Consider the following 72,089-nt stretch of genomic DNA (forward strand, 5'->3'; position numbering starts at 1 on the left):
CTCTGGGGACCCCAGTACAAGAAAGACATGGAGCTGTTGGAGCGAGTCCAGAGGAGGGCCACGAAGCTGATCAGAGGGCTGGAGCACCTCTCCTATGAGGACAGGCTGAGAGAGTTGGGGTTGTTCAGCCTGGAGAAGAGAAGGCTCCAGGGAGATCTAATTGTGGCTTACCAGTACCTGAAGGGGCCTACAGGAAAGCTGGAGAGGGACTGTTTACAAGGGCATGTATTGATAGGACAAGGGATAATGGTTTTAAGCTGAAGGTGGGTAAATTTAGGTTAGATATCAGGAAGAAATTCTTCACTATGAGGTTTGTGAGATACTGGAACAAGTTACCCAGAGAAGTTGTGGATGCCCCCTCCCTGGAACTGTTCAAGGCCAGGTTGGATGGGGCTTTGGGCAACATGGTCTAGTGGAGGGTGTCCCTGTCCCTGGCAGGGGGGTTGGAACTAGATGATCTTTAAGGTCCTTTCCAGTGCTAACCATTCTATGGTTCTATGATTCATCTTTGACATTACAACAAATTAGATTTCAATTTTAGTGAAAATAGATATACAATTTATTAATTTGTACCTAATCTGCATGATTCTAGATAGGTCCATCTAGAGTAGGGTTGTGTCATGGGTATCCCCATGATCCTATACCATGGGCTGGATGGCATAGAGCTTCAAATCTAGACACACAGCTTCTTTTTTAGTTTCATGCTTAAAGAAAAGGGGGAGGAGGGGGGGAAGATATTAATAAGACACATAATTGAATCTGTGTAATATCTCTTATGGCTTCTCTGTTAAAGGATATCTTTTTATTAATGTGTTATTTCCCATTCAGATCATGTTTCAGCTGCAGACCTCTTTGTATGTTTGCAAATAGAGAAAAGATTGGACAACATGCATTTGTGTCTTGATACTGATTCAAAATAGATCATAAATATTTTTGAGGAATTTTCTAACTGGGATGAATTGTATTTGGTTTTGTGCTGCATAAAATATTTATCATTCACGTCTCTCTTTTATCATGGGTTAGCCAATATTTAGTTAGTGCCTCATGAAATACTGAATTGGCATTGATCCTCTGGCTACAGGAACTCCATGCTTTAATCAAATATACACCTGCTTCTATAATTAGCTCTAATACTTACTATTCACTTAATTGCAGTAAATACCCTTCTGTAGCTCCAGAGATTTCTAGAAGTGTAAAGTGATTTTCTCTGTCTCATAATAAACCAAAGCTTTGCTATCCAGAAGACACAAAATGTTAGTGAAGTGCCCCCTACATAAAGAAATAAAAAATGACCATGCTGTAGTAGAAACAGGCAGAATAGCTATGTGTGAAGTCGTGTCAAGATGTCATCATTTTAGGAACTAGAAGTCTCATTCAGCTTAAATGATCTCAAGTTTTGTCACTCATTTTAATGAAACCAGGAATTAATCTTAGGATGCAGATTGAGAAACACTTCCAGAAGCTTTTTCAACTTCTGAGACTGCCTTTCGGGCATAAGCCCTGACTTCACTATGGTTGTGTGCCAAAGTAATTTGTGTGAGGAAAATCTGGACCTTCTAGGAAGCCTCTAGGAAAAAAAAGCTTTGGAAACCCAGGTTACACAAATCCTCCTCCAAATTGCAGTAGAGCAAAACAGACCTGTATGATGATGAAGTTGTGATGAAAAAAATAAATCACTGGGGAAGGTATCATCCAGTGCACATGCAGTGGGAAATACTGAGGGGACAAGACAAAGTAGTATGAACACATAAGCTTTTTATTGTCCTATACAGTCTGTAACGCTTATCAAAGTGTGTATGTGATAACACAAGTGGCATTCAAGAGAAGAGAATGCAAATGATAGAGTTGTACTTTAAAGAATTTGACCATATAAAACTGCTCTGGAAAGCTCTGATGGAGAAAAGTCTTATGAAAACAAGAAAAAAAAAAATGGGAGAGCAGGTGGCATGTCACAACTGATCCTAGGAGGAGTAGAACTGGGCGGCGCCTTCCAGTGAGACCAAGAAACAGAATGAGCAGTCCTCTGTATTTCAAAAGAGACTGAACCCTGCTGCAAAATTACATTGTTGTAACTTCAAAGAAATGAGACAACATTAACTAGTAATAAGTTAATGAGCAGATGAACCACTGTGGTGTTGCAATATGTAGGTTAAATTTAGCTATGTGAGATTTTAAAGCTTATTTGGCTTTCTGTTATTGATTTGACTCTTCAAAGTACCTTTACATCTACTGCTATTTCTGGGTTCTCTTTTTGCTTTAAAGAAAATTAATGTATTACACATTTTTAAATATCTCTGTAGCAAACTGTGCTGCTTTAGTTGTTTCTGTATGTTGAAATGAATACCAGTGAGTGGATCTATTGACAATAAACATCCAAGTTAAAACAATAAAGCATATCTTACTCCCTATCTACAAATACGAGCTACTATCATCTTCTGAAGCTTCAGAATCACTTCAGTCAAGCTGAAACCTGTTCACAGTGACATAGCCCTGGCTTGGCTTCCACTACCACACAGAAACAGGAATGGCATAATAAATGAATAATAATGAATTATGCTTTGCTCATTGTTTACATTCAGGGTGTGATAAGAACAGTCAGAAAAAACTGAGGAAACTAGACATTCCATTTCCTCTTGTAATACTCAACCTTAATTATTCCCATTATTAATGGGGGATTGTTGTGGTTAGGAAAAGTTGTCCAAGACAGCTTGGGTGTTACTATCTCACTGAGTAGCTTACCTGCCAAAATTAGGAGTGAAATTTCTGTGCAGAACAGAAAGAACTAATTGAGAATTAGTCAGTGGCTGCAAAATTGATTTGCTTCTATGGAACATTAGAATAGTTTCATCTCAGACAAAAGGAAAGTCTTCGTGTGCCGTTCCCTCAAACCTTCACAAAAACAAGGTACAGATAGGGAACAATCTATACTGCAGTATTTCATTTGAAGATGTATGTTTTCTGGCCTCCTTAATTTTATATGTTTTCTCTTCGTTGTTGACTTTCAGCAAAAGAATTTGCATCCGGGACATTGGTTACAGACTTCTGTATTCAGATGTTGAACAGCAATTGCTTGTTGTGTTTCCAGCTAAAAACCCAGAAAAGTGGTTTTGTGTTTCAGTTTTGCTTTAGACTGGGTTGCTTCAAGGTTGTTGCTACTTGGGAAGAAATACCACAGAGAGCACAATGGATGACATGGTGCAAGTCATAGTTATTCATAAGAAATTTTAAAGGATTTGGGCTTGTTTCTATTTCAAAGAGAAGAAACTTCAAGGCATGTTTGTATTTGTACTAATTTGTCCCATTATAGAACTGCCTAAAGGTACAAACTCAGATCTTGATTTGCATCTGAGTTTCCTCAAAGGGGAAAGGTGCAGATGTGACATTTCAAATGTGGCCCAATTCTATACTACAATAAAGTCTTTATCCCTGGAGTTGCTACAAGTTTTTCAAGAGAATCAAAATGATTGGGAATATGTAAAGAGGAACATGAGATTCCTAGACCTACAAGTTTACCTTCTCGTAATTATGCGTGAAATATTATTGATAACAAAATACCAGAGGCAAGAATGGAATAGTGAGTCTGAAGATGATGGTGATTTAAGAAAAAGACATATAGTGTAATTGATTACTAAAGGGATTTCTTGAAGGGTGTTTTAAGTAAAAATGTAAAGGTTTATCATGTAAAGATTCTTCCTAGCATAAGATTAGCAAGAACAAACATACTGAAAGGAGCGATCTTAAGATATATGTGGCACAGCCAATCTGTTTTATTGTGTTTGTTTAATAGGTAGCACAGTAGGTTCTAGTTCAGGACTAGGACTACTACACACACCTTAAAAGATTAAGTAAAGCAAGAAACATTACAGTGAATATTAAAAAATGGAAGTAGAGACCTAAAGTACCATAATTAAATACAACAAGACATCAAGTCTTTTTCTATTTTGCCACTTTCCTTTTTTTAGCAGTAGCTGTAGTGCTAATTCTATGTCATACCTAATTTTATTACTGTAAAAAAATTGAAAACATGATCTGTCATGTTTTTATTTTTATAAGACTGCATTTTTTTAAAAATCAAATGCTCTCAATTGTTCAGAACATTGATTTTCTCTTGTTTTTTCTCCTTTTCCATGCTTTCTTCTTTTTTTTCCCCTTATAGCAAGAGGCAAAAATGGAGAAAAAAAAAAAAGACAGAAGTGCACCTTTATTTTTTCCACAAAAAGAAAAACTAAAAAAAAAAATCCTTTTTTGTAAGGAAAGTACTTTTTCAGAGAAGCCTTATATATAGGTCCTGTATCATGCTATATTCTTCACATCCCAGTGAAGCTATAACATATTCAAAGTAGAATACTAGAGAAACTAGTCATACAAATTAATTAGTTGTGGATTATTTGGAAGAAGATTCCCATTGAAGCTGCCTCCCCTAAACCCACAGGGAGACTGCTTATTGAGTTAGTGATACCGAATGCCTTCCTTTTGGACTACAATCTAAAGGCAAGCTCCTGGTTTTAATCTTTTTTTGACATAAGGGTGGGGTATAGAACAATAGCAGTGAAGTAGAAATCCAGAGCCACTCGTCTCACCTGCCTAAGCTGGATCACACCAGCCTGCAAACAGTTTATTCTGTATTTGCTTTTTGCAACTGCTGAGTACTACTTGCTTCCCCCATTTCCTGCTGCTGTATTGTTCATATCAATATAGGAACATATCACAAGTTGTGTGCCTGGAGTTATTCCAAGAGAACAGCATATTTGACCCACAGTTCAAAACAACCTGCCTGTCTCGTTAGCTGAGACCAGTCTCAGCATAATGGTATTGGCAATGATAAATGCAGTTTTTTACCTTTAATTAGCAGAGAAGAGTGACTGCAATACACTTCCATTGAGCAATCCTCCAAAGCAGGGCAAACTTTCCTCTAATGTAATAACAGTTTCATCTGGGAGCACTTAATAACTCTCTTTATTTGAAATCAGGGCTGAAATTGCATAAAACACCCCTTATATCTTTACCAGTTTCACCACTACTGGAAATGTAGCAAGAGTATCATATTTCACATTCTTTCAGCTGAAACAAGGAACCGTGGACATTTGTAAAATATCGTATTGAAACCCTTCTAATCTTGTGAGTATTTGTGCTTTCCAGTATATAATATCTGCCTGTATTTTTTTCAGTTATAATTAAGTCTTCTACAGCTTTGAGTTTCATCCAGTAAGTTTTGGTCTCCTGGCAAAACAGACCTTGCTAGGCACAGGAAACAGTGAGGAGAAACCTGATTCGTATCTCCTGTTTTACTTTCTGCAGGTATCCTGTTGCCTCGTGAAGCTTTTGCATTTTTACAGATTAAATATTTATGTACAAAGTGTGGGAGGCTGTCAGAAAATACCAGAAGTTAACTCTCCCTTCTGTGGAAACACTGGTCCTGAGAAACAGACCGATTACAATGGATGAAGGTAATTTTTTTAGGACATAATGCTTATTTAGTAAAAAAAAAAAAATTGTTCGTGTATGTTCTATTGTGGCACACAGCTTTTGAGAGTGGAAGGGTGGAGACAGGCCACTATTATATTAAACAAGCTGAGTGAAAAGTGTGAAGAGGGTAACCATCTATTTTTAAGCCTCTCTGCTGTCAATGAAAGTCAAGGAAAAAAAGAACCCACTGATCTGAAAGACATATTAAAAGAGCTAAGTTGTTTACGTGGCAAAAAGATCCACAAGTGAATGAGGATGATTTTGAATACAGCTAATTATTTTTCAAAAGCTGTCTTACTAACCTAGGAAAACATATGTTCAAATCCCAGTGACTAGTTGGAAAGTTGTGTACGTGTGTTCATAAACATGTAGAAAAGTGTGATAAATGAAGGTCTTCTAAGTAAAGCCACTCCAGGATTTACAAATATGTTGCGGGTTTTTAGAAAGACAGGATTGAGTTTACACAGTTTAACAAGTCATTCAGTGTTATTTCAGCCATGGCAAGTTACCATGTGTGCTCGTGTTTATGTACTCTGTCTCCCTTTAGGCATGTCATTTCAAGAAATACAAAGTTAGAAAATGAACAAGAAGTATTGTACAAGGGAATGATCAAAGAGCTAATGAAAGTGGCTTCTGGTGAAAGACAAAAGTGGGTTTGATGGTCTAATAAAGTAAGAACCTTTAAGTTCTTCCTCAGAAGAACAAGTTCAGAAGGCTTCAAACATCTGCAGTTTGGTTGTAGGACAAGAAACAATGAACATAAATTTAAGGGGAAGGAGTTTTAGTTGGACTTTAAGCAAAAACATGCTAACTAAAAGGACATTTAACAAGATATTAGATAAGCAATAAAAAATGAATTAAGTAGTTAGTCCTACTTTCTTTTCTATGATGTATTTCGTTTAGGAATATTTTCTTGACAGCTTAGACCTTTGCTCAAATTCTTCTGTCCTTGCTGCTTATTCCTTCCCTGAAATCTTAACTCCTGTTTGCTGAAAAAAAGAATTTGCAAGGCAAATAATTTTACCAGAGGATTGTGCCTCAAAGAAGAGAACATAATGCCACAACAAAAGGATAAAAAGTATATATCGCCAAATTTTGTGGTTTACCTCCTAGATTTTCCACAGAGATAACAGGTATCCTAACAATGACATCTTAAAATTGTCACTAAATTGCAACTGTACTCTTAAAATTATTTTTGTTATATAGAATAACTCTTACAAGATATTATGGTGAGTGTTCAAACTTCATTTATTTTTTTTGATACACACCCTGAGGTGGCCATATTTAGGGGCTAGCAAGTAACCAAGGTTGGGCCTCAAAAATTAAAATATTCAGCATCTACAGTCATTTTTAGTTTGAGATATTTATCGCATATGCAGTGAGGGGTTCAGCTAAACAAAAGCAGATGGCCAGATTCTGTGAGTGCTTTTCAAGGGTGTGCAATTAAAAAATAAATGAACGGTTATGCAAAGCCCATAATAAAAGCAGGACGGTTTGCCTTGCCCCACCTTAGGGTGCAGGCTGCTGAAAAGCTGTGTAAGGGAAAGATGAGGAAGATTTGTGGCTTTTTCTATGCAACTTGCAGATCTTGTCCATAAATCATGAGGGAACAGTCTGCTCTTACAGAATATTAATGCACATATTTGAACCTTTCCCACACATATTAGTAAAAGTGGGGTTTTTTCTTCGATGTCAAATATACTTCTCAAGCATTATGACTGAAATGTAAATGTGTTACTAAAGATTAAAAAGAAAGGAAGATTGCCATGGCTGATTTAGATGTGAATAGCACATAGTGGGGCATAGTGATCTGTTTGTATTCTTAGGCAGCTGACTAATGAATGATCAAAGACTGGGAATAGCATGGAATATCAAGTCTAACCAATATGAATGGAATAGCTAAGTCTGTAAATAAACATACAAACTCACATCATTTTCCAAGGAAAGTTAAATCTAGATTCTTGTCTTCGCCCAGTATCTGTGGGGCTTATAGTATGAAATGTGTGCCTTCACTTTGATTTTCAAGAGAAAAATACTGATAACATCAACAAAATACAGCAAGAAAAAGCCTCACTGTCTGTGATAACAAGCTGTAATATTAAATGTTGACATCAAAGTTTTGTTCCAAATCGGCAACTTAATAGTTGAAAACTTCTGTATATGTTCTTCTTCAAGCCAATGCATTATATTAGGATAATTAAGGAGTTTTAATGTTGAAAGGAGAAGTCAACCAACTGACTGTGTAACCCTCTCTCACACCAGAAGTTAAGAATAACAAGTTAAATAACACCACTGATTGTCAGCTCTGTTAGGCAATGCCATTGGGCAAGGCTATTGCTTAAGGCAGTGTAACCTGAGAATGTTAGAGAAAAAAATGTGGTTTGACGAGAATGAATATGAAGAAAAAGTTTGCATAATGCATTTTCATCTCAAAAAAAATCTGAGTTGTAGCTTTTGAGAATGTAAACAAACCTCTACCTGTAAAATACTGTCAGAGTTCATTGTTAAATTTCTTTCAGGGGATGGGATGGAGTTGTAAAAGATATCCTTCTCAGAGGATAAATCTTCATATTAACAATACAAAAGCTGAATTCATGTAACAGCAATCATCGCTATATATGCAGGCTTAAATAAAAAAGAACAAGCTGATATCGATGTGATGCAGTGCTCAGTAAGAAGGACTAGACTAGTAAGACCATCTAGCCTATAGGTAAATAGGAGAGGCAGCTCCTATTCCATCTGCAAACAAGAGAAGAGGCCCCAAAAGGCCCATTTCCAACCACCCAGCTACACTGAATAGTGCAACTACATTCTGCTACTTGGCTGCTTCTATGAGTGATCATCAGCAGCAATAAACCCAACATTTTCCACTTTTCTGTAAGCAATAAAGAGAAACAATGTTTTGATTATCAGTGCTCATTTGTTCAGGGCATTCGGAGAACAGTTATTCTTTATCCACAACAAGTTTCATCCCTCATTTTCCATCATAATAAAAGGGGAAACTCTCTGTACATCTGCCCAACTCAAAGAAGCAGTCTTCTCTTTCACTATGGCTCTTCTATTGAATCATACTTTAAAGACACTTCCACCAACCCTGAAAGTCCTCTCTCACTGCCCTTCCTTGTCTTGCATCAGAGCACAGAGGGTAAGGAAGGATCCATTCAGCCTGTTGATGCTTTTATAAGAAAGCCTAGAATATGCACCGGCATTACTGGTAACATCGGATAGGAGAGAGTCTGTGCATTGGTAGAACAGTCCTGTAACAAGGAGCAATAAAGAAGCTTACTCTCAAAGTTATTAAAAGAACGTTTTTTTATATATATTATAAATATTCCTTTGTCATTGCAGACAACCTTTTTTTGTGAGATACTGCTACCTCCCTAAAAATGAGTGAGTAAATTCAGAGATATTACTCACAACACAGTGGTTGGGCCCAGACCTAGCACAAAGTTAATTTGCCTCAACTGCTCCTCACAAATCACAGATTTAAAAAAATTCCTGCCCTGGCAAGGTTTGAGAAATTGCTGTGAATGCTAAAAGTCACTCCATTATTTTGCCATTTTGATGAAAATTGCTGTGTTCTATGCCTTGACATGCAACAAGTCATACAGTAATACACACAATGACTGTTAAATACTACCAACAAGAAACAGACACAAAGATATTCTTGTTTTTACATCTTTTTCTGCCATGGCCTTGAAATGTCTGTTGAATGCACAGAGCAATTAATCTGTGTGGGGTTTATCATACTCATATAGTGAAGTGCATGAATATTTTAACTGTGTGCATGATTGCTTTAAACACTTCATTTGCAGAGTCAAGGAAAGATATCACACAAACCTAGCTGATTTCTCCACCCCTTTACGGCATCCTTTCTTTGATGTCTGGAGCACCCCTCAGTAGAATAAGCTGTGCTTTATGTCCCAGCAGTTCTTCCCAGCCATGTGACACACTTGCAAAAGTTGCAATTTGAATGAATTGCATATCTGATGATTTACAGAGACTCTCAGAGCCCCGTTATCAGAGCTGGTTCGGATTAGCTCTAAGAGTAACCAGAAGCCAAGGAAAGCTCACACTCATTTTGAGAGCAGAGGACTGTTTTAGCTGTTTACCTATATCTTATATGACACTTAGCATACAACATTGGTATTAGAATTTCCTGCACAAGGAATCCCCAGGGGATCAGCCCTATACATCTGTGAGATGACTCTTAATCCTTAATATCCTAAGAATTTCTATAGTGATTTTTTTTTAATCCAAAAGGCATTACATTAATTAATGCAGTAGCTGGCAATATTCCATGTAAAATACCCTACAATGTGGACTGAATACTCAGACATTATATTAAAACTGGTCCAAAGATATAAAAGCTCTATGTGAGGTTACACTATTTTTTTCTTGACCATGTACAGATCATGAACACACTCTATCAGAATAAAATGACTTTTCTTAATCTGTCTCTATGGAGATTTTCTTTAAATAATGTACTTTATATACTAGAGAGTGTGACTTTCTCCTTTTATTATAACATATGATAAATAGGAATTCCTAATGATCTTTCCTAAATTGTCTTAGATGCATTGCTATCTGTACTATGCATATTAACTAATTATTTTGTTTTGTTTGTTTTATTTTTTTAACAAAAAGCTCCATTAACCACTGGAATAAGAATTACTTTTTCAGAATATGTGATTTGGTGTGGTTTTTTCTGGTCTTGGGTTTTTTGTTTGGTTTTGGGTTTGGTTTTGGTTTCTCTTTTACTGAAACCAATATTCCTATTCTGAAGAAAGTATTCCCCTGTCATCACTATCCTGGTTCTGGAAAAAGAAGAATTCTGTTTCTCCTGCTGCTATAAGCCAAAGAAAAACAGGTAACATTAGCCTCTTTTATTTGCAAACATTTGCACACACCACATGGTTATAAAGCTATTAAAAGGCATATGGCGCCACTATAATGGAGGTGTGGGGTTTTATTAATTATCCACCAAACTTTTTAAGTGGTAGGATATAACCCATTGAAGTGCAGCCTGAGAAAAAGATGTCAAGCTGTTCCCCTTGGCTAATGGCCTGAATCACCCCTTTCAGCAGCTAAACTGTACTGCCTGTTTGCTGCAATTGCAGGTGTAACACCTGCGGAGCTGGGAGCACCATCTTAGACCAGATTGGAAACCTTCAATAGGCCACAAAAACGGGACTGTGTGTTTGAGGTCTCTTGTCCCTTAGGCTGGAGGCAGTGTGGCTGAGCCAAGAGCACATATCTGACTTCTGGAACATTGCTTATACCAGTCTAGCTCTTTTTATAAAGACAATCTGTTCTGTTCCAGTTTAAGATCAGGGGTGCAAGCAAATTTTCAACCATTTTCTTTTTATATTTCAATGTGTGGGTGAGAGGGAAAGAAAAGAGTATTTGGAAAAGTAGACTCTCACTGTGTCATACCTATAGCTGATTTCAGACATGACCTTAGAATGACACTGACTGGCACATTAGCATTGTGACAGCCCAAGTATCTTTGAGATTGGAAGACGAATGGGGTAACTCCTCTTTCCATCCAGGGCTTTAGCATGTATTACAGTAGCCCCTGGCCCAATTGTTTCAATATGCCAGCTAAACTTTTGTGTATTATCGTCAGACAGTTGTGTGTTAGCAGTCACTGTGCTGCTTGAGTGGAAAATTATGACACTGTGTGAAATAGTATCTGTTTCAGTGACTAAATACTCGACTTGCCACAACTAGCCAGCCTAGGTGGGTCCCTAGGTAGTTTTGGGACAGAACGTGAATATACCTGCCACCTATGGGAACATCAGTAATAAGATTGCAGTAGTCTTAAAACCATAAATAACACACCTGTTAAACACATGACTCCACCTTCCCCCAAGGTTAGTTTGAGACCTAATAATTCAGTGACTCCAGCTGTAGAAAAGTGACTGATCTATAAGGTTCATAATAGTTTAAAAGGAAGATATCATACCTCTGTTAACAAGCCATACGACTGTTTCGACAACTAGAACAGAGAAATTTTCATGGGGTTTTGCCATTTTCTAACTCTATGAAAATAAACTTAATCATGTGGTAGTAAAAAACCAATCCTTGCGCCACTTTTCTTTGTCTCTTCCAAAGATGAGAAGAGGGAGACATGAGGTTTTTTAAGTCTTGACCTGATACTGCATTCAGTAGAAGTAACCAATTCAAAATACAATCCTCTTTGCTTTGTGGTTAGCAAATTTCAGAACTCAGGAAATTATTGCCCTTAAACTTTGAAGGATTCAGCAATGTCAGCTGCATAAGTTCTCATTCCACTGGAGATTAGGAAGTTGAATATCAGGTTATGCTTCAGTGAATTAGCACACAGGCAGGAAAGCTCAGCCCCATGGCACCCCTTTCTGCATTGTTTCTTGTGCTAAAATTTTCCATGCTGCACTGCTCACCCATGAGCCAGTTTCCTTACTATGATGCAGCATAGGTCTGTCTACAAAATTTTCTGAAGCTAGTTTCAATAATGTGAGACTTGCGTAGGCCTGAGGCAGGTTCTCATGACAGCTGCTCAGATGTTTGTATATGGGACAACCACACCACATGATGTTTGATTTGCCGGTGCTTTTTGTGTACTGCTCGTGATCACTAAAAGTACAAAAATTGTACCTACATGAGGACTACCTGTGTGCATGTTGCCTCAAATTACAGCTACTCTTACCTCAAGGAAACTGCAGACTTCCCTAGCTTTATATGCACTATCTAATTCCAAAGCCCCTATGGTTTTAAATCAAAGCTTGTTTCAGTGATAAAGTTGGCATGCAGCATTTTGGGGCATGAAGCTCCCATTTCACAAGGTCTGATCCCATGAAATGTCCTTTGCTATTGAGATCCTGAGCACAGCAGCATTTTGAGGGGATTGCTCTATGTGACAGTAATTGTAAATGACCTGTCAGAACTGGTCAATGTCGTCCTGCCCCTTTTCCATTCAGCAAACTCACAGATAAATCTGGAGTTAAATGTAGAGACTGGATTACCATCAGAATCTGGTTTTCTTGAACTCTATCAATATATTGCACAATTCAATGGGCAATGGAAATATCTTGCCTAGAGAGAATGAGAATTTTTGTCATAGGTGAATTTTTCCTCACTAGAAAGGGAAGAAGAATTTCCTGAAAGTAAAACAGATGATATAAAGATGCTCTCATAAATATTTAAGTTGATGGTGAATGGTGATTTTCTCAAATGATAACAGTATATCTTGAGATGATGCTAATGTGGACAAATAAAATCATATTAATTATTGTATCTGGTCTTTGTGACTAACTTATACTAAATTCTTATTTCTGATATTTATTGTACAGAGAAAAAAAATACTATTAAATAACAGATATCAGTCTTTTCTGGACAGAAGTTATGACCTTCACATAGCTCCTTCTGTTTTCCCTCAGACCCTGGCTGCAAGCAATTAGATACAGTCAGAGCAAATAACTCTAAATTCATGTTATACTGCCTTAGGACAGCAATTGGATTTAAAACATTCCAAATACAGTCAAAAAAGGTTTCTGTTTTCCATCTTTTTTCCATCTTGTTCCCTTCTTCTGTTGCACAAAATGAAGTGGTTGCTGCAAGAGACACAACACAGGAAGGTCTCCTCTTCAGAATATTAGTCAAAGTTATCTTGATGATTTTGATCTTACAATAAAAAAAAAAAATAGATTTTAAATACAGGATTCATGTGCATGTATGCATTATCCAGGTTATACTTTTTGGCACAATGAAAGGATTACAATTTTTCTTTAGTGTTTCATTTGGACTGATTGCTATTATCTTAGAAGTTCTGCGGGACACACAGCTTTGAGGTTTAAATCTGTATATTTTCTCCAGTAGCTGAGTACTGCTGGATGGTTGCTCCTAGGAAAGAAACCTGATTATTAGTCAATATGAAATTAAAATTCTGTAGCAAAACCGTACTGTTGCCTGTAATTCTCATTAAAAATACCATTCCTTTACTCTAAAAGAGCAATCAGGCACTACTTGCTTGTCATATATATTTTCTTTTCCTTTTCACAGAATTTTCCTGTAACTACAATAACAACATTTATACCTTTCAACTAAGTTACTACTAAAGATGCAAAACATAAGGAATATTTCATGACTGTAAAGAAAACAAGTGCCAGACCCATTGCCTTTGTGCTGAGATCCTCTGAAAGATTCTTTTTATGTAATGACACAAAACATGGCACATCTGCTTTGTCTTTTCAGGAGGGATTTGTTATGAGAAAAGAGGAAATTGAGAGTGCAGTGCAATGACATTTTTTATGTTTTATTTTGTTTTGATCACTTAAAAATGCAAATTCTAATATGCAAATACTTTTACAGTGTGAGTAAAATGGTCCTTAGAAGACAATATAATAATATTTTAATAATGATATAATAGAATTATGTTTTTCCATCCTGGCATGCTTTAATATCTTTAAATTTTTAGGGAAAAAAATTCTCTAGCACTGGGAAAACGAAAGATAGAGTCTACGAGACCTTGGAGTTACATCCCCCCAAAAAAGTGGTCATCTTCCATCTTGTTTGCCTGTTTTAAGTAGTATTATGAAGATACTTCTCTTTCTGTCCATCTTTCAGAATTGTTACTGGCTACTTCTGTAGAAAGAAAATAATCCCTTGTCACAAAGCAGTATATGCTGGTACAAGGCATAAAATAGAAGTCTTTATAGAAAAAAAAGTGGCTAAATGGGGAAACATGTGGGATGTGATAAAGCTATAAGACAGGCCTCAGAATTTATGCTGGATACCTCTAGAAGTTAGAGCAGTAAATTTCGTTGGAGTTGGCATGAAACAGCTCAGAAGCAACATGATAGGGGATCAGCCATTTTCAGCTACAACTGCGTCTGAAGTGCATTGTTAATTCTTAAGCATGAAATATCAACACGGAGCGGCCTAGCTATAAACCAAGCATGCTATACACCAGGAGACTGACTGTTCCTGCTTTAAATTGTGATTTTTAATTTAAAAAAAAAAATAAAAAATCCCCCTGTGCTTTCCAGGCATCAGTTTTAGAGTATAAATTAAGACTTCATCTCAACCAAGCAGATATGTTTCTCAACACAGCCTGCCGTCTGGGTCCTCTAACCATTCCAGTGGAGATGCAGCCACAGGCAGTTGTTCACTTTCCCTCCTGAGACAGCTGGTTACGCATTGATGATCTGCATTGAGGATGACTGGTCATGTTTTCCATGCAGACTGCACAAGGCACATGTTTACATTTCAGTGTGAGGATTATGAATGTGAGAACATTTTGTGTTTCTCATCAAACATTTAACAGTTGTATGTGCACACAGGACAACAACCAGCTACCACTTGAGAGAAGAGTGATAAGAGTGCTGTGTGCTAAATTTCCGTGGATGGAAGACATGAAGAATTTTCCTGTGTTGACAGAGGAGCTAAAACTTTACATGAAAATAAAAACTTTTATGTAATAATTACACCCCTCTAAATTTCAAAAATAGTCTTGGACATGGAAACAGTCTGATCAGGGTGTTAAAGCTGATCCATTTTTGGGAGTTAGGGTGACATGAAAGTTAATCATAGAATCATAGAATGGTTTGGGTTGGAACGGTCCTTTGAAGATCATGTAGACCAACACCCCTGCCATAAGGTGTTCTATTAAACCTTTTTAATAGAAAACAAATCCATTCAGTTTGTAGACCAAGAAATCTCTTTGCCTCCATTTCTCAAATTATAAATCTTTCCTTTTACATCTTAAATAGTGCCAGGTAGAAATAGACTGAAGGAAGGAATTTTTGTTTTGTAGAATGATCCAATCCGCCACTCCAAACCCCAAAGCTAGTTATGCTATGTCTAAAATACTATAAAGAAATAACTGCAGGTTAAATAAAACTCCAAATTGCTTTTAACATTGTATTATTGATTACTGTCTGTGCTCTTACTGAGTGCAGCTTCATCATACAGATGAAGCAGATATTTTCTCATTGCTTGTTAGAAGCATCCGCTGTCAAAAGCCCTGCTCTGCAAGATCAAGCATAGATATTTCTTTCCAGAGATCCTTGGTGGAATCCCCTACTTTACAATGGAAAGATTGTCAGTAAAACTAAGTGGGTTTGTATTTATTTTATATGGTGAGGCTCTTTCCAAGTACGAAGGAAGACACATCCCTAATGAAGATCTTACAGTCTGAAAGAATTGTACTAGATACCTTCTTGAAATGTGAAAGTAATTTCATTTAGACTGAGTTCTGATCATGAGATATTTTCTGGGATTTACTTCCATTAGATTGCAGGCCAGTTAGCCTGGCCATACAGGTAGGACTTTCAGCCTCAGTCAAAATAGGTGGCATCCTGGTTGCATAAATGAAAGATCATCAAAGCTTATTAGCTTTAGTCCTTTCCTTCTAAATCACTGCTATTTGACTTACGGAACTGAAACTGATGATAGATTAAGGTACTTTATAGTGTAATCTTATTTATTAAAAGGGAGTGTGAAAAATCCTTCTTTGTATCCTGATCACAGTAGAATCAAACATGACTGCTTTCTCTTTAAAGATACAATCCTCTTACTAGTAAATGCAATACTAAAAAGCTGCTCTCATATTTAACTTAATACATATTTATAAATATTTCTCTGCTGCTTCCTTCACTCTTCTGACAGTGCTTCTGTGTGTGAGACCACTTCTCAGTCTCTCTCTCATAGCCAGTACCATCAAACAATACTGTATTTGCATATAGCCTTCATCAAACCTTCCTACTCAGATAGCACTAGAGCTTCTGTAAGTTTCTTTTCCGTACAGAATTTTTATGCTTCAACTTTCTTCTTGCATGGATAAGTTTAAGTGCTTTTTATATTTAACTTGGATGAAGATTGTTGCTATCATTCCAGCTTCAGTAAGTTTTTTTCTCAACTCCCAGCTTAATATCACCTATATGTCAGGCTACTTGGAAACTGTACTGGTTTTGGCAATGATAGAGCTAATTTTCTTCATAGCAGCCTGTATGGTGCCATGGATTTGTGACCAAACCACTGTTGATAACACACAATATTTTAGGTATTGCTCAACAGTGCTTGCACAGTGTTAAGGTCTTCTCTATTTCTGACAATGCCCAACCAGCAAGTCAGTGGGGGTCAGCTGTCCCAGTCCCTTCCCAACTGCTTGTGACCCTCCAGCCTACTTGCTGGTGGGGGAGGCATTAAACCACAAAAGAAGCTGGTATCAATATAGGAACATATCCTTGTGCTGTTTCTTTGGCTAGGACTACTGAGGAAATTAATTGGGAAAAAAACCAATAAAGTTCCCAACTGTGGTGATGATGGGATGGAAGGATTAATGAAAGCAGCTTGATCTTTGTTATGATGCAATTATTGTAATTAAATATATTAAACTGAAACATTATACAATTATCTTGAATTTTTGGTAGCCCAAATCACCAGAAAAAAAATCTCTAACAGAATACAGCAAAGGGTGGTTCTTTTATGTTGTTGATGAAAATCCTATATGATTTTCTAGAAGCGTGAAGGTAATTAAGGAGAGAAAATAGCAGAGGGGCAAGAAATTCACTGCTGAACTTAGTCTGTCTAGGGGAAGTGATAAAATCTTGTAATGAAGCCCTGAGAGACAAAAGTTTTCTCCCCAGGAATTTTGGTCAACAGTGATAAACTGTTTTCATGTCTCAAGAAGGTCTTAATTTCTTTTACTTATGCATAACAAAGAAAAAAGTATATATTACAGGAAAGGGATACAAAGAGAGGAATAACTACTTATTTACACTGATAAAGCATTAAAAATAAAATTAAAAGTCTGTTGGCATTGGAGCCTGCTGTGCTGGCTATAGATGAATCTGAATTTAAGCTACACCTGCTGTATAAAATGGAGAGCTGCAGTCGTTACAGGATGCACAGAGGCATGAGGGTAAAATGGCAATCAGAGAACCTCTTTGCAAGATGGAGTAGTGAGCAGCATTTTTAACAACTGTTCTGGTGTGCTGTATCGCAGTGTTCTGTAGTCTTCTGCAATACATTCCACTCTGAAAAGCACCCAGGCAAGAGAGAAGGTAATTAAATTTCTTATGGGTTTTTTTTTTTTTTTAATGGGAAAGGAACTCAGGAATACTTTGAAGAGAGCATTACAAAAGAACAGAGTACTGAGCTTTGCCATGAGTGTTATTATCCATTCTAGCTGAGAAGAAGGTCAGTTGAGGATCCTTTATCCTTAGAAAGCACAGTCTCTTCTCAAGCTGCATTTCTCAGTCAGCCACATGAAAACGTTCTGTCAGCTTCATTAGATATACACAACTTCAACCAGTCCATGTTACTTTCAGTAATTACTTTGCCAATGTCATAATCCTTGATGACCTCTGTTACTTCTGGAAGTGTAATTTTAAGACCTTCTCAGTGTGCATAAGGCATGTTTTCAAAGGCTTTAGGCTTTTTCGTGCAATGTTGACAGGCAGTGAGCAAGTACCAATGGTGAGACGCGTACCTAGATAGCTGGAAACTCTGTAATGACATGAGTTCAGTTGTTGAACTTATAGCCACCTATATTTTAATTCCTGTGCATGTCCTCTGATTGCTTCCTGAAAAGTGTATCTTTTGTATTTCAGGTTCAGAAACAAGTATTTATTTTCTTCCTCATATGGGGGGGGGGGGGGGGGGGGAAGAAAAGACTTTCCACTAATAGATCTTTTTAGTTTACTTGAAATTCAGCAAAAACAAAACCATTTTGTGGGGACACAGTGGAAATTGATCATAAGAAGAGAACAGACATCTTAAAGAGATCCAGAGACAAAAGCTGGCAAAGAGTTACGCATGGAGGAATGTGTTTGAGGTGCACTTTTGGGTGGAAGCTGCATGAGACTTGGCAGGTTTTATTCAGGGTAGAAGATGGTGAATTCTGTAATTTTATTTCATGGACCTTGATGTGTTTGGCAATTCAGCTAAATCTGACAGTCAAACCAAGATTAAATCACCAAATCATGTTAGATTTCAAATGAGACAGAAAGACAAGACCCAAAACTATGGGTTTGCTTTGATCAATTTCTAAGAAACTCATCCAGGTTTACTTCTAAACTGGCTGACAGTTTGTACTATTTTCATCTTAAATTCATGTTGGGGTGTGATCTTACAAATCTGGTCTTATTTCATGATATCTGTTCTCAAGCCTCTCAAGTGAACACCTCCTCCTAGTATTTTATTAACAACAATTACTTTGCATGTTTTTCCAGAAACCTGGGTACAAACAGTTATCCCTTTGAGCTCTCAAGTCCCTGAAGATTCAGTAAGAATTGATCCTGAAACTAAACCACAGACCACTATTCACTCATCTGTTCCTCTACCAGGCAGCGTTATTGATTATTCAGAGGAGATACAAGAACGTCCTTCATGTGTGGTTAAAAGTGTTATGATTGAAGACACACCTGAGGAGGGTAAGCGTTACTTTGTGCCTCGGATGTTCACAATGAGAGCGTACTTGGTTGTTTTCCACAGAAGGGCAGATTGGTACCCCATTACCATATTGTAGTCTCACAGACGCAGAACTGCATAAGCATTATAGTCCATAATGCATTATCAGTGCTGATATAGCTTGAATACGGATGAATGTGAATATGCACTAAAGTGAGAGAGTTGCGGTCATGATTCAGTATATAGATAATGGCCGTGTTCCTCAAGCTCCTCATGTACAAGAGATGCTTATTGGCTTTATACCTTTTAAAATTAAAGACAGCAGAACAGGACTAATTTTATTGTATGCTCTGTACCTGTTACTTCCAAAAAAAAGGGGTGCAACCTAACAGACTCTCTAAAAACTCTCAAAAAAAGACAGTTGCATTTATTCAGAAACAGCAATGTGGCTGCCTAGTCGGTGCCATATGCTTTGATTCTAATTGTAAGGTGAGAAAGGAGAGACCTCTGGTTTGAGGAACCTTACATTCTAAAGAGAATAGGGTACTGTGGTGGTTTGAACGCATTTTGAGAGCCAGCTCGACTAATGGCGTTGAAAAGAAAGGGATAGAACTGTTAGAGATATCTCGTCCCTGCCATACCACAGAGTTCTGTGTGAGTTTAACTTAGAAGAGTAGTGTGACAAGGTATATTCATTAGTTTGGGGAATTACATTTTCTATGAGGTGCGAAGCTAAAGAGAAGATGTATACACTGATTTTTATCATTCATTAATTAACTTCTGGGAGTTTCAAATATCTATCTGCTGTGCACTGAAGGGGAACTTTGCAGTCTTTTCAGCAGGTGATATAGTAATGCATTTTTTCCAGTAGGAAACAATATCTGTATGTGTTTTCCATTAAGGGTTTAAGATTAATTTGTATCCTAGATAGAAAGATAGACTCTACACTCCTGGCCTGCAAGTACTGTTGCTCTAGTGGCTAATTTTGCCAAAAGTAGGATTATGTAAAGTGGAGGAATTTTTTAAGAATAACTGTGGCTTCAAATACTCTCCAAAGCAGTGGAAAGAAGCCAAATATGAACCCAAATGATGTAGATGTGAGAGGTGAAAGTCCTTTAAGAAGTAGCTATTCTATATATAATTTAACATGCATCCTTCACTGACATAATTCACAAAACAAAAGCTGACATATATATACATATATATATGAATGCAATGCATAGTGATGAAAATAATTAATTCAGAAAGAATAACTTGAGCCAAGGGTACTCATCTCAACACATATTTATTAGTTACATATTTTATAAATCATCAAAACTGGTTTTTGAAAAACAAGACTTTTATGGCTGTATCAGAATAGGATCTGGTGATTCCATGTAGTAGCTGGATAGACTATATTTTAAAATAGTACATTCTGTTACAATATGTCCAATAAAAGCAATGTGAAGAGACAGATATTTGGCTGTAGAAAATTACTGCACCATGGAAGTAAATGAATCTTACTTCAAGATCTCAAGAAAGGTAGCTACACATTTGGATTTCCCCAGTGGACAAAAATTCTTAGTTTCTGATAATTGTTTCAATCAATTCAAAAAGAGTCGGAAGACTTCTTTCAGACTCTTTTCTCCCTTTCACACAAGAACACTTGAAGAAGTTGCTTATGTTGGGTGTTGTGGCTTGGTTTTCTCTCAGCAGGAGTGTTGCACGCATCCAAAGTGCTCATTAATAAACTTGGGTCAGATATATCTCATCTGATAATGTGATCCAACCCTGCCCACCCCCCTGCCCCCCCGCCCCCACCCCCCCATACACTGACTTATTTTCAAAGATATTGGGCAAAATCCAGTTTGTTTTGTAATTTTGCAAAATTATATTTTGAAAAGATTTTGACAGAAGATGAGCAGCAAGTCTGGAGTACAGCCTTTGAATTTAATATAGCTCTGTTTTCAGGATCAGGTGGAAGCATTCAAGTGTCAAACAAATATTACATCCTTCTTATGCTTGTAGCTCTCTCGATGACTTTGAGGTCTCTCGATGACTTCGAAGTCTCTCAATGACTTCCCGAGCTCTCATTCTTTTTTATCCCTTTTACTCATCTAAAACTTTTTTAGTCCCAACAGAATCAGAGCATACCATATTTAAATCCAATGAATTAGTGAATCAAGAAAATTTAGAGAATTGCAACGATTTTCGCCTCATCTTAGCATGTGAATTTTGTAACAGATGGAGAGGGAAACTCGTGGCTGCACAAGCTTGGAATGAATATAAACAAGTGGTCATTTCTGAATTCCCTGGTTGGTTGGAGTGAAAACAAAGCTGTAGAAAAAGGTATATTTATACAGCAAATATTATTCATGTTTCCTGGAACACATGATAAATTGCATAAATGGGGAGTGTTGTTCCTTTTTTTTTTCTTTTATGTGAGCCCTGCTAAAATGATGTTGTGTGGCTTGGATTTCTGAATGAAGTTGTATCACTTAGATTTATCCAAGCCATCGTTCTAAATAATTAATTCCGTCTCTTTTGACCTTATAATCTGTTAGTTAATTATGATATTTAGTTAAGAATTTTGATACTCAAAATATTTTCCCAATAGGAAGTCACCTACTGTGTTAAGCCAGAGAGATCTTGGCTGGGGGGGACGGGGGACAGGGGGGGGACGGAGGAAAAAAAAGTAATGATATGTTCTTAATCAACAAAAAATAAAAATAAATTTTAAATTTTTATATCATATGCTAATATAAAGTTCATCTATCAAACAACTTGTAAAATGTAGTTTTGAAGGATGCTTCAAAGTGCCTTCTTAGCTGTAATAAAAGCCAGTTTTCTTAAGAGGCAGCATATTTCTGCATGATTTTTTCTTTTTTTACTTAAGTTTTCATTCTTAGTTTTAGTGACATAAATACATGTAACATTAACATCAGAGTAGTCATGGACAAGTAATTTTCAAACCACGTAACTATGTGCGATGGTGTCCATAGATCAAAGCTTACAAGTCAAGAGTTGCTAAAACTCTTCTCCTAAAGGTCCATTTTCTTTGCTATCAAAAAAAAAAAAAACAAACCCAACAACAAAACCAACAAAAAAAACCCCAAAATAAAACATGTTTTAAATCTATACTCAATGTCTCTAATAAATTTTTTTAAATGTAATATGTGCATCTGGAGTTGTTGTGAGTTTTAGTTCTGTACTTCAATTTGGTGAAGTTATTTTTGTTATACAGTAGATCATCTGAATATATTTGGAGTTTGTTCTGATGGTGACCACAAAGCAACTGAGCTGGAAGAATGTACAACCAAAGAAGAAGTTCCATATATTCCATACAAGTTAGCTACATTATATATCATCAAGGTAAAAAAAAAAAAAAAAAAAAGAGAAAAAAACCAAAACCCAATAAAAAACAAAAACCACCTCCCCACCAAAAAGCCCCCGTGTGAATGAATAATTTACAATACAAAAAATAGCCAATTGAATTAAGTGCCTTTTTTCATAGGGTATACTAAATGGATTGTGATAATAGTTTTCATCATACAAATTCAGTTCATGCAATGCTATTGCGTAGGATGTTTCTTCATATTTGGAAGCCTGCACTTAAATTTTGAATATTGACATAAAAATACAAACATTAAAATGGAAATGTCATCTTAAATTAAGATCAGATATTAAGCTGCTTAAATTTGCCTATTCCAGGTAGGTGTCTAAAGATAAAAAATTCCCGTGTAACCATATGGAGAAAACCCCTGCTTTTCCACATATTTCTCATCATGTTTCTTGATTGTTGGAAGTGGCTTTTGACTTGCTATTTGTTTTGTTGTTATTGCAATATTTCTGGTACCAGTAACTAGCATAACTTTGGATTTTCTGTTCAGCCAGTTTATTTTATATTATGCACTATCTGTGTGTATATGTCTCCATGTGTATATATATTTCCTGGTTTATTGGTTTCATTGGTTTATTTATTCTATTAAATATGCACTTGTACTCTTGTTCTTTTATTATGCATAAAAAAAGTTTTATGGTGACGTCTGTGGTACAGGCTACACACCCCTGAGCTAGCTGTAAGAGACAAGTTCAAATACCTGAAGCAATCTAGTTCAGACGACTGGAAGCTCTGTGAGTCATAAAAGGGATAAACCCATCTGGATCTTTTCAGTCTTCTCCTACAAGAGGCTTTTCTTATGCCTTCAACTTTTAATTGTGTCTTTTTAAAATTCCTCTACTTCTACAACAGTGGTTTTGATGGGGGATAAATAGGACAGTGTATTTCAATACCACATTGCTGCTTTGCTAGTTTTATATTATTTGAACTGTGATAGTGTCAGATGGTAGAGATTTTTCATTCCCAAATATACTGCTTGTAAATATTCACAAAGGTTTAATCTGTCATTGTAGATCAATGCTAACAACCACAAGTATTTAAAAATAATGCATCAACCAACACAAAAAAATCTGAGATTTTTTCTTTTTCAGTTTTGTTTTGGCTGAGCTGCTCACTGTCAGCAGAATCTGCATCATATTAAGCTTAAATGAAGAACTGAAACAAAGGAAATATCTGGAAATGCTCTAGATTTTTATAATTTACATATAATCATGTTCGCTATTGCTGTAATCCATCCAGCAGTATCTGTCAGCCTCATTTAAGATTCACAAGTATCAGTGTTGTGTAATCTGACATTGCACCTACCAGAGAAGTACGTCAAAAGAAAAGTGGACAGCAGAAACTGGGATGGGAGATAGTCACAAAAGGAAAATTCCACTATTATGAATTGGATTAGAAACAAAATGAATAAAACGGAGTCACTAAGGATTCTGATGCAATTTTAAGATTAAATGACTCATTTTGAAACAGGAAAAAGGACACTTTGCCAGTCCTTCATTGTATACATCTATTTTTATTAGTCATGAAAAATGTGTGAAGTACACCTTAAAGTTATATCAGTTTTTCAGGTTTTCAAATTATTTTAGTGGAATACAAAATAAAATTGAGTGTATTCTGTAACCAGTTTGTGTTATCTAACTCTTAAATGCAAAAATGCAATCTTCTCCACTGTCTACTTTATTTTTTTACTTTTTTCTCAGTAATAAGCTTAACAATGCTGTTTTTCTTTTTCAGAAACTTTAGAATAATTGTAATTACGATCTATGTCTTCCATATTGAATTCAGATCACTATAGTAAAAAGGAAGAAGTGGAGATACAATACAAGGACTAGAAAAGGAAATCCATTTAAAGTCACATACAGAGGTTTTATTCAATAACATAACGTTTTCTAATTGTCAAAGCCTGAAAGATTTAGCCATTCCTGTTGGCTATTTATCTGTTTTCAAGATCAAACTCTTCACCATACTGTATCTGTCATTTTGAGAAATGTACCTCAAAATAATTTGATGGTTCATTATAACTGGAGTTGCTAGTGCTGAGTTGGTAATGTCTTTCATCCTCTACAGATTGTAAAAGATATGCAACAAATGAAAAACAAACATATGAAGATAATCAGAGAACTAGACAATATAAGGAAAGAAAACCAGGTAATTATTCTAGAGCATTAATGTTGTTGTGTCATAGCATGAGTCAAAATGACAGAGAGGCATAAAATCTACTTCATTCACATTTACATCTGCATTCAGGTACACATTCTAAGTCTCCAGAAAAAATGTCAATGTATCTTTAAGCTATCTGCACAGACTAGAGATTTGGGTGGAGAGGAACCATATGAACTTCAACAAGGACAAGTGTAGGGTCCTGCACCTAGGGAGCAATAACCCCAGGCACCAGTACAGGTTAGGGGTTCACCTGCTGGGAAGCAGCACTGCAGAGAAGGACCTGGGAGTCCTGGTGGACAACAGGGTCTCCATGAGCCAGCAATGTGCCCTTGTGGCCAAGAAGGCCAATGGGATCCTGGGGTGCATTGAGAAGAGTGTGGCCAGCAGGTCAAGGGAGGTTATCCTCCCCCTCTACTCTGCACTGGTGAGGCCACATCTGGCATATGGTGTCCAGTTCTGGGCTCCCCAGTTCAAGAAAGAGAAGGAACAGCGCAGGGCTGCAAAGATGATTAGGGGACGAGGAGTATCTCTCTTATGAGGAAAGGCTGAGAGAGCTGGGTCTGTTTAGCCTGGAGAAGAGACGACTGAGAGGGGATCTCATCAATGCTTATAAATATCTAAAGGGCAGATGTCAAGAGGATGAGGCCAGACTATTTCAGTGGTACCGTCTGCAAGATTACAACGATGATCCATGTGGGCCAGTCCTGTGACCATAACCCCACAGTGCCTCACTTTCCTTAGTGGACGCATTTCTGCATTCAGTAATTCAGTCACTAATTCTCACATAATTTTTGGCTACACTTCTGCAACCTTGTCATGCAGCCATCTTTCTGCTTGTTTGTCACATCATTCTTTTCTGATCCAGAGTAAGACAGGCACTTAGTTCCTATGCAGATGTATGTTTTCCATACAATTAAAGTTTATTCTGGGTGAACAGAGAGTAAAGATTCAGAAATTCCTCTGGAACCTCCAAGGCGAAGTGAACAAACTCAATGTGTGAAGCAAACTTGGGAGTGTTTCCTATACGTAGTGTACAAAGGCTTGGTATCCTTTGGTAGGGAACAGGGCTTCTTCTTATCCTCCGGTTATCGTAGCTGCGCAAGCATTGCAATATTGCAACACCTGTGTAAGTCCATTTCTGTGCTTTGGGAGGAATGTAACCCTTGCACAGTCACACCTTACACTTTCAATTGGCTCTGTAGATCACTAGGGGACGAGAAAGAGAGAAACAGGAAGAGCACAGATGCATAGGAAAAGAGAATTGCCTCCTGGGCACAGATGCAAACACAGACTGTAATGATCTTTCTTCGCAGAACCTCTTACATTTTTGGCTGCTGTAATGCGTTATTAATTAAAATATCTGAAATAAAAATCATTCCTAGAAGTACTGGAAATATTTGTGCTTTTTAAATTTTCTGATTTATTTGTATTTCTCATAAAATTTTATTGCCTTATTTAGATGTTTCCTGTTGCTGAGGGGTTTGGGCAGGGAGGTTGTGCTACTTATACTTCCAAGTTGTTTTGTTTTTTTTCTAAAGAAAATTTAATTTCTTTAAAATTGCTCAACTATGCTTAGAGAGAATTCATTCTAGTCTGCTCTCAGAAAGGCTTTGGGTTTTACTTCTGCAGAAAAAAAGAGAAAAGATAAATTACTTCAGCAGTAAGTTTTGCTCAAAATCTGCAGCAGGTGAAAACCTCCTGTGATCAATAAGAAATGTTTGCAGACAATAAAAAGCATTGAAGAAAGAGAACCAAGCATTACTTATTGTGGAAACTGTTCTCTTTATCATGCTTGGCTTTTGTGTTTTCACTCACTATTCATTTTCTCAATAATCTTTTGTAATACAGGAGCAGGCTATAACTACTATAAAGAAACATTACGGTGAGAAAATGAGGAGTCTGAAATCCCAGTTAGAAGCTTACCGAGAGCTGATGAACAAGAGCAACACACACTGGCAAGATACAATTGAGGTAACCCAGAACTACAATTTTTACATGGGGGAAAGATTGGCAGGTACTTCCAGAGGTTGCAGGAACGGGTTGTATGCTTTCTTCTTAGGGACAGACAGTCAAATGAAGACACACAGTCTGTGAAATTAATATGAAATTATGTCTGTCTCCTTCTGGAGATGAATAAAGCCTTACACAGTTTGTTTCTGTACAATTTTCATAGCTTCGTCTATTTTTGGCACCCCTGATGAAAACTCAGCATGCGGTTCTCCCATACTGTTTGTGCTTATGCACTTGGAAATAGCTTTGTTTTCAGGAAAAACAGAAAAAGAAAAAAAAAAAGAAAAAGAAAAAAGATAATATATAGGATGTGTAATGCTTTTCTTGTCATGAACAGATATTATCTTGTTCCTTCTGTTCTGCTACTGAGGAAAAGGTTCAGCACGTTCACACCTTTAGGAAGGGTCTTTAGAATCAGACTGCCTCTGGTCACATACGGTCATTGTAAATCAGTTAATTGTTATTACTTTTTGTGCAAGATCTCCAGGACTTAGTAGCCTGGACTAAGTAGCTCCAGGACTTCTCAACATGTGTGGAACAGAAATCCCAAACTGTAGGCCTTTTTGAAAAATGAAGCACTGACATAGGAATTGTAATCCCTTTTGCCTTATTCTACTGCCTTCAGAGCCTGAGGGAAACAAACAGACAACTGATCCAAGAGAAGGAAGATCTCCTTCACCAAATGAAGAAACAAACAGAGAAAGGGGAAGAAGAAAAGGTAAACAAAGCTAGCTTGGATTTTCTTCTTGGAGTTAGACAGTGTTCTCATTACCATTTTCAGCGTGCATTGTTTCCAGGGGCCTAAGGGGCATGGAAACCACTCTGTCTGCCTTTAGATTTGTACATCTAAATCAGCTAAGATTGAACTGCTATGCACCTGCCGTCCTTTTTTTCAGAGCGTCCAAGTAGTTTTTGAACCTTTAAACACAAAGGAAGATGATGTACTTTTTTTTGCCATACTATATTATTTGTTCCACTAAAAATTATTAAATTGTCGTTCCTCTCTCACATTTCACATTTCATGTCGTTTGAAGAGTTTTAAAATCACAACAGAGCACATTGGTTATTTTTTGTTTAGCAGTTAGCGTTAAAATCAACAAAAACTTCACCTCATCTAAGCTACTACAACACTGGAATGCAACTGGTTGACCTAGCAGCAAAGCTACATCACTTGGTAGTTCTCAGGAAAAAGGAATGTGCTTAAAATCCCCCAGGTTTTCCAAATTTCTCTGTAATAATGCAACTTCAGTTTACTACAGCTCTGAGATGGCTGCAGAGGTGGAAAAAGAAAGAAATTTGTTGTTTTTTTATAGATAGCATCTGTCAGCATGGTCTGATAATTGCTATTTTTTGTACAGTGTTTTATGCCACGTAATATGTGCAAGTCTTTCTGCAATTTTGCAAATCTTCAATGTTCCTTTATAACAGCCACCCTTCATTGCACTGCTCCAAGACATGTATTCAGGGAGATCTTGGCTAACCTTGTGACAGGGCCGGGGCCGGGGGGGGGGGGGGGGGGGAGGAGTCTCAGAGCTAAATTTTCTTTTGCGTTTATGAAACTGAATGCAGATTTCTGTAAGATTTCAGACTGAAGGTCTCAGGGAAGAGTGGGGTTTTTTTCTTTTTTTTTTCTTCCAAATGAGGTAGTACCACCTTTTGATTAAATTTTGCATCGTGCCAGTATTTAAAATTAAGGTTCTCTCTTTTCAAACACTTTCAACAATGTCTGCCACAATAATACCCTATTTCTGACTGATAAACTGAAAAATCAAGAGTTTTACAAATCCTTTGACCTAATTGTTATATAGCAAGGAATTTTAGCAAAAATATTGTAATAAGGAGTAAGAAGTGATGAAGATATAATGTTCTAAGGCCTGTAGGAAGAAGGAATACCTTCCCTTAGACCAAATAATGCTGGCAAGATTTGACACACACAACCTTTTCTTCAGGGTTGCCTTAGGACTGTGTTTCCAAAAGCTCTTGTCCTTCAAATGTTTCAGGAGTCTCTGTTATTTTCGTCTTTTCTTTCCTTCCAGTAATGTGGACAAATGCTAAAGAAAATAGAAGCATAGGACATTTTGGTACAAGCTTTTGTGAAAACCCTAGAGTCTGAGCAGCGTCTGATTTATTTCTATATTTTCTTTTCTAGTAAGAACCAATTACTGCACAACATCCCATTAGTGTAGTTTGTGCCTGTGTCCACAACATTAATTCACTATTATTGATTGGCAGGGATTTGGAACTAGATGATCTTTACATTTCCTTCCAACCCAAACCATTCTATGATTCTGCGATTATTCTCCCCAAGGAAATATAATGAACATTATTAACATTGATTTCCTGCTATTTTCTTTTCTTGTCTTGCAGGTCTGGATTCGAGAAAATTTGTGTAAAAACCTAGATTATCTTTATACCCAGCACACACTGAGTGAGTTTTGTTTTCCAGAGACAGAATTTCTTGATCTCTCTATTTTCTTTCCTGTTTGTTTTTCTGTTTACACTGAGATGCATACCAGCTGACTGAAGTCAATATAAGCTTTTCCATTACAATGCTGTGTCACAGGTGGAATAATAAAGGAATGCTGAAGCTACAAATAGTGTCTGTCATGACTCCAAATGCCTTAGCACAACTGGCTTTGAGTAGGTTTATTTCACAACTGGTAGCTTTCCCTTTAAAACTTTAAAACAAAACAAAGCACGACCCCTTTAATATTCCTTGAGTTTCAATAAATAAATTGAATTCTTGATTATTAAAATTTATTAGTTCATTATAAGTTGTTGATTTTTAAAGGGAGATGATTTGGCCTGCCTAGGCAATATTCTGCGTGTTGGAAATGAATATTAGAAATGTTTAAGTTGTTCTTACTATTTTTTCCTATTGTTTTCAATTCAGCTTTGCAGGAACTTCACAACATCAGTTTATATGTGGAAGGAGTGCATGACCTCATGCGTGTCCAGGTAAAAATACTTCAGCAAAAGTCTGAAAAGCCAGAAGGAGAAAAAGCAGATGTATCAGTCATTTTACAATTAAAAATAGAACAAGTAAGCACAAAAATGGAAATTAAACTGGTTGGTTTTAGGATTATTGCAGGTATTTCAAAGGCATTCAGGCTGACTCTAGCAAAGGCTGAAGTAAAACATGGGACTAACTGATAGTAAAACCTGCGCAAATATATACATGTCTTGAGAATGATAAATTGGTGATGCATGACTAAAACACCACAGTAAAGAAATTAATTCTTATTCTCCTGGAATGACCGATAGTGTACTATTGTTCTCATAATATTAGATAATATAAACTTTGCTACAAAATCTTTTAAAGATCTATTTCTTTGGATTATAAAAACTATATTCTGAATGTTAGAACCAAGCAGCCCTTCTTTTTCAGTATATCTTTTTATATCATCTATCTTATATGTCTCCATTTTTGCTGTACTTTATTCATTAAAAATCTTGGCAATTTCATATGAAATGAATGAAAATCTAGATCCTGGCTTAGTGTATGAGTTAGCTTTGGTGCCCTCCCCAGGTAGCTAATGAAGAAGAGAAGCCTGAATGGTTGACAGAAAAGGGATATCTTTGGCAAGCACACGCCATACTGCAAAAGATACAGGAATCTTTACAGAAACGGGAGAGAGAGGTCACCGAGCTCCTACAAAGTCAAAGGAGATATAACAAAGCAATGAAACCTCAAATCACAGTGCTAATATTCTTGAAAACACTTGTCAAGAAGGTAAGAACTCAGTTACTCCAAAGAAGAAATATTATTGAGTTTTCTAAAAAGTTCAATAAGGAAAAAAGTTATTACTGTTGTTGTCTTAAAAAATTAGAAAAGGTTTTTTGTATACATTGATTTAAAGGCTAGGTGAGATTTTCAGAATAACATATGGAATTAAAGAACCATATATACCCACTGAAAGTCAACTTATAGAAAACTGATTAGACCAACTTGCACACTCCTTAATTGGCATTATTTTAAAAGATAAATTAGTGAAGCAGGAGAATGGCATCATGGAAAAAAGTTTTTCTGTCCTTCCAGTTTTTATGTGAACTACATGAATTGCAAACAGATGTGCCAGCTTTACAGGAAATACGATCTAATTTTTGATCCATGGTAGGTTCACACCATGTATTGTGATGTCCCTGGGGCACAACGGTACATCAGTCAGCTTATCAGGAAGAACGAGGATGAAAGGGCTGATCGGAAAGAAGCCTTTAATAATGCTCAGGCTGACATTCTGTCCTATGAAGTATTTTATGGAAATGAACCTATGGATGACAAAAGGTATATTGGATAGTTGATGAATCAAAGATAGAAATAATGCAGAAAAATAATGAGCTTTTTTCACAGAGAGAAAATACATTTTAAAGAATGCTATTATAATCTCCATGCATAGTTGGGAAGTGGGGGGGAGCCGGGAATCATGAAGAAATTAAGAAAGAAATCAGGGAACTTAGAAACACCAGCTACAAAAAGCAGGAAAATATTTCAGCTTAACTACCTTACGCAAGTTTTACCCAGTGTATTATAAAATATGCTGAAATAAGCTTATTTGGCAAGCCTGTGCTACAACATTGACATCTTTTTCTTCCTACATTTTTACAGGATGTTTCTTCCTCATATTCTGAGTTATTGCATCTTTCTTGCAGTTTAAGTAACCGGTTCCTTACAAACTCTTCTTTTTCTTCTTTTTCTTCTTTTTTTTCTTTTTTCTTTTTTTCTTTTTTCTTTTTTTCTTTTTCTTTTTTCTTTTTTCTTTTTTCTTTTTTCTTCTTTCTTTTTTCTTTTTTCTTTTTTCTTTTTTTCTTTTTTTCTTTTTTTTTTTTATAACAGAACACAACTCCAAACGAAGATCTTCAGAAATCTTGGGAAAGCAAAGTCTGAGTTAGAATACGTTGAAACAGAGAAAATTGTCTTTGATTGTATCCAGACAGGGGAAATCCCCAACTGGATTAAAAGGGATTGTCTTTATGTAGCCTTGACAGGTGAGAAATCCTCTTGTCAGTTCAGAGAATTAGCCTCAGCCAACTCACTTTTGAATATAGGAAAACACAGTACACCAGTAAAAGGCACTTAGACGCATGCTGCTGCCATGCCATAAGGTCTCCCATGAAACCTCTTCAGTTATGTGCATTTTAATGAATTACTATATGAATTTTAATACCAGGTCATGGCTTGTAAACACTTGGTTTCCAAATTTCTACCCCACTGTTTATCTGTTCTTTGGTATCTTAGTCATTTTGAACATCAGATGTCTTCTGTATAGTGTGTCTAAATATCTCAGTGGCTGTCCAAGGTAGACACACCCAGAATCCCTGAATGCAACAGCAAATGCAGAATTCAGAAGGAAGTAACCCATTTTGAAGAAAACTTGAAAACATGCATTGCAATAATTTAACACATTGTGCTCTTCTGAGAGGACTAGTAGAAAACCTTTTTCAAATATTTGGCTTGCTTTTTCTATGATGCTGCAACACAAAACCTGGTTTTGGTGGTTTAGGCATGGAAAGGAACTTGGTTGTGAACTTCTGTTTGAGAGAATGACTATTTCTAATTTGCAAGATTTATGGGGTTATAATGTTTATTATATGTAACGATATAATTACTGGAACTCTCCAGAAGACCCTGCAACATGCTCTGAAGAGCCACCATCCAGAGGAACTCATGCAGAAGTTTAAAATGGAAATCAAGGTAATATATTACAATGCATCATCCCATGTGTTTTTAAAGAAGGTATTAAAAAATGCTATCCTTTTCATAACTGTTCTTCAGGGATTTGAGATTTGCCATGGATTATATCCTGTGATGTCTATACAAGCATCTTTTTCCAAAAAGCAAACTTCAATGGGAATTACATACAGACATCTGAAGTTATATACCTGTAGCCCTAAGCATACTTATATTAAAGGATAACATAACTTTGCTAACTAGTGAATTATATGGTCACACTTTTCTGTGTATGAAAAGATTCCCATGTTCTATTTTTTACATCTCTATATCCATTTTACTGTTTACATACAAATCTTTTTATGGGTCTTGATGGCCCTGGATGGCTGTTACAAGTAAAGGTATACTAAGGTGTTCATATATCGAATAATTTTGGATGCACAGATTTCCTCTTTAGTAGTAGGACACAAATGAAGTATTGTCTCATCTAAATTTACATCTGAGTAAATAACTGAAAGAAATAACTGTTCTAATTGAGTTTTCTCTGCTGAAATTGACCCAAATGCATACTTTAGTGATGCAAGAAAAAAAACAGAGTGCCTAGATGCTTTTATCATATTGCTGTTTCTGGATCTCAAAGTGAATAGCCCCAAATTGCCTGAAATCATTATCTCCCCTACATACACATTAACACAACAACCATCATCACAAGTTAATGCACAGAAATTCTTTGGTAAGTAATGAACACAAACTGTAAAATATTTACTTTGGTAATTATTAATTATACCATTAGTTGAATTTTTTTTGGACGGTTTGGGGTTTTTAAGTTTACCGAAGAACAAAGGAAGAGTAAGAGAGATACCAATACTGGAACAAGGTCCACATTTTAGAGAGGGACATTGGAGAGAAAGCTTGAAGCAGAAAAGCACTTTCTGCAGTATTTCTGGAGTGGAAAATGAATTGGAAGAATTAAAAGCCCATGGTTCACTAAATATCAGAAAACTTATATAGGTATTTAAATGTTTTGAAAATTTTAGTCCTTTTAAGAAATATTTTTAAGACATCTTAAAAAAATAAACAAAACAAACAAACAAACAAGCAAAGAAAACCAAAAAACCCAGCATTATGAGAATCTGAAAGAATCTGTGACTGAGCAAAGAAGTCCGAGTGAAAGAGGTATAGATTTTCTTGCAAGTGGATGGGATGCATCTCACTAAGATTTTGCTGTGTAAAATGGGGCATTTAACATGTCTCTATAAGCAATATATGCAAAGAGATAGCTTCAAAGGGCGATTTTCCTCTGTGAAGCACAAGCTTCCAAAATGAACTTCACTCTGTCTCACTTCAAAATACTATTCAGTGGCTGTTTAAAGGTGCTAGCTCTTGTACCATAGTAAATGTTTGAACTCTTCACTCTTTTTTCAGTAAAAAATGAGATCGAAGAAATCATAGATATGAAGAAAAGCTTAAAAATATAAACTTTGAAATCGTAGTTTTAATCGATTAAAGAACTAATGAAGGTGAAGGTGATGGTTGTTGTTGAAGAAAACCACTTGTCTTCAACAAATGGTTGTTAAAGGCGATAATACTGAGTTCCTGGAAGAAAATACACACTGCACTTTTGGATAGCAACTGTGCATTCTTAGGGGTTTTGTTGGGTTTTTTTCAGCTGCCAAGCATCGGTACCTTGGGCTATGAGTGGTTTATTTGCATTAGTCAACTGGGTCAAGTCCCTAATGTTCCCACCTACGTGGTAGGTTGAAAACAATTTTTATTCCAGCACTGACCTGACATTCAGAAAGTAACATCTACAACCTTTAATTTATTTTAACTGCATGTCAGGTCATTATGTACTGCTTCTAGATTTGAATTACTTATCCAAAAAGAACACTCTCTACAGATGAAGCATACCTCTGTGACAGTGCTTTTATGCAAACAAATTAATAAGTGTATTATAAATATGTATGGCTGGGAACACAATGTCTGTTCCCGAGTGCCATTAATGTATTTATGGCCTGTTTCAATTGAGCTATTAGTCCACTTTTCTGTAGTAAGACTACTGGAAAGGAATGCAAGAGAAAAGAAACAAGGACATAGACGTCACTGAAATGTAGCTGCATTAGAGTGGTGATGCTCAAGAGAAAAACAACTAGCGTGGGTAAAGAAGAGAGTGACTGTGAGTGTTTAGTCCAAGCATTAGATAAGACTGGGCCAGTGCCAGTCCACCACTGGCAGAGAAAACACCTAAATGTTTGTAAAGACTATATATGAACTACATGCAGGGTGTATTGATTCATTTTCTGCTGCAGTGAGAATTTTGATGTATTTGGTGGTGAGACAGTTAAGGGCAGTTTTAAATCAGCTTTAAAATACGAAAGTCGTGTGACAAGCCAGAGCTCTGTTAGAAGTCAAAGGAGATTTTTGAACTGTGGTGCAGCTATGAACCTATCTAGTGTGAAACAATTGAATATTTTACATGCAGTAGAGTAAAATAAAATAAACTGTCCAAACAGAAATAACTTCTTTATTAACTTTATTGGTTAGGTTTATTAACTATTTAAACAAAATCCTCATGTGAAAAGATTGCATCTGTGAAGAAGGCTTAACACAATTCTTACTCTTTTTCTAACATTTCTGAATGTCTGACTCTAATTTAACTCCTTCCTTCACTTAGACTCATGCCTATGCAAATTTACTGAAGGAATTTCATGGCTTCATATGCAATTGTTCAAGTTGCTACCTTTTATATCCTTTCTAAATTGTGCAGAAGATAGAAAAGGATTAATTTCTTTTCTAGGCAATTGATTTTTACTTACTGTTAATGTCAACGTTAAGCCAAGGAATTAAATTTAATTAAAATTATTCACAAAACAGCATTTAAAATAGCAGCTGTTGCACACTTTAAACTTAATTAAAAAATATACCATGACAAAAATAAAAATAAGAAAAAAGTTTGATTTCATTTTGATAAGAATCATTCAAGTAAAGGATGTACTAATTGAGATTACTGAATTGACAAATTGTTTATCATCCCCTTGGGCCAGATATTATAATGTATTTCTGAAGATAAAAATGCAAAATCATACAATCATACAATGGTTTAGATTGGAAGGGACCTTAAAGACCATCTAGTTCAAACCCCCCTGCCATGAGAAGGGACATCTTCCACCTAGACCACATTGCCCAAAGCCCCATCCAGCCTGGCCTTGAACACTTCCAGGGATGGAGCCTCCACAGCTTCTCTGGGCAACCTGTTCCAGTGCCTCACCACCCTCATAGTGAAGAATTTTTTCCTTAAATCTAATCTACACCTACCGTCTTTTAATTTAAAGCCCTTATCCCTTGTCCTGTTATCACATACCCTTGTAAACAGACCTTCTTGAGATTTCTTGTAGGTCCCCTTTAGGTTCTGGAAGGCCGCAATAAGCCTTGGAGCCTTCTCTTTGCCAGGCTGAACAACCCCAACTCTCTCAGCCTGTCCTCATAGGAGAGGTGCTCCAGCCCTCTGATCATATCTGTGGCCCTCCTCTGGACTCGCTCCAACAGCTCCATGTCTTTCTTGTACTGGGGACCCCAGAGCTGGACACAGGACTCCAGGTGAGACCAGAGTAGACTGGGATAATTGCCTCCCTCGAACTGCTGGTCATGCTTCTTTTGATGCAGCCCAGGACACAGCTGGCTTTCTGGGCTTTAGGCACACATTGCTGGCTCATAGAATCATAGAATCATAGAATGGTTTGGGTTGGAAGGGACCTTAAAGATCATCTAGTTCCACCCCCCCTGCTGCAGGCAGGGACACCCTCCACTAGACCACGTTGCCCAAGCTCATGTTGAGCTTCTCATTGACAAACACCCCCAAGTCCTTCTCTGCAGGGCTACTCTGAATCCATTTCCCACCCAGCCTGTAGTTTAGCACATCTAATCTTTCAACCTGCAAGCAATCACATGGATGTATTAAATCTAGTTCATAAAATAGTAAATTCTTTTTGAGTAAAATATGATCATATCAATTTCTTATTGAAACTATATTTGAATGTCAGGTAAAGATTCACTACAGCCACTGTAATAGATAAAACAGATCCTGGAGAAAGAAAAAAAACCCCTAAACTAATGAGGTTCAATAACAAAACACTGGCATATACGAAAAATTAAGCAGGCCTGTGATCATTTTCAAACCCCTATTCTAAAATACTCTGAAACTTCCCACGAATACCAATTAAAAACTTAGAATAACTTTATTAATACCCAGCAGCTCAAAAGATGTCATTACTTGTACTTATATTATCATTTGATAAGTCTGAAGATTTTCTATCAGTTCTTTTTCATATTGCTTATACTCAAAGCATTAAAAATGTTTCTGAAATTATTTGAAAATGAAACAACAAAGTGGGATAAATTTTCATCTAAAAATCTTTTGCATGACATTGTAAGTATCACGAGTAATAGGCTTGACTGTAATCTGAGATATATGGGATCTATGGCTGCAAATACCTTAGACATTCCTGCTAAAATTATTCTGGCAAGTGCAATTAATATTTTCTTAAAGATATGTCCTGACTCATGTTAAGTAAGAAGAGAATCAATCTCAGTACATTTCTGTAAAAGCAATGACGATATCCTTCAGAAACACTCTGAGATCGATGCTCTAGGGATTGATCTCATTCATGTTTCATAACTAGACAGTAAAGCCATGGACTCCAGAGTAGCAACAGAAGTATACAGTGTTATATTACAAATCAGAACTAACCATCTCTCTGTCGATCATTTTTATGCAATGCTTTTCACTAACAGAAACAAAATGGTTCTGCCATTTCATCACAGCTGAAATGTAAAAGCATAGGCAATTTAATCTGCCTGAATATTTTTTTAATAGGTTGTTTCATGCAGATTTTGTGATACAAAGCTACAAACTATTTTTTAAAATGAGAAAGAGCCCCACAAAAGCTTTCCAGGTTTACTTTAGCAGATTTCCTGGGAAAAATGTTCTTTCCTTGTTCAAGAAGGAACCTGACCTTTCTAATTCAGGGCAGATTTGCAGAAACATAAACGGATGTTAGGAATTCATGACCTTTTGAATTTTCATAGAATAAAATGGACCTGACTGGGTTTTTCATGCCTTTGATAATTTCTAGTTTGAAGGTCATGAAGACAAAACCTGTGCATTTCCAATGTGTTTATCTCTTGTTTGCCAGTGTGGAAGCAGGATGAGGTGTAACTGAAAACAAGATATAGGTAGGAGATCCCAGTGCAAAACTACTGATCATTACTGATTCTGCTGGGAATAAGCAGAAGAATATGTCAGTATCAAACCAGTGTTGTATTACCCTGGAACAGTATTTCCAGAGACAATAGCCCAAACAGCGGGCTAATCTCAATGTCATCAGACAAATTCATTTCCACTATGCTTATTTGTGCAGAGGTAAAAGCATTCATGAAAATCAACATAAAAGAATATTTTGCTTTAAAGGAACCATTAAGATTCTACTTCTAATCTAGTCCTAGTTTTAGAGCTCTCTGACCATTGCTTGTTTCAGGTGTATAGTTTTGGAGTTTCATCTTTTCTTATGTGTTTTAATGTTATTCCACATATAGTGTGTTGGAAAAGTTATCATAATAATAAAAGGAGAGGCTTCACAGTAGGAAGGCAAGATAGGGGCAGCATGATGCAAAGTCAGCTGAAATGACAGAATATATGGGGAAAGTGAGTTTAAATTTAGAGAGGGTTGGATTTTTTAATCTTACACTAGATAAACTCTCCTTTTCACTGTGCTCACATCTTTTGCAAAGGCGGGGGGGGGAATTACCTATGACATGAATAGTAATATCAGTGTTGTCAAATTGTATCTCTCTGAAAAAGCCTATGATTTTTGACTGTTAAAATTCAGACACAGGCTTTCCAGACAGTGAAGAATTTCATTTATGATTTTTAAAACATTAAAGGCAAATTTCTGACAGAGTTTTCATCCCTTCTCATGTTCCACAGAAAACATGCCTTTGCCTGGTGGCAGAACTGTTCATCTCCTGGAGAAACATATCTCACCGTACCTAAATTAAAAATCAGCTCAGCTGAAATGGTCAACATCATTAGTGACATTCACATGCCTTCGCTTGCATGCTTTTTACTGAAACAGGTTTTCCTCAGGTCTGGCCCTACTTAGCCTGACCCTGTGCAAGAAAAGAAATGGTACTTCCTCTTCAGTCCTCGCTTCCCCTCATCTTCTCCTCCAGCTTTTGGCATGCAATTCATGTGAAAGTCTCGTACCTTTTCAACAATTAGACAGTCCCGGGGTAATGACACCTTGTTCATCACATAGAAACAAAAATAAATGTCATAGGCATCACCTGAAACAAATAACAGTAGCGTCCTTCTTCCTAGAGAAGAAGGTCTCTAAATGGAAGTTGATGTCTAATTTATTTGGCAATATAATAGGTCACATTTTACTTTTTGTTGTTGTTGTTGTTAGTTGAAGGCCACAACTATGTTAGAGAATTAGAAGGCAAACTAACAGTAGCAGTCAGCTAATGTAAACTCTCTAACACACTCTAAGAGCAAAGGAAAAGTGGGGCAATGTGTAATTATTATCGTTAATGCGAAAATGAAAACAGAAAAGGTGGAATTGTTAGCCTTAGGGCCTGGTTGGGTGTTTCCCATAAAAGATTGTGTTTTACACACACAAGTCGTATTCTGTATAGCTAGGCAGTCATTGAATGAGAGGAACAATTCCAAAGAGAAACTAGCATTTCCACTCAGGCTGGCAGCCTGTCACGAGTAGGGTCCCCCAGGGATCGACACTGGGCCCCACACTGTTCAACATCTTAATAAATGATCTGGACGACGGCACTGAAAGCACCCTCATGAAGTTTGATGATGACACTAAACTGGCTGGTGAGGTGGACGCATCAGAAGGGAGAGCCATCTTGCAGAGAGACCTGGACAGGCTGGAAGAGTGGGCTAGCAAGAACTGTATGAAGTTTAACAAAGTGCAAGTCCTGCAGCTGGGATGACATAAACAAAGAGCCCAATACAGGCTCGGATCTGTGTGGCTGGGGAGCAGCCTTGCTGAGAGGGACCTGGAGGTCCTAGTGGACAACGCACTGAACATGAGTCAGCAGAGTGCTGCTGCACCAACCAAGGCAAATTGGATTCTGAGCTGCATCTTCAGGGGTATTACTAGCAGAGATAGAGATGTGATCATCTCACTCTACTCAGCGCTTGTCAGGCTGCACTTGGAGTACTGTGTCCAGTTCTGGTCCCCACTAGTCAAGAAAGACTGGAGAAGGTCAAAGGAGGGCTAGAAAGATGATCAAAGGGCTGGAGAACCTACCCTATAGGGAAGGACTGAAGAAATTAGGTCTCTTCTCACTGGAGAAGAGAAGGCTCAGGGGGGCCTCATCACAGTATTCCAGTACTTAAAGGGCAGCTACAAAAGAGCATGGAGACTCTCTTCAAAAGGAGCCACATGGAGAAGACAAGGGGTAACAGGTAAAGGTTGCACCAAGAGGTTTCTTCTCAGTGTAAGAAAGAATTTTTTTACAATGAGAACAATCACTGGAACAACCTCCTCAGCAACATGGTGGAGTCCCCGTCACTGTAAGTTTTTAAGATGCAGTGGGACAGGGTGCTAGATAATCTCAACTAGGCTCCTTTTCCCATGTGAGTTTGGACCTGGTGGTCTTTCGAGGTCACTTCCAACCTGGGCTGTTCTGTGATTTTATTGATGTTGGCAGTATAGAGTAAGACCAGAGGTGTGCCTGGCTGCACAGGGGAGCGCTCTGCTCCCTGTTGAGCAAATGTACCCTTAGAAGTGCTGGTCATTGTCTGAGGAAAACGCAAATGGGCTCTAGAGACATTTTCTCTTACATTCCCAGTGGAATTCAAGTCTGCTGGTAACAGTGATCTTTTCCTATCAAATGCAGTCAATTAGCTTTACAGTGATAACTTCCAGTAGCATGGACTTTGTTGATAGTGGCTCCCCATCTGTTTATTCGTTTGGGTCCCACTTTAATGAACAGAAATCAGATAAACCTAATTGCAGAGAGATGTTTTTCTTCTTGTTGCTGGTTAAGGACTTATTGAAGAACGTAGAAAATTACCCCACAGTCTAATCTGTCTGGTTATGAGCCTAGTTTTCTTATTTATCTACTTAAGTATTTTAATGACCATAAATTTAGATAGTGCATGTTTTTAACAAATTGCATGGGCCTAAGTTTTGTTCTGTTCAATTTCCCTAGTAAATTAGGAGAAAGTTGTCCTTGCTTTGCAATTGTTCAGCTAAGGCTTGATACACGTCCCACATGTTGTTTGCTGGGTGATCAGAAATGAATATGCTGATTTCTTGTTCATTGTAAAAAGTTAAGATTGACTTAATGGAATTGTCTATTTTAATAAACAAGATTTTTTTCATCCTGTTAAAACACAAGTGAAGTTTTCCTTTTCTCTTCTCAACAGACTGCAAAATTTTTTACTGTTAACAGGAATAAATAGGTTTGAAATCTGCTTTAGATTTAATCTCGCAGGGGACCTAGGATTGTGTATCTACATGGTGGTGGAGCAGGAGCAGTCTCCTTCCCTCCCCACCTCTCCAAAGAGTGAGAATTGGCAGGACTGCTCTTTTCACCTATGAATAGTCGGAAGACATGAAGTTGTGAGTTGTCCTCTGAGTGACACTGGCTCCCCTGTTTGTACAGCAAAGTGCTGCGCGGAGTGTGCGCGACTCTTGGATACGGCATAGATCAACTCTGGACTGAAATGTCAACGACAAAGAAAGGTCTCAGAGTATTCATTCTAAAATGTAACTCTTTAGGGGAAACTAAAGCATTCATCTTTTCTGCACTTAAGTAAATCTGAGTTAAAGTAGTTTCAGCTGCTACTGAAACTGGCATCCCTGGGGAAACTTTACATTCAGAGTCTAAAATAAAATATTTCTCTGCTTTACAGTTCCTATTTTTTTTCTCTTTTTCCTCATTTTATTTTTTCCCTCTTTTTTTCATTTCTCTGGTTTTGTTTTTGTTTTTAAATGTCATAAATAAATACATTTTTTTCATCTGTATCTAGTAATGATGATTTTTACTTCATTGGCTAATTTTCTGAAATATGTCCCTTAATATATTTTATATATTTATATCCTTGTAATGAACAGTACTATTCTGGTAATTGATGTGTCAACCTTTTTTTTTTTCCTTTTCTTTTAGTGAATTTGTTAATTTGGTACTTTTTTTTTCTTTTAGCAAAAAAAAAAGCTTAAGACAAATATTTCAAAATTGTTTAGATGTATTTTCTTTCATTTAATCATATGACACAAATTCCACATCATAAGACAGAATAATAACAGTGCTAGTTGTTTTTACTAATGCATCTTCTACATAGCCTAGTCTTAGTCATCTTTACTTCTGCTCACTTGAAAACTTTTCATTTCTGTGCTAAAACTTTCCTGCTCCTTGTGGGATGTTCTAAGCTGAATACATTAGTAAATACGTATTTTTAGGGTAGAAAAAGAGATAAACTATTAAATTTTTAGTCTGTTATGATATGAAATAAATATTGAAACCCCAAATTGCCATTAAATAAGAAAACATAGCCCTCTTGTGTCATTCAGCACAGCCAAATCTATTGCTTCCCATCAAATCCAAGTCATAGGAAAAGCAATTTTTTCTGAAGCTATTTTTCAGTAGTGTTGTATAACGCAGTTTGCATGCACTACTATTTCTTTATCTACTTTCATAATGGTAGCTGTAGATGCAGGACCCTAAGTGAAAATTATTATCGGACAGATTATTTTGTCCAAATGCTACATGCGTTTTATTTTCTTTATTACAAATATAATCCTGAAGTGAGTTGGAATTTCTGCCTCACTTTGTGCCCACGAGCAGTGATGGTCCTGGTGATGCAGATTCCGGCTATTTCCACAGTGCCCCGGCACCAGGCTCAGGCTTAACAAGCAGAGCAGCCAGTTGCATCCCCACCGCATTTGGGGCAGAGCTCTGGGTCGCCTGTGCCAGCTCCCCCTCCAAGAGCGGCAGAGCATGATGGAGGTGTAGACAGAGGTGTGGCCATGGGCTGAGAGTGGAGTATGAGCTCCATCCCCAAGCGTGTCTAGACAACGGGGCAGTCTTGGAGCTCTCTGTGGCTTCAGCACAGGCAGGATTACTGCTACTCAAGAAATTACTATATGCTTGTGCTTGTGGTAGTTTTTTTGGTATGTTCAAGGGCAATGCCAGAGGTGCATCCTCCCAGTCTTCACCTGTGTAATGAGTGCAAACTGAGCCCATTGGAGCCCTCTGCTCCCACCAGTACCTCCTCTGTCTCAATCTCATTATTTCCATGTCTCAACTCTTTGACTTCTCCTTACTTACCAAGGTCCTACTATTTCATTTCCACTAGCCATTTTATTCCTTTGTTACTTCATTTCAATATCCCTTTGGCAAAAGCCACATCTGCAGCTTTGGCACTATGAATCATTTTAACTCACTGAAACACACAAAACTTAACCTGATAATTTGAAGTTGGCTAGAGGCGATCGGCAGTTAAACCCATTCTCTGGTCCCATAAGGATGTGAGGACATTAATTGCATGTTCTGCAAGGCAAACAAGTCCCCCCTTGTGACAAACAGTCTTTGTGAAAATGCTTGCTTGGGTGTTTCAAGAGATAGCATACCTCCATTCTATAATACGCTGGCAATGCCAGAGAAATTAGGGGCCTCTTGCCGTGACAAGTCTTTTTTATTGCCGAGTTTGTGGTGGATTTGGTTCACTGATCACACCCAGCATTTGTAGGAGGCTAGAGGGGTGAATACAGTTCCTTTCAACGAGTGCTGAGACAGTACAACTGTTGTGTTTCCCTAAATACTGCTGCTTTGTAAAAGGTATGATCATGGGGAGCTATTCTTAGCAGAAGGGGTGCAGTGATGGTACGGGAAACTCTTACATGTATTTTTGCTTTTGATGAGGCAGCACAATGAAATCTTTTTTATACTGACAAATAATTTGGGGCAAAGAAAGGAAAAATTGTGAATGATATCTTTGAAAACTTCAGTGGGATTACCCTGGTGCTGGGTACATCATTGTTCTCTTGTAAACCAGAAGACGCAATATCAATTATGACCTAACATTTAGACTCAAATTCTGAAATTTTATGCAAGTGAAATAGCCATATGTAACCTTTGCAAAAGCATACCCATATAGTGAGTGCAAAGTACACAATTCTTATGCATTTTTTATAGGGGTTGCATCATACATATCTGCTAATAATGAATTTAAACTGAAGTTGTTTTATAGATTTGAAATCTATTATTGAAATAATTTGTTAGACAGTATCACTAGTAACATATTCAGTTCATCTCTCAGTACACAAAAGAAATGATTCACACTTCAGCAGACATTTGTCCTAGCTAAATCAAACAATGCACAAAAGACAGACCATTAACATATTTACTTAGCCATAGGAATGATGATGTAATGTTTCTTCAGAAAAAAAAAAAAAAAGTAGCTTTTTGCCTGAGAATTGCATTTTTTGCTGATTTTTACTATCTCTCTGTCCTTTTAAGAATCTTTGATAGCCTCTCCTAGGTACATAGCTTCATCAAATGAAGATATTGTTTTGCTGTATCCTTTAATACTTGCATACCTATACAGTAATGCATAACCATTTGACCACATCCACAGCATAATATGCAGTGTATGTATTTTGTTCTCCATTTTTCTTCTGTTTACATGATCTTATTTTACTAATGGTCATGGACAGGCCACAGGCAAGTTCAAAGAAAACAACTTACAAATTTTTTGTGAGATCATTTAAAACTAAGTTTAGAATTCACATTTTTTTTACTTTTCTCTTTCTGGAGCTGCTGAAAGTGAGCTCCTATGCACTGTGTTAAAGTAAATTTGAAAAATGTCAGGACAAAATCCAGGCTTAATAACTAAAATAGGAGCTGTGAATGATGGGTGAATCTAGGTGATGAGGGATTTGTTTTTATCTTTATAGAATTTTTTCTCTAAGAAGCAGAAAGTGAAATTTTGCAAGTTTGATTCTTTTAGCATAGGAAAGCTTCCATATAACCCAGCACAGGCAGGTAAGCAAAAATAACTGTGGCATATCTGATATTGAGATTTTAAGGAGGAGCGCCAACTGGACATGATTTGCCAGTCATAATCTTCAAAGGTACATCAGTATGATTTTGTTTTAGATTAACTGTAAATTATATTCGTAGAATATATGCCTACAGTAATGGAGCTTTATTTGTTCACTTTTGATTAAGAAGAGTACCACTACAATGGAAAAGCAGAGGTTCTGAATATTCAGTGCTGGTAATACCCAAAGCCTATAATGACTAAATACAACATCCAGTAAAATCCAACTTAGATCCATGGTTGACTGATGAAAACACAGGTATCTTTGGAAATAAAATATCCATCTAGTATAGTGTTTTCGGTAGTACTGAGGGAAAAAAGAAATAACAGAATGAGGCATTCATGTTCACCTCTATCTACCATTCATACATGTCCTTGGGATGCAAAGTGTTGGTATTGGCAAATGAAATTTCCAATGGAAATTTGGTTGAATATTCTTTCTATTGCTTAAATTAGAGAAGTTTAATTTCAAAATAAATAAAAATAATTTTCAATAGAACTCATTTTTTTATTCCTTCTCTTCCTCTTCATGCTTGAGCTTTTTCAAAATACTAAAGTAAATGGTATGTCAAATTGCACAGTGTAGCTCACTTACAAAGGGACAAATGAAAACTCAATAGCTATTTTATTTTCTTTAAGCTCATTTGCAATGTAGACTATTATTATTGTGCCTTCTTAAATAATATAAAAATCTACTTTATAAAGCATTGTTGCAACTGTAGGAAATATGTAGGATCCAGGCACAATAAAAAAATGAATGATTGGACAGATTCCTGCACTACTGAAATTATTCTTATAATCAGGAACGTAGGACAACCTAAGTCTTTAGCTTCTGAAAATATACCCTTATTAAATCTGAATGTGCTATATTTTAAAGAATTCCCATTTTCTTTACATTAAGATGTGAAAACCTTTGGCTAATCACTTATGAATGAAGAACCATGAAAGTCACATATGATGAATAACCAAGCACTTCATAGATGAAAGTTTCCATGTAAGGCATTGAAGATCTGTCTTCAAATCTGGGTAGCTGCCTCCACCCAATGTTTTCATCTGGATGTGCAGAAGTAAACATTAATGCTGCTGAAAGAGACATAAATGTGTTCATACAACATATGCATTCCAGCTAGAAAACATCTGGCACAAGTAATGCAGAACTGTAGCACAGAAGCCTCCTCAAGAAATGTAATCTTTCCCTGTCTAAAATTCAGAGTGTATGAAAAACAATAAAGCATCACAAAAATCTGGATCTTTCTTTGCATACAAAGTCTGTACTATGATGGGTTCTACCTTTGGCACTGAGTGTCCAATTTTAAAATGTATATTTTCATTTAAACTATACAGAAATAAGACTAAACATATGTTCCACTTTACAATTCCAATTTGTCTGTGGCCAGAAGAGAAGGAAATTGCTGATGAGTGTGGGAATGGATTGGAATCTTTATTCTGATCCAGCTGGAATACTGGACCATAGTCTAACTGTCTTACACATATTGACTATTCTCTTTATATTTACCTACAGAATAAATACAAAAAAATGGAATCAGATTTTTGTAACTGTAGATGGAATCCACACAGACACAAAAGCTCACTTAGGTGGACTTGCTTTCCCTCTGGAGTCTTTTAAAACTGCCAACTTTTCTCCACTGACTGCAAGAAAAATGAGGTGAAAGGACTGTTTTGCTGCATATTTAAATCTTAAATCCAAGTGAAGTTCTCAAATTAAACAGATCATATATATCATATCATATGATATATGATATCATATATCATGGCTGCAGTGACCACGAAATGGTGGAATTCAGGATCCTCAGGGCAGTGAGGAGGGTGCGCAGCAAGCTCACTACCCTGGACTTCAGCAGAGCAGGCTTTGGCCTCTTCAGGGACCTCCTTGGTAGAGTACCATGGGACAAAGCTCTGGAAGGAAGAGGGGCCCAAGAAAGCTGGTTAGTATTCAAGGGTCACCTCCTCCAAGCTCAGGAGCGATGCATCCCAACAAAGAGGAAGTCAAGCAAAAACACCAAGAGGCCCCCATAGATGAACAAGGAGCTCCTCGGCAAAGTCAAACAAAAAAAGGAAGCCTACAGAGGGTGGAAGCAAGGGCAGGTAGCCTGGGAGAAATACAGAGACACTGTCTGAGCAGCCAGGGATCAGGTTAGGAAAGCCAAAGCCCTGACAGAAATTAGTCTGGCCAGGGATGTCAAGGACAAGAAGAAAAGCTTCTATAGGTATGTCAGTGATAAAAGGAGGACGAGGGAAAATGTGGGTCCCCTCTGGAATGAAATGAGTGACCTGGTTACCCAGGATATGGAGAAGGCTGAGGTACTCAACGACTTCTTTGCCTCAGTCTTCACTGGCAAATGCTTAAGCCACACTGCCCAGGTCGCAGAAGGCAGGGACTGGGAGAAGGCAGAACCACACACTGTGGGAGAAGATCAGGTCTGAGAATATCTAAGGAACCTGAAGGTGCACAAGTCCATGGGACCTGATGAGATGTATCCATGGGTCTTAAGGGAACTGGCGGATGAAGTGCCAGGCCACTCTCCATCATATTTGAGAAGTCCTCGTAGTTCGGCGAAGTTCCCACCAACTGGAAAAGGGGAAACACAACCCCCATTTTTAAGAAGGGAAAAAAGGAAGACCCAGGGAACTACAGGCAGATCAGTCTCACCTCCGTGCCTGGCAAGATTATGGAGCAGACCCTCCTGCAGACTATGCTCAGGCACATGGAAAACAACGAGGTGATTGGTGACTGCCAACATGGCTTCACTAGGGGCAAATCATGCCTGACAAACTTGGTGGCCTTCTACGATGGGGTTACAGCGTCAGTGGATAAGGGAAGGGCAACTGACGTCATCTACCTGGACTTATGCAAGGCATTTGACACTGTCCCGCACGACATCCTTGTTTCTAAATTGGAGAGACATGGATTCAATGGATGGACCACTCGGTGGATAAGGAATTGGCTGGATGGTCGCACTCAAAGAGTTGTGGTCAACGGCTCAATGTCCAAGTGGAGAACAGTGATGAGTGGCGTTCCTCAGGGGTTGGCAGTGGGACCGGCACTGTTCAACATCTTTGTCGGCGACATGGATAGTGGGATCGAGTGCACCCTCAGCAAGTTTGCTGACAACACCAAGCTGTGTGGTGTGGTCAACACGCTGGAGGGAAGGGATGCCATCCAGAGGGACCTTGACAGGCTGCAGAGGTGGGCCTGTGCGAACCGCATGAAGTTCAACAAGGCCAAGTGCAAGGTCCTGCACGTGGGTTGGCGCAATCCCAAGCACAGCTACAGGCTGGGTGAGGAATGGATTGAGGGCAGCCCTGAGGAGAAGGACTTGGGGGTGTTGGCTGATGAGAAGCTCAACGTGAGCCGGCAGTGTGTGCTTGCAGCCCAGAAAGCCAACCGTGTCCTGGGCTGCATCAAAAGAGGCGTGACCAGCAGGTCGAGGGAGGTGATCCTGCCCCTCTACTCCGCTCTTGTGAGACCCCACCAGGAGTACTGCGTCCAGCTTTGGGGGCCCCAGTACAAGAAAGACATCGAGCTGTTGGAGCGAGTCCAGAGGAGGGCCACGAAGCTGATCAGAGGGCTGGAGCACCTCTCCTGTGAGGACAGGCTGAGAGAGTTGGGGTTGTTCAGCCTGGAGAAGAGAAGGCTCCGGGGAGATCTAATTGTGGCTTACCAGTACCTGAAGGGGCCTACAGGAAAGCTGGAGAGGGGCTGTTTATCAGGGAGTGCAGTGACAGGACAAGGGGTAATGGGTTTAAGCTGAAGGAGGGTCAATTTAGATTAGATGTCAGAAAGAAATTCTTTACTGTTAGAGTGGTGAGGCACTGGAACAGGTTGCCCAGAGAAGCTGTGGATGCCCCCTCCCTGGAAGTGTTCAAGGCCAGGCTGGATGGGGCTTTGGGCAACCTGGTCTAGTGGAGGGTGTCCCTGCCCACAGCAGGGGGTTGGAACTAGATGGTCTTTAAGGTCCCTTCCAACCCAAACCATTCTATGATTAAAGAAAAAAAAAAAGTGTAAAATATTTTTACCCAGACAAATTTTCATACCATTTACCAATTTCCTGCTGTGTAATGTTCTTAGCTTTGTGGAAGAAAATTAGATTAAACACCAGAGTGAACCAGTTGTAGCTGTATCAAACCTATAAAATTAAGCATTATATTTTAACTTAGGTCTGTCATTACAATTATTCTGTAAAAAAGATTTAATTGCCACAGTGTTTGCCTTTGGTGTAATGAGACAGATATCAGTATCATGAGTGTAAACAAGGGCCAACACGTGTACAGAAAAATAAAAAATTTAAAATTTTATAGGCATTTATATTAGATTAGCTGTGCAATGTGAATATTGAGGAAGAGCAAGAGGAAGATGAAGAGGAAGATGAGAAATTTCTCCTTTTAAATGACTTTATCTGGTAACTTTACTACTCCAAATTTGAATTTGTTGACATAAATAAAAGCAGAAACTTTGATATTTAACCTGTAGGTAGCTTTTTAGATTGAAAACATGGTCTTGATAGGGGATACAGTGTTCTACATACCTGAAAAGTATCTCATACAATGGGGCATTGACATGGACTCCCATATTGCACCTGCATTAAAATTACACTTGCAACTCTAATGATTAACAGCATAGTAGAGTAGTTGGTGGCATTTAAAAAAAAAAAAAAGAAAAATTAAGGCATTACTTGCATGCAAAACCTGTTTGTATGTTTTATATGCAAATAATTTGGCTGAATTCATCATGATGCAAAAAGTAGAATTCCTATATAAGCACTTTATATGTCACATTGGATATAAACATATTTATGATTTTGAATATTAATTAAAATGGCATTAAACATCATCTTTCAGTGAAAGACAAAAACTACTAAAAACGAGTTATGGAATTAGTTCGTAAACAATATTTTTGGGGGATTTGGTTTTTTTTGCTTTAAAATATCATTTTAAAGGCTATAATAAATAATGTACTAGAGCATATAGAAACAGTGCAATAGGATATTTGTTGACAGGGAAGTTTATTTTTTTAAACCTAATTTATAACACAGAAAGACCAATTGAAAGTAATTATGTTTGACTTATGATAATGTAAATGAAAAAAGTGCTATTTTTAATATTCCTTGTAATGTGAAATCATACTTGATCCTAGAGGATTGTGATTGCATGAATTCTTCTTTTGTTTAAAAATAGGCATTGATATATGAAAAACTGGCAGCTTATATTTAAAAAAATAAGATGGCAAGACTATAGCAACTAAATTTATTAAATTTGTCTTTCTGTATAATACTAAAAGGGACTGTAATGTCTTCTTTGTATTTTGGAATCATTCTAATTTCATGGATTAGTAATGAGTAATATATCGAAAAGTCAAGAAAAGATTAAAACAAATCCTGTATCAGACGTTCAGGAATTCATTATACTGCTATTACAATAGACTTCTGCATTTTCCATCAATTAGCTTTAAAATGGGCTCAAAGTTTTTATTTCACCATTTCTTTACATCCTAAGCTATCAATAACACAACACATATTACTAACTTACTAAAAAGGCAAACTGCACACAATCTTTAAAAGAGTAGCTGTTAATAATAAAATATTGTAACATTGCAGTTCATTTAAATGGCAAATTTTGCCAAGCATTTTGTGTGGATTGTCATAATTTAATTGCCTTCTACTTTATCATATTTTTCAAAAGCTGAAAGACAGAACAGATTACAAGTCTTTAAATTCACAAGTTCCATTGAAGATAATTCTCTTTTAAATGGAGATAGGTTAAAATCAGATGCAGAACAGTGCAGGGTTAAATCTTTAATGGGTAAGGCAATGGAAATTCACACTCATCTCTGCCCTCCCTGAACTTTTTTGAGCTGCAAATTAAGAGAAAATCTCACAGAAACAACCATTAGCATGAGCAATTGCACTCTCATTAGTATAGATGGGAATTATGCCATTGATACCAATGTAAGAAGGATTCAGACCTCCTAAGTGGTGCTTGAATCTTTCCCTTTCCCCATGTCAACGAAATAGTGAATTAATGTCTCCTAGCATATATTTCATTTTGATTGAATATGACAGTTATTGGATAGTAAACTCAGGAGTTTTGAGATCTAATAGAGTAATAGCTTTCCAATTATGTGTGATTTTCAGACTGCATGTGTTCTGTTCTAAAATTCAGATGAAATTCTCATTGCTATGAGTGGGAGCTACAAGCATATGTCATTATTAGGACTGTAAGTAGGTTAGTGCATTTCATGCATTGTGCACTATACAGGGCTTTTTGTCCACATTCTGTATGTAAATGAGTCCAGACTGAATACTGACTCTATAGACTTTGAACTTCAAGAAAGAATTGATTTTGGATCCTAATGCAGACTGTCATAAAATTTGTGCCTGCTGAGATCTAAAACAGGAGCTAAACTAATGTGGGTAATTGAAAAAGAATTCAGATCCAATTTTTATGAAACATCTTTTCTTTTATTCTGTGGTGTTATTTCTTCCAACTGAGGACCATCCAGCTCTCTGTGGTTCCAGAGAGCTGCATGTTGCACAAACTAGTAGACAAAGAAAGGAGAATTTCATATTTGATATTGTATATTCCTCTGAATTTGCTCAAGGCTAATATTGCATTCTTAACAAGAGAAAAGATGCATTCCTTATGTTGAAAAGCTAACAATTTGCAGCTTTGGAGATGCTTTAACAAGTACACAGATTTAATGAAAAAGATAAAATTAAAAAATATTTGGGTTTTGGAAAAGAAAGCTACTGATTAAGCACTTTTAAATGTTGACAATAAAAACATCAATGTCTTTAGAAGGACAGCTTTTCATGACTTGAAACCTTCTCCTGTTTAACGATCTCTCCATAGTCCCAAGATCGCTATTCCCTCAACCCATTCGCTGTTTTGTCTGCCTTTTCCACTTAAATACTTAAATACTTAAATACTTAGAATGAGTTTTTGAAGGTAAGGAAGTATTTAAAATAATTAATTGTCATCAGTGCTAGCTGTAAAAGAATAGTTCTTGTTAGGATATATTATCACAACTTCTTTTGCCTTTTTTTTTGTTGTTGTTGTTTGATATTTGTTTTCTATTTAAGGATACTGGAACATGCTAAAACATTAAAGTGCTCCCACTACACTTTCTCATGCTTTCTAATAGTGAGAGCAGAAACAGCAGGGAAGAAACTATGACAAAGTAGTAAAGAAAACCATACCTTTCTGAAATATAAGTATACCTGCCCCAAATATGTCATTGACAGTGGAAACAATCTGCTCATTTGTCAACATAGCTTCACTACTTTGACTGTTTTGGCCTTCACATAGTGCAGTCGGAGTATCAGTAATATCTTGAGTGCAGTGGATTATTTGTTTATTCTTCAGAATTTACCATAGGAAGGAGATATAAAAAGTGCCCTTTAAATAGGAGACAATAAATTTTTCAGTAGCCTAACCCTACAACTCCTTGACCAAGTGAAGGACCAAAAAAAAGAGACAAATTGTCATTTTTGTTATTTGAAATCAAGGGGTTCTTGAAGAATCAAGAACAAACCTTCTCACCTGATCATAGGAAATACAGTGTTCCTGAATATTTTTGTTCATGAAACCTGTCCTTGTTTCAAACACAAATGAACCTGCATCTCAGTTTATTGCCAGGCAGACGATGAAAAGCAGGGAAAAAGATCTGCAGCATTTCTACAGTTGAAGATCTGCATGACTTTATGGGTGACTGAATTGTGGGGATCCCCTCACCTTTTTGGTTGTACATTTTTCCAAAGCACAGGTTGCAGATGACACTGCTAAACATCTGGTGAGGAAGCTAGCAAGATCAAAACTACCTGCTGCATCTGAGAGGTCCCTAAAAGCCCTCACAATTTCTGAAACTTCAAAGTGTACCTGTTTTTGTAGCAGACAAAAGCATGTGAGGTTTTTGTCTGCCCTGAATGACAGCTTTCTCAGGGCATTTTTTGCAATCTCCTTGTGGAGATTGCATCTTTCCCTATATTTCTTATTGAAAGTCATACCTCACTCATTTTAAGTCAGAGAAAAGTTATGAAGATCTGACCTACCAACAGAGCTTTCTCCTCCTATTTCTAAAGCCTGATTAAATATGTCAATGCCACACAGGACTACCACTGGGATGGATCCCAGCTTTGTTTGAAACATGTCTCCATATTTCTCTCTTGATTTTCTTAGTATTACATAAAGATCATCTCCAAGTTGCAGTAAGTTTCCAGTACTTGACCTAGGGTTGAACCCAGAGGCTTCTTCATACTTTTCTTACCTGTCTTCTTCCACTTTGCAGCAACAGAGACACCTACAAATGCAAGCAGTCCTACCATCTCGTAACTGTGCAGCAGTGCTGTGAATATTTCTGTTTATGATAAATTCCAAAATAAAAAAGTATTCAACACTGTGTGTGTCATGGCACACACAGACCAGCTAAGAAGCACACACTTTTCTAAAAGAAAAACCTAGCTACTACCAGTATTGATTATAATTCTGTTATACTTGATCAAACTCATCCTACATTAGGAAGGTATCTTATGCACCGCATAAAGCCCTTGAAGTCCCCTCTACTTTTTATGGTGCTTTAAAGCTAAAAATGAAATCTACCCCCTTCACTCAGGCTTCAGTAAAAATCTAGCTCCTTTTATGATTTGTTTTGTTTGTTATTTTAGAGTACAGGAAACAAAGAAAAAAAGAGCTGCTATAAAAGAAAGGACAGTTTTGCATGTAAATATAAACTATATGTTTTTGGAAGAGGAAATGTAGCAGAAGTTACCATTAGGTATAGGTGCATTGCAGATTTCAAGTAATAGCTGGACTTATAGATGTTATCTGCTACTTTCATTTTTATCAGGATTATACAGGCACCACAAAGGGAAAAATTGATACTCAGTAACACATTTGTAAGAATCTTCAGCTGCCTTTGCATCTGAAGATGTTGCTGATGAAATACCATATTCATTAAATAATGAACAATTTGCTTGAATCTTTTTCCACTGTATAACTCACAAATGCACATCAGAAGCACGTCTGTTCCTGTAGACAATTGTCCCCCAAAATATATACTACATATTCTTTTATTTTTCTTTTTTTAAAGTTAAATGCATTATTATTATTCCTCTCAGTGCTGCTGAAATTGCTATTCATTACCATCATATTATCTTTTTTATCAAAAATATATGCAGCATATGCTACATGTATATTTTTTTGCTATTATTATACAATAGTTCAGTAAGAAAACCATGAAACTTTTTAAATGACATGCAATTACAGACTTCAAATTTAACAAACATAAAACAAACACAAGTTCCTAAAATCTTTTTTCTAACTAAATGAATAATTTTTTATAAATATTTCTATTAGTATACTATCATGCAACAAGTAAAATTATATAATTATATAGCATTGAAGAACTATAATCAATAGTTTATGCAGAGAGAAACTATTAAAATCAAATAGTTGTATAAATATGAATAGATTATACATATATACACAATTCTTTGCATGAACAGTTTAGCCTTACCCAGTCTAATCTGAAGAAATTCAGTATTTTAAGTACAATCTGTATTCTCTTTGCAAACTACGACTACTAATTTTTAAAGAGTGAAAATGTCACTCCTGATTCTGTTCTGCTTCTTTTATGAAAGTAGACTCTGTAAAAAAAAATAATTCCTTTTCAGTATTTGAGTAAGAAGGCATATAGACTTGTTGTATTGATGGAAATAGGTTGTACCTTGATATTTACAACCAGTTCCTTCAGAGCTTCTGCAGCTATTTGAGGCCAGACTGAAAAACTTTCACTCTTCTGCTCCTAAATTTCAGGGGAGGAGAAAAAGGGAGGAGTTCGTGATGCCAGAGAAACCACAGAAGACGGCAGTAAATTGCAGAGTATGGAGACTGTAATTCAGACAGCTATCTGCAAAATAAAAGTGTGTTTTGCAAAAAGAGTTTCAAAGAACAGTTTAAACTGCTACCAAAACAGAAAAAGGTAGCAGTAGTCACATTGGCTGCATGATTATCATCTGTCCTGTGTGCTGCATTTCTTCTATATACTTTCTTTTCTATGAAACAATAAGTAAGTTTTGCTTGCATCAGTTAGCTTTTTTCCATCCCTTTTCCTCTGTGTCTGATTTGTAATCATTTTTGTGACACCTAGATGAGAATCTTCAGCCCCCTGGGAAGTGCAGCATGATCAGTGCAGTATCATTTCTGCCTTGTTAAAGATCGGAGTAGAGGCAAGTTATATATGTGGCCTGAAAACAGAAATCTTACTGGATATGTCAGAAACATTGCAGCATAAAGGTGTAAAACCTTGCCGCTTTTCTTTAGAAAATGTCATTGCCACCTTACTGAAAAAAAATGGCAACTGAGCTACCAAAATTTTTTGGACAAAATATTGCAGATAGGGAATTTTGTCTCCCTTTACTATATGTACTCAACCTAAGTGTCCCCTCAGTTGTCAGAGCCATGTTCAGCCTTCACCTCCACTGGGTGCATGCCTAACCAACATACTGCTTTACAAAAATTATTCTAGACAGGTGAACCATATTAAACTTTCCTTCCCTCACAGCAAGAGTGAAAATATAGACTAATGCATTTCCTTGTTTAGTTTGTTCATTTTTTCCACTCTAGATTTGAAAGAATATTGATTTTCAGGAATCCCTAATCCAAATGCTTAATAAGTCAATTTACATGCATAGAGCATATGCAAAAATAGGGCATGCCAAAAGAACGACATAGACGCAGGGATTTTTTGCAGCAACAGAGCTATGCACAGCATATGTGAGCTGAAGTCAGTGTTCCAAGAGACACTGGAGGCAGGAAAATGCCCTAGCCTATAGCGTCTAAACAGTCCCTCAGTCTGAATGCTGTTCTTCCCAAACAGATGTTTTAACCTCTTGACACTGAACTTGGGGTGACCTTAAAATTGGACACAAGGGAAATTTGTGCTTGTAGTTTACCTTTATGGCAGAAAAGGCAGAGTCTAAACCAAAAAACCCCCACTTTTCAAACCATAAGGTAGATCTTAACATGTGCTTGATACCCAATTAAACCATGAGCTGTTCCTGCTGGGATCATCCCGTGTGTGTCCAGCTGCAGTAACACCCCCATTCAGAAAGGCTATGGCTCCCCCTCATGTCCGTTTCCTTGTACTTCATCGGGAAAGAATGTAGTGTGTACCTTCACGTTCTAAACACTTGAGTTTGAAACTAAGCACACTCACCCAGTGTCTGTGCACATGTATTCCACTAAGCACCAAAACCTTTTCTTTAAAAAAAAAAAACAAACCCAAAAAACCGCAAACGAAACCAAGAATGACGCATCAGCCCACCTTTATCCATCACTTGAGGGAAAAATCTGCCAAGGATGACATTCCTTAAACCAGAGGCAAAAGGTGCTGTTCAGGCTGTTCAGTTTGAGGAAAGCCATTGCAAATTTGAAGGTTCTCTTAGGCCTAAAGTACCACCATCTGCCTTTCTGTTCAGAGCCATTTAGACCTCTACTGCCAATCAATAGAAGCCCTTCACTGGAGCCACTCTGACTGGACACTAAATGTATGTCTCCACAGGAGGAGTCTAGGCTCTCCTAGTTTGAATTCCTCATCAGTTTTCATTTGTGCAGATGTTTGTAAATAAAGAAGAGTCTTCCATGAAAAATCACTGCTGAGTCAATAGGAGAAAACTTTGATCAGACTGCAGAAAGATCTGCCAACCACAGTTGAAATCTTCCAACTCTTTTCTTTTATGTCCAAACCATGGTCAAAAAACAAGTTAAGTCCACTGAATGATTGCATCCAAAAGACGTCTGGGACAGTGTGACTAGGACAGTGTTCAGTCTCATGAGTTAGAAGTAGATACGTAATGCCTTCATGTCCTCATGCACATTCAATCTAGGGCAAACATAAAGAATCTCTTTCCAAAGCAAGGATTCAGTCATTTGCTATGAGATTCTGCAGTTAACTTGCACACACCATTTATGCTCTGGCTTACCACCAACAAGGTTTCCACTCTGAACAAATTCATTTTTGGAATGAGAGACATTTTTGAATAAAATGTACTTGTCATAACCCAGTACCTTCGCTTTCCCACTTCATATTGCACCAGGTGTCATTTACAGAACAGATAGGCTGGCAAAAGGCCAGCAACCTCATCCAGCCAAGTTTAGGCTAATCAAACACTAATAAATAATTGAACAGCAACCAAGCAATGAAATTCTTGAGTGATACGTTCAGCTGACACAGCCTTTCATGCCTGTAGCAGTTCCCTGTCACAGCAGTAGGCATGGCTAGTTGGAACCTTTGACTTCTGGCCTCTTGTCTACCACTTTATCTGTGGTTTTCATGAAGCAGCTTACAACTTACGCTGGAGCAGGCCCACCAAGGTAGCTAAAGGTTGCAGCACCTGACCCATGAGGACAGAGTAAGAGAGGTTAGGGAGAGATCCTCCTGCTGCCTTCAGCTATCTGATGGGATGTCATAGAGAAAAGGGAGCCAGACCCTTCTCAGAGGTGCACAGCAAGAGGGAGAGAGGCAACAGGAACACAAGAAATTCTGGATAGATTTCAGGATGAAATTCACAGTGAGGTATTCAGAGACCAGGCTCTCACAGATGCTGTGCAATCTCCATTCTTGGAGATATTCTGAACTCAGCCAGACTGGGCCTGTCTACCTCAACGGGCTCTCCTGTGGGTAAAGGATTGGGCTCAGCCTCCAGAGGTGCTTTCAAACTGAAGTTATTCTGCAATTCTCTGGCTGCAATTGAAATTCCACTGGATGCAACTAAATCCAGTATTGTCAGGTACAACTATTGAAAACCCCCAAGACAGACCTTCCCAAAAATCTGAGGCATATAAACAGCAAAAAAAATTCTGCAAACCATTTTTACTGGAAGCTTTGGTTTTCTATTTTCATAAACTTTTGAAAGTTCAACTTTGAAAGCTTTCTCTGCTTTGTTGATACAGTTAAAATGCCTTAATATTGTCTGATGACAACATGATTTTATAAATACCAGGCTGTTTGTAGGAAGAGATTATTCTGTCAGGAAAGTTCATTGCAAACTATGGTCACAATAAAATCAATGGAATTGACAGCACTGAGTAAGAATATGGTATGAGACTCCTGAGAATGTGCATTGATGAGGTCTCTGAATAGCCCTGTGAGATGCAGACTGACCAAATCCCAAGCCTTAGTATGGTGCATAACATTTTAACAGTGGAATAATTATTAGTTGCAAAGAAACAGTCCTTTAATTCAGAGCCTAATATAAATAGGAATCCTAGTTATAAAGGCTACCTATGCATTATTTTTGGCTTATCATAAACATAATTTAGCTTCACAAAAAAAACATAAACAAAACAACCAAAAAAGCTCCCTAGACATAATTATTCAAATTACAAAGACATAACCCAGATAACTTTCTAGGGTTTGTAATCCCATATAAGTGTATCTAAATGTGTCTGCCAGGTATCCTTGCTTCCTTTGCTTTCTGAAGTGCACAGATTGCCTTCCCAATGGCAGAAGTTTTCTTTAATCGAAAAGGTTAAATCACTGGCTTCTCCTCCATGAAGACTTGTTACTGTGGGATTCTTGCATGTGAAATCTACTTCCAGTTGCAATCATTTTTATTCAGTTTAGCTACTTTTAATTTACTTTTATTTAGTTAATTTCTAGGATTTATTCTATATTTGTTCTACTGCAACACATCTCCTTTTGTTGAATAGAAACACTAAAATGAATAATTTTTAAAACTGAGTATTCTGTAAAAAGTATGAAAAAAGTGTGATTCTCTAGAAAATTTTTTCTTTCATTCTGAAGATTTTCATAAAATGCAAAAAGTTACTCTTTTTTATCTTGCTTGCTTGTTACCAGTGGATTTAATACTACGCATTCAAAATGTGAAATGACATCCACTTTCTGCCAAAAAATTTTGTGTGATGAACTCTGAATGCAGAGTTTTTTACATATTTGAGTGTTTGATTCCTTAATGTATAAACATTTTCGTAGTATAAACAGAGGAGCTAACAAACCTGGTTTTCCTCACACAATCCAGATCACACAAGGGGCTGCACACGCATAAAGATGGAAATAAATGCCACAGAGGGTGCATTGCTGCCTCTATCATTACAAAGCAAGGCAGTAATTTGGCAAAATAAAAACCCCACTCTGCGTTAAGGCATTCCTAAATATCACAATGTTTCTACTGAAAGCTCCCCTCTTGATTGCTAGGGAGAAAGCTACATTTCCAGGCCTACTGGAGTATCAAACCCTACCATGACCCTTCCGGGAATGATGTCACAAGCTGAATCTCATGCCTAGGCAAGATACGAAAGGCTTTGCCTTCATCACAGCTCCTGAAAAACCTGATGACAGTTCCATGGAAGTCATGGGCAGCTGCAGGAAAGATGAACAAAGTTGCATCAGTGTATGTAAATAATTACCGTCATAGTCTATGACCAGTGCTAAGGCAAGTTTTTGGGATAATAACAGCCAGGGTATGAACATCTCTACCTGCAAGGACTTATGTTTTCTCCTCCATACAAGAAGTTATTCTCTGTATCTCATCATCCCCGATGGCAAAAACTGGCATCCTCATGGCTGTGATTTGACAATGAAGGCATGGCTACGAGCATCAAGCATTTTGTGATGGTTTCTTAACACTAGGTCATTTCATTCCCACTTTGGACACATAGACTTCCTTCTGAATATATTTTACAGTATTTTACAAATAAGAAGATGGTTCATAGAAACAAAAATAATATTCTGAAATACAAAATGTATTTCAGCGATTTCGAGTTACTTTTCCAAGTAAGAATATTTAACAATAATGAAAGAAAAATAATCTGCCTGCATCACTTTCTGAATTCCTTATTTGTTTCTCAGCCCATGGAACTCACTTTCACGCAATAATGTTTCTATAAATGCAGAAATTAATTTCAGAAAATCTTAATGAATTCTGTTAGAAGTACAGTTTTCATCTGGCTTATACCTGTACTGCCGAAAAAAAGTAGGCGATGAGGACATTGTCTGCTACAAACAGAGAATAGAAACACACAGATAAAATTGCTGTGGTCTTCCTAGCTGATCCCAAATCCAGGTTACATAAAAATTGAGCTTCACAGCTCATAAAACTCCTTTTTTAAAAAATACCTGTTTAGAGCAGCTGGGTTTTTCTTCCCCCCCCCCCCCCCCAATGGTTTTGGGGGAGACTTTGGGGGGTTAGTTTGTTGGCATTTGTTTGGGGTTGTTTTGTGTTTGTTTTGGTTTTTTTTTTTTCTGCTAAATTTACAGATGTTTGATATTTAGCTTCACAAAATGACTTCCAGCTACAAGATTTTCCCATACAACCCAAGGAAACACATATTTGGTTTGCTGAATATTACTCGGGTTCTGCAACCCATTGGAAAGAAACAAGTTGTCTGGACACATATTGTTCCATCTTTGTTTTGTCCACAGCTTGAAAGGTGAAACAGTAGCAAAACCGTGACTGTAGGGAATATAGTCTCTAAGGGAGAGCAAGGTATGATTAGCACTAGATCCTCGAAGATCCTGTGGATGTGTACGCAGCCCAAATGTAACCTTAAATGCTCTACAGTCCCCCGTGGCTGTCAGCATAGTGGAAACAAGATATTTGAAAGCAGGAGAAAGAAAGGAAAGGAAAAAAAAAAAAAAGAAAGAGAAAAAAAAGAAAAGGAAAAAAAAAAGAAAAAAAGAGAACCTGACATGGTGCCCTCAAAATGGGTCAATAGTAGGCAGAGCGGAGGTGTGGCCAGCTTTTGGGTTATAATTTTATGTAACAGTGATAATATTTGATTGCTGATTTTGATGCATTCATACTGATCAAAACACATACCTCCTGTAGCCCAATTCCTATACAAATAGCCAATAAATTATGGACCCTTATTTTAATGTCATTTTTGCAGTAATCTGCTTCAGGATCCTATACACAGACACAGAACAAGAAATACGTCTCTGAAGACATGCATTTGGGGCTTTTTTCCTTGTGTAATTTCTAGAGTATATTCAAATGGAATTACCTTCATTGTCTCAATTTAGGAAAAAACAGCTATGTCAAAGACCGATCACTTTTTTTGTACACCACAAGGAGGTGTAATTGATCCTTTTTTTGCCTTTTTGGTTTTGTTTGGGTTTTTCTTTTTGCGCGGGGGTGTTGTTGGGGTTTTTTTATTATTTCATTTAGCCTGCCACACTTTTAATGTCAATTAATGTCCCATGAACTTTGATGTTTTTCTTTAACATTTCCTTTTTGGCCTTAGATGAAAACAGATGTAGTCAATATTCCTTTTCTTTTGCTCTTAGCTAATATAACTGTGACCTGTCCTTTGGATAGCACAGCTACATTATTTTTTCATCAGTGTTTCAGTTTCCTTGCTAACCTCACATCTCATGTGCTGCTTGTACTGACACAGGAAGAAAAATAGATCATGAGAAAATTCCCAAACCACTGTCATGATACTGAGATTTTTTTGCTTTTAGAAAGTGGGAAAGTCCCACTATATTGCATTAGTGATAACAAAGGATGAAGTTTATGAGATAATTCTGCACTGTATAGGATAAAGTATTAGCTCAGTGTGAGGAGCATTTCTGGCTGTCAGTTCTGTTGAAGTTATTGATAAAAATCTGCATTATGTATTTTGGATCAGTTGTCATCCATCTTGCTCTTTGATATGGTAGATAAAAAAATACTTTCCATTCCATCTTGGTAGTGTTTATCATCCACATTATGCAAGTGCAATCAACTACTAGTCTGATTTAGTTTAAACAGCATTTATATGTAAAAATATTGCTGTAGCCCATCAGGCAAAATCAGTCATATTTATATTTAACTGTGTTTCTACAATACATCTTGTGTGGTAGGGATCAAATAAACTTATTACCTTTCCTGAATTTTGTCTAACATTCATGATTTTATGGATATGGAAAACACGAGGTCAAAACATAATGTCCCAAAATATTTGCTGCTGATAGCAACACCAATAAGAGTTGAAGACAAGAAGTACCCAAACCACTTTACAGAATCTGAGATTATGTCAGAGCATTCTGTGTCCTTACTGACAGAGTTTTCATATTGATGCACAGTTGCTATTTCTTCAGCTTCCTTGTGCTGACTGCCAAGAATCTCTACTATTAAACTCACTTCCTATTTCTTTTCTCTGTAAAAATGTTGCCTCTTTTCAATCTGAACAGTTGACTGATCCTCAGGATTCAGCAGTTATTTTTTTATTTCACTCATGATTTCCAGTATGTAGAAAACCTGAGGACAGAAGCGGGACTGCTACAAAGCCATTCCTTAAGCATATCTACAAAACCTGCATGGATGTGCTGTTCCCCTTAGAATTTAAGTAATCATTCTTCTGCTCACAATCCCATGCTTCTTTCGGTCAGCACTTTATCCCAAATCTCTTTCTTAGCTCTTCCTTTGAAAGATACACTAACAAGACTAATCTGGCTGAGGAGGTAACATCTTTGTCCCAAAGCTCCCTTAAACAGTGCCTTAGCTATCGCATTTTTGTATCAGTGTTTAGGCCACATTACTCAGTTTCCGTTCACACCTCTCCATGTGTTTGAAGTGTCTTGGTTTTCATTGTTTCAGCTATCTGTTCTCAGAACTGAGTTTTATTGTTTCTTCTATTTACTTTGTGTGAAAAGGCACGATTACATTGCCCTCTGACTTTTAACTCAGTGTTTCTATACAATAAAGTTATATTCCCTTTTGTTCCTTCATCTGTCATAATTTGCTTATTACTAACTTTCTTGATGTTAATAGACTCTATTAAGTCATCCTCCCTTGATGGGAACAAATTTATAGTATTCTGTTGTTGTCAAATTTTATCTTATTGGTTTAAAAAAAAAAAAAGCTTAAGAAAAGCTAGTTGCATTTTTCATGTTCTTATCCTCAAAAGACAAAAATGTATTTAGAAGAAATGTGAATTCTTATTTGCATTTTTAAGGAGCAGGTAATGATCCTGGACATCACCAAAAAAAAAAAAAAATCATTTATCCAGTAAAGATGGGACAAAAACTGAACTCCTAACACCTTGCTGGTGTAGTATTCTGCTCCCTGTCCCTCCATGATAAGTGCCACTCCAAAGACTTCTATGATGGATACCATTTATTTATTCTATATCTAGGTAGTAATGCTGGATCCATCCTTATTACCTGCACTTGTACCACAAGTTGGAGCTGATGAATCTGTTTAAAAGTCAGCGTAAACCTTAATTACTCCCTAACAGTGACAACCACTAGTAATCATTCTAGTGATCACTTTGTCCTGCAGAGAGGCCATCTCAACAGATCTATGCTTGTGTTTGTTTGCTACCTCTAAATGAGCTTCTGACACAAAATCCAGGCGAGGTGTGGAATACGTCCTTTAGGGAAATACTTTGTAAAATTGTGAAGAAACTGCGCTTTCATCACAATCCTAGCAGGATGCATTCTGTCGTTGCACCTATCCGTGTCACAGATACTCTTGTAGAAGAAGAAAGCACCTTCACATTATTTCAAGAAGTTTGGACTGAAACTGCATACTTAAGGGCATGGGGGAGCCATTCACAGTGTGGCTCAAGCTCCTCTGCACTTCAAAGGCTAGTCTTAATTAGTGTGCTCTGTATCATTCAATCCCAGGGGCCAAGGTTTCTCTGGAATAGATGACTTAGGGTGCCATGACATAGCATGGTGGTTAGGAAAAGGATGTTTGGGGTTTGGGGGATTGTATCATTCAGAAATGCAGTGTGAATTACTCCATTCTGTCTTCAGTCAGAATAAACTGTGGAATACAAATGGTAGATGGTGGGGAAAATAGAGGAAGGAGTGGGAATCCTCCAAATTCTCTACAGACCAGGTTAGTTAAATAGAAATACTGAGCCTCCTGACTGAAGTTGTGGACTGAAGTACCAAGGACCAGGGGTTTCAGATTTTTAAACATCTTCATGTATTGCCTCTGATTTTACAGGGGTTTTGGAGATACAGACCATGGAAGTCTGAGGATTTTCTTCTTTCTTTTGCCTTGGTAAAACAGCATTTTGGTTGACATTATTTCTTTTGCCAAAAACATCCTTATTGGGCCAGTGCAGTGCTGTGCAGAGAATTCTCCAGCAGGAATTTTGCCTCAGGCTAAGTTTCAGCCCCAAACTAGAAATGCAACTCTAATGCTTCCAAAGGCATGGCATGCTTCTTCCCATGTATTCAAACAGCCCGTTATCAACTATGATTCCTTAACTCTTTTTTCTGCATCTTTAAATATTACTGTATCGTACTGGAAATTCATGCTGGAAATGTAAGCAAATTATTTCTACCTAGTTCTGCAGTCATGCTGGTAGAATCATCACAGAACGTTGTGTCACCCAGCCTTCACTGAAGTCTGCTCTAACACATCCTCAGTGGGTGCATTCTAAGATGTTCTTATCCCCTAACTCATTCAAATACGTCTAGTTATACTGTAATTATCCCTCATCTCAGTGCAATACAAATCACTGAAGTAAAGTGCTTCTTTCCCTCACATTCTGCTCACACCTAGCCACTATGTAAGAAAGAAAGTATAAAAGATTCCTTATTCTAATTTGCATAATTCCTGGAGGAATCCCATATCCTCAAAGAAGAAATATTGCAGCAGACAGTATTTCCTCTTGAAATCATCCCAAGTCCCCAAAGTCACTCAATTTTTGCAGTGTTCACAGACTAGAGCCCAAGATTACATGGCTGCAGGTTAAGAAGTAGTAGATATTTAACTTCAGCATTTAAGCACAGATTATTTTAAATCTCTGGCAATGTCTTCAAAAAGCCTGTGTTGCAGGAGTCCTAGTTTCTATTGACTTCTATGTATCTTATTATCTCAGTTTCTTATTTACCTTGCTCTGCCATAGATCTCTTCTAAGGTTTCTCATTCACCGCAATGTTAAACTACTTTTATACTAAATCCACCACTATGCTTAGCAAAATGGAGTAACATAATAATGTTATCAATTTTTATTAATTTTTAATTTTAAAAGGTTTGAGTAATATCATTACCAAGTCATTAAACACATATAAAACAGAAACACAGAGACAAACCCTATGCTGAGTTTCAGTCTGGAAAAGTACCACCCTGTGAGTTGAAATCAGTGCAAAACTTTATAGCTCTTAGTGGTATAACAAAAAGCAGATGCAGAAGACAGTTCAGCAAGGCAAGTAAATCATTAACAGTCTGTGAACATGAAATTGCTTTATGAGAAGATTAAGGAACTCCCAGACATTGCTCAAATAAAACTCCAATACGATTTTACTCTTAGCAGATAAAGAGCAAAGTTCATTCTTATTTATATTAGCACCTGAGCTTGAGTTGCAGTTAAAATCATCACACCACTACTACCTCAGTATCACTTTGCTGATGTATTATTTATGTAAAGATCTGGCTAAGAGCATGATTTCCAGATATCGCTCCTAAATATAGGCAGTGTTTAAGCTACGTATCAACACATAGAGGTAGCTTTACAGTTGTGCTGTGCCTATATAGTCTTGAATAGGGTTCTAGACATTTCTCATAGAGATATAATAAAGACAACCACAGTAAGCAACTATGAATGAGCAAAGAAAAATGTTCAGATGAAATCTCAAGGTATATATAGTAAAATTGACACTTCTTACAGAAAGGATAGAAAGTATTTTCAATAGCTGCCACCTGGTTCACCTCCATTCTGAATTTCTAGAAGAGTGTTCCAACAGCCCAGAAATACAATAATGTCCTTAAAAGGTTGAACAAAATGAAGTTGATGAAAATTCCACAGTCAGGCTTGTTTTTCTAATTGCTCTATCTGGTGCCCATGGATTCAGAATCCAGTCTGAACCTTTCCTTGAAAGTGGTGTCTCTTCATTGCCTCCCTCATGGTCTCCTCTGCTATGACTCCTTATAAAGGTGAGGATCTCATCATGATGAAAAAATGGCAGTTTTAAACAAAACTGAAAATGTAGACACAAATATAAGAAGTATGCTGCTCTGATGAACAAGTTGTGTAGGAACTTTTGTTGATTGTGTGACAGTCCCCCTTCCTTCCTCTCTGTGTTAAGTGAATTCCAGGAGCCAACAATATTCAGAAGCATTACTTGCAGGCAGTAGAGTAAGGCGTGGTAGGAGCACTTTAGACTGGAAAAATAGTAAATAGCACAAACAGCTATAACTTGTAATCCCCAATTTATCATTTATTTTTTTACTACATTTGATGGCAGGTATTAGGTTTCTCATTTAATCTTCCATGTTGAGTAGAGAATGATTGTTAAAAAAGATAAACAATAATCTTCTAAATTAAGGGCAATAAAAAGTATGGTAGTGTGAGTTTACACAACCTTCAGGACCTTATGAAAAATCTTCCTTAAACAGCATGTGTTTCTGTGTTTGAGGCAGGGAATCATGAAAAGAGGTACCTGCACATAGCTGAGATGAGATGTTTTAGTACCCCACAATGAAGGATTTCAGTAGCAATAGCCTGTGGTTGGGGAGGAACAGGACACCCATTCAACTGTATCTACCCTGGGACTCCAGGATCATGGAGTGAGAAGAACTGAGAATATTTTATTCTTCATGTTATAGCAATGGCTGGGTAGGTGGAAATGGGAAATAGGAAGCAGGTCCCTATCTTCTATATCACTACATGTCCCTGTCTCCTGGCCCTTGATCAGGTAAGCTAATGCCACCTTTCTATTTACATATGTTCAGAAAACCTGGACTTTAAGGCTAAATTAATTTTACCCTTACTTTTTAATGGCATTGAAAGTTCATGGGTTATAATGTATTACGTGCCTAAATACAAAGGCAGTTTATTAAATACAGTTTAAAGGAAAACAAGGCTGGCTGTGGAATCCCTCTTTTTTTTTTTTTTTTAAGATTTCACCTTTGATATAATGTTGGCATTTGGCCTTTATTCTTTAGATGTCTTCTTCATCCAAATGGTTTCTAGGCATTTTGAAATCTTCCACAAACATTTATTACCTATTTAATTGCAATGATGCATTAATAGAAGCTGCTTGGTTACCTGAGACCCAAACTTTTGTTTCATATACTTGAAAATCTATGCAAGAGTTTGGGTTTAGCAGCCAACTTCATTTTTTTTTAAATAAAATGGTCACCCCTTGGTCTCTGGTTATAGTGTTTTTCAAATTAATTTGAAAAGTTTTATTAAACCAGTGCTCATTCAGAAATCACTCCTCTCATGATCAGAATTTACAGACATTAGACTGTTCATATTAGAAAAGTTCATATACACTTTCTGCACTAACTTGGTTAAATTAATCAACATCAATTTAACAATACTGAAAAAAGAGAACTTTAGAAACTTTAGCAAAAGAATAGAAAAGAAATGCTTACAATGAAGTCTAAAGAGATACGGAATTAAAGCCTGTAAATTAAAACCTAGATAATAAATCTTAATGAACAAGAGTCCAAGTAAGTTAATCAGTACATAATAATCAAATTCTGTCTGCAGTATTCCACAACTAACCAGCAATAATTAAGTGGTATTCAGGATTACCTTGATGAGAACCAGCAGATTACTTTCATTCACTCATTCACAGAATTGAAATAAAAATGATAATAAATAGAGATTTTTATTATGAATATAAAAATAACCCCAAATATGTATAAGAAGAAATTATGATGAAAAAAGACATGAGACATCCTAATAGCAAAATATGAGAATAAAGGTAGTCTTTCTGATAAAGCATTTACATTCTGGAATTGCTTATTAGATGTGAGCGTTATAGTGAGAAGGAAGAAAAGAACAGAACTCTGGTGGTGCAAGCACCCCATTAAAGTGATAAATAAACTTCAGCTTTTATTTAAACTTGGAGACAAATGTCATTTCTAAGAACTAACCCCAACTTCTGTTGAACAGCTTGAGCAGAAAAACAAGGAAGCAAAGTCAGTTAATTTGGTGGTTTTGTTAATGTTTTTACTACATTTTAATATGAAATTAATTTTCCTAATTAAATACTGGCCAACTCTTATCAAATCTTCCCCAGTCTCTAACCAGTTAAAGAAGGTATGCACAAGCCTTACTTAAGCAATATTTACTGTACAGAAATTGAAATAGTTTAATTTTTAAGTACACTGTTAAGCCACATAGTAAGTCAAGCATTCTTAATTTTTCTGAAATAGGTCTTCATTCTAAATTGTATTCTACGAAATTGAAAACTGACCTCTCAGTCCTGCTATTGGATGTAAAAAAGAGGAATTTGTCTCTGCTCAAGTTGTGTAAATGCTGATTTGCTAAAATTTAGTTAATTTCTACTTTGCCATGTGTTTTTATTTCTATTTCATATTAACAATTCTAGAACAACTATAGGATTTTCTTCTTTTGCTATTTTGATTTTATTTTTTTAATGCCTAGTGACAATTTGAAAACTCCTTGGTCAGTCACCAATATTAGAGGTGCACACACAGCCTAACTGGTCTTTGCTCCGTCTGTAACGGCACCAACAGCACAACTGTAATTGAAGTCTGGCCTTTTCTTTGGTAAATATATGCTAGCTCAGAACCTTAAGTTTCCCACATTTTGATACTGGCCCTTTTCTCACTTACACCAGTTATTTACAGCTGATTAAGACCCAGTTTACAACGCTAAAATGGAACAATAGACAGTAAGAGGAGTAAAAACCCTCCCTTTGCTCCTACAACTCCTAATGTCTTTTTTTTTTTTCTGTTGGAGACAGCAAAAGATAACCAGGAATAATTGCTGAGCTTTCTGTTCTTGACTTACTGTTAGAATGTTTGGCATGTTAATGAAAGTAGCAATATCTGAAGTAGGAAAATTGAAGGATTTTAGGAAAAACAGATGTAACCTCAGAAGAAAAACAGTTGCAATTATTTAGCATAGTCCTTTGTAAAACAAATAATGATTATATCCATAGGATTGAGATGTCACTTCAGAAACCATCTGAAAAGTGCTACCAGTAACTATTAACAGAAAACTAAAATGCAAGAAATTTCTCATATAACGGTAAAAAAAAGTAAGATTATTAATGCTTGGGAATCTAACCAAAGTACTTTTGATAATGTAGCATAAAAATCCAGCTACAGTTGCTTTCATGACCACAAAGCCTAAGGTCTTAATCCTGATTACACATGCTATAAATTGAAATGATTCCACTGTTTGCCTGGATTTGCTAAGCAGGGATGTAAATGAAATGAGAATTGAGCCCTAAATTACTCTGTTTTCCTTTATTCTGAGAAAGACTGTTTACAAATACTACCCTGACAAATCCTAACCATGTGCATAGCTATTGAAAAGGTCAAAGTACACTATGAATGGTAATGAATTGGCAATATAAGACTATTCACTACTGCAATAATTCAAGTAACTTGAGAAGATTCAAGGGAATTCAGCCATGAAAGTTAGGTCTTGAACTCAACAATTTTTTTGTCAATGGAAACAGCGAAAGCAAAAGCTGTGAACTTTTACTAAACATTTTGTAATAGTCTGTTATGTAATATTTATAATAGACACCATATTCATTTACCAGGTTTCCAGGAATAAATGCATTTATATTAAAGAGAGGTTGCAAGATAATTCATTTTAACAAGTCATTAATCTAGTTTTGAAGGACCTTATTAATGCCATTTGAAAGAAATACAAGAAGTACTGAGGATTTAGTCATGTATATACTGAAAATCTGCTGTTGATATCTCAATCATTAATGAAGCCATATCGTGGAATCTCTATAGTACTTTTGAGAATGACATTTAATTATGAAGAACAACATGTTAAAATGCCAATCAGCGAGCAATGTATGTCAGCTGAGTACAGACTCTTAAAACATCTTTGAGACTCAGTCAATATTAATTCAGTCCACATGTCCCCTAGGAGCAGGAAAACTCCTTTCTATGCAGAAGTTATTTTAATAGCAAAAATAGCTGGTTTGGGCAGTCATACTGAAGTGACATTTTTCTGATAAAGCAGCTGTCTTCAGAAAAGTCTAAAACCTGGTGAAACATGAGATTTCTTAAAGGTAATAAAAACCCACCCCAAAGAATGACTGAACTGTCAGCTAAATTAAATCTCTTTCTCCAATAAAAACTCTTCTTCAGATTTATTACAGGTAGTCATCCACAGAAGAAAACAGCAGCAGAAGAGGGTTTTTTTTTTTATTCAGACACACTGCTGTCTTCAAAGACAGCAAGAATTAAAACTGCAGCCCTTGAAAAAAGCCGGGTTCATTTGTATGAAGAAATAGAAGATAAATCTTCATGTGACAGGCTCCTTACACAGCTCAGTCAGCTCCAATTCAACCAAGCTCACCATGACAAGGTGCAAATAGATCCCTTCACAGTTAACTCCTTTCTTCTTAACAATATAAAAGTCAGAAACAGCAAACCCCAAGACAGTACTTTAGGACAGTAATTAACACAAACCCTTCCAAGTAGAAGGACAGACAGATCCCACCTGCCCTGAGCAATTCCAGTTGTCCCATTCTGGGCATCCCAGTGAATCACCCGCTTCACAGCCAATCTGTCAGCTCACTTACGGCTGCAGTCTGAACAGTGCTGCACTCCTTCCTTCCCTACTCCTTCAATATCTGACACTTCATAAAACTCAGGCATTTTCCTGACTGCTCTGGTGCTGCTCTTTTCAGCTGCAAGTGCACATGCTGTAGAAAGTGGCACAATGTGTAAAGCATTTCCTGTAAAATTGTCTGCTGTGCTAATTTTGCAACAACTGGTAAAGACCCATCCATTACTTTTGTTTTGGGAGACACTTTTCTAGTTGACTTTTTTTACAGGAACATGAATATAAGTTTTGGAGCTACAGATGTGTTGCTTGGCAACAAATTTGGCAGTGTTGTGCCTAGAATATTCCTAGACAACTTTTTCCCAGATTCGGATATACAAGTGTTTTATAGAAAATTGAACATTTAAAAATTTTTCTCTCTCTTAATGAAAATCTGACTTATAGTTAACAAGGAGCATGTGCTAACTATTTGTATTATTTCTCAGCTACAGGAGCATGCTAAATACTTCCTTTAGGGTGGCAGATATTTGCTGCTTACTTAATTTCCAATATCTATCAAGTTTAACTAAGCTACTTTTTATGCTACATACATGTGACAAAATGTGTATTTTATCACTGAGATGCAACAGACATGCAGTTCACTTCAAGAGGTAATTTTGTCCTGAAAAAGGTTTAATAACAATGGTATACTGTATTAAAGAATTTTTGCATCTCCTCCAAAATAACATACATTGTTTCACTGCCATGGATGTAGATATGCCTGAAATAAACCCATAATAAATGACATGCTTGTAGATTCAGTCACGCCAGACATCATTTAGAGGATGGACTTGTCTGAAGTCCCTAAGCTCCTGTTAGCTTGAATTGGCGACTGCTAGTACAGCGCAGCAGACTGAAGACCAAAATTGATGGACAAGTGCCAAACAGTCCTTCATCCTCCACTGATCTGCAAATGATTGAGTGAAAAGGTGATGAATAATATGACAATTTCTGCATATGCTAACATAATGCTTCCCCTCTGCAGAGTGCATTACCATCTACCAGCAGATATTCTGCTTTTGTGAGCATAATATTACACCACATTTATGTTTCTCAGGAATCCACACTAGAACTAATGGAGACAACAAAAGGTGTTAAAATATTTGCAAACTGTGAAATCACATGCAATCCAAATGGTAAAAAAACATGCCCAAAATGTAAATCACCTCTCGTTATAAAGGCCTGACCTTGTTCCACTGCTGGAGTAGTTTAACAGTAATGTGACTAAATTCATTGAGTTGTGCTGATGTAAAGCTGGTATGACATTAGCTTCAGGCATAAGTCTACACTGAGTGCTGATAACTATTTTAGAGTTTCCATGCTCCAAGGCTAGAAAAAGAAAGACGTAGAAAGGGCTTACATGCAATGAGCAGACCTAAAACCTGGGCATGGGTTGCCAAATGCTGTATCATTCAGGTAACTGACACACGTACAAGTGGGTAGGGCAGTCACAGTACAGACAAGTGCTGGCACAATTTATGCAGAATGTACAGAATTGCTAGAAGTTGCTGCTAAGATGGCTGACTGCTCTGGTGTGTTCACATTGGTCTGGGCACTAATGCCTCTGCTTGACAACCTCAGTGACAAAAATTCATCAGGATGCTCAGGAGGGATTGTTTTCAAGTTCAGGCAAGTGGCTTACACCCGCCTGTTCCCTTGGGTCTTCTCCTAGTGTGCTGGCTGCTGCAGAATTGCCTAGATGACTGGCTCAAAAATCTCCTTCTCATAAGTATGGCAATTCATCCCCTCTCACATGAAGAGCACTAAGAAACTCCTAAGTTCCCTAAAGCAACAGCTTTAGGGAATCCCTGCTAGCACACGTTTGTAGCAGCAAAATGGAATCCCTTGTGATTCAATATTTAATCCAAAATTGAAGATACTGATTTCCATGTCACCTTCATTTAAAAAAGAAAGTTTAGATTTGTTATCTGCACAGCAGTTGTAAAACATTAAATTGAATAGTGTGCACTTCTTACAGTGTTTTTTTTTCACGCTCTCTGAAGTCTCAGACTGCTGCTTACTCATAGATACTCACTGGGTTCCCACATGCAGAGTTTTCAGAACAATGGATTTTTTAGTACAATGTCAAATCCAACATAAATGTAGTTGCTCAGTAATCACAATATCTATGGGACTTTGCTCACCCTGCAGTAGGGTACATCTTCTCCCAAGTAACTAGTGACAGGATGAGAGGAAATGGCCTCAAGTTGTGTCAGGGGAGGCTGACATTGGATAATAAGATAAATTTCTTCACCAAAATAGTGGTCAAGCATTGGAAGAGGCTGCCCAGAGAGGTGGTGGAGTCATCATCCCTGGAGGTGTTCAAAAAACATGTAGATATG

At 37.1% G+C, this 72,089-nt stretch overlaps 1 protein-coding gene across 1 annotated transcript; it reads left to right on the forward strand.

Annotated features, from left to right (window-relative positions):
* The first annotated feature begins 5,040 nt into the window (after nucleotides 1–5,040).
* Nucleotides 5,041–40,383, forward strand: LOC129199297 (uncharacterized). The gene is made up of 14 exons (XM_054809566.1): nucleotides 5,041–5,118; nucleotides 5,299–5,447; nucleotides 18,684–18,884; nucleotides 21,085–21,189; nucleotides 22,085–22,212; nucleotides 24,308–24,388; nucleotides 26,252–26,374; nucleotides 27,039–27,131; nucleotides 28,781–28,841; nucleotides 29,307–29,371; nucleotides 29,943–30,146; nucleotides 30,532–30,698; nucleotides 32,034–32,105; nucleotides 38,065–40,383. The coding sequence occupies exons 2-13, from the start codon at nucleotides 5,348–5,350 to the stop codon at nucleotides 32,053–32,055; spliced, it is 1,350 nt and encodes a 449-aa protein (XP_054665541.1). The 5' UTR covers nucleotides 5,041–5,118; nucleotides 5,299–5,347; the 3' UTR covers nucleotides 32,056–32,105; nucleotides 38,065–40,383.
* The last annotated feature ends 31,706 nt before the right edge of the window (nucleotides 40,384–72,089 follow it).

Source organism: Grus americana, chromosome Z (assembly GCF_028858705.1).
Source record: "Grus americana isolate bGruAme1 chromosome Z, bGruAme1.mat, whole genome shotgun sequence".
Taxonomy (NCBI): domain Eukaryota; kingdom Metazoa; phylum Chordata; class Aves; order Gruiformes; family Gruidae; genus Grus; species Grus americana.

Excerpts from the sequence above, each read along its gene's own strand:
- LOC129199297 (XM_054809566.1), top strand. The coding sequence starts at position 5,348 with ATGTACAAAGTGTGGGAGGCTGTCAGAAAATACCAGAAGTTAACTCTC. Across the intron at positions 27,132-28,780 it reads AGAAAGGGGAAGAAGAAAAG|GTCTGGATTCGAGAAAATTT; the intron begins GTAAACAAAGCT and ends CTTGTCTTGCAG. Across the intron at positions 28,842-29,306 it reads TTATACCCAGCACACACTGA|CTTTGCAGGAACTTCACAAC; the intron begins GTGAGTTTTGTT and ends TTTTCAATTCAG.